The sequence below is a fragment of the Balaenoptera ricei genome, chromosome 7 (assembly GCF_028023285.1).
Source record: "Balaenoptera ricei isolate mBalRic1 chromosome 7, mBalRic1.hap2, whole genome shotgun sequence".
Classification (NCBI taxonomy): Eukaryota; Metazoa; Chordata; class Mammalia; order Artiodactyla; family Balaenopteridae; genus Balaenoptera; species Balaenoptera ricei.
This window is the reverse complement of record NC_082645.1, coordinates 20,173,731-20,243,013: the sequence shown is the minus strand read 5'-3', so window position 1 is coordinate 20,243,013 and position 69,283 is coordinate 20,173,731.

Sequence of the window (69,283 nt, the reverse complement as noted above, 5' to 3'; positions counted from 1 at the left end):
GTTCCCAGGGTTTCGCCTTGCTCTCCCTCGGCAGCTCCACTACTGCAGGAACTCATGTGTGCTGTGACTAGGATAGGTGGCCCTGTTTCCAAAAGCAGTCTTTTCCCCTTTGGAATTCAGGATTGTTGTAGCCTCGGAGCTGTTTGTGAAACCCTAAGAAGGCCCAGCTTATACTAACTGCAGGCACGCTCGGGGAGGAAACGAGTATGTTCCCCCAGAGAAACAGGCTGCTTGCAAGTGTCGAGGGGAGCTTCTCAGGTGCCCAGTGTGTCCTGTTTGTATCCCTTCGCAGCTCCCATCCTGCAGGTACTTATGTTGGGTGCGAAGAAGTGTAGGTGGCTCTGCGGACAAAAGCAGCCTTTTCCCTTTGGAAGCTTGGATTCTAGTGTCTCAGGGGCTGCTTGCCAAACCTTGATGTTGCCCAGCTTCTAGCCTCCGCAGGTACACTTGCGTAGTAAAGGAGCACTTTCTCCCGAGAAACCGTGTTCCTGCCACGCTGGAAGAGAGTTAAGCCCGCAGTACTCTTTCATCCTGGGAAAGCGCAAGGCCACCCTGAGCCTCAGGGTAGTGCCTAAGTTTCCACCGGGCAAGCTCTGCGTGCCTCGGTTTCCATGAGGTCTCCACCGTTGTTGTGCTTCAATGGAACGCGAGGATAGCTTTCAGGATTCCAGGCACACTGGCCTCCGCACCGTTTCCCATGCTACCACACGGATCCCACCCACGTCTCCTCTCTGCCTGCTGAGCAACAAGCAGCAGTGTAGGCCCTTCGAAACACTTCTTCATGCACAGCCCAAGGGGGCACACTGCTCTCTCTCTTCCTTTGGAAACCTAGGTTGCCGCAGCTTGTCCCAACTCACGAAGACAGTCAGAGCCGGTCTCATGTGCTGGGTAACGTGGACTCAGTGAGGACAAGGGCCCTACCTGCACTCAGAAAAACTCTCTGCTCAGCCTTCCATCCAGGAGCTCACACCGAGTGGCTCTTTGCTTAAGCAGGACGTCAATGTGAGGTTCAAGCTGAGCAAAGAGCACAATTCCTCCTTTACCCTGCTAGGCCCCGGAAGAGGTAGAGCCAACTAGGCCTCGCTCAGGCCAGCCCTCCTTCAGGGATCTTGCCACACTTCGAAGCCTACACAGTAAAAGGTACTTAGCGAAGTTCTCAGGGTTTCGCCATGCTCTCCCTCGGCAGCTCCACTACTGCAGGGACTCATGTTTGCTATGAACTAGGATAGGTGGCCCTGCTTCGAAAAGCAGTCTTTTCCCCTTTGGAAACCTGGATTCTTGTAGCCTCGGAGCTGTTTGCGAAACCCTAGGAAGGCCCAGCTTTTACTCACTGCAGGCACGCCCGGGGAGGAAACGAGTATGTTCCCCCAGAGAAACAGGCTGCTTGCAAGTGTCGAGGGGAGCTTCTCAGGTGCCCAGTGTGTCCCGTTTGTTTCCCTTCGCAGCTCCCATCCTACAGGTACTTATTCTGGGTGCTAACAAGGGTAGGTGGCTCTGCGGACAAAAGCAGCCTTTTCCCTTTGGAAGTTTGGATTCTAGTGTCTCAGGGGCTGCTTGCCAAACCTTGATGTTGCCCAGCTTCTAGCCTCCGCAGGTACACTTGCGTAGTAAAGGAGCACTTTCTCCCGAGAAACCGTGTTCCTGCCACTCTGGAAGAGAGTTAAGCCCGCAGTACTCTTTCATCCTGGGAAAGCGCAAGGCCACCCTGAGCCTCAGGGTAGTGCCTAAGTTTCCACCGGGCAAGCTCTGCGTGCCTCGGTTTCCATGAGGTCTCCACCGTTGTTGTGCTTCAATGGAACGCGAGGATAGCTTTCAGGACTCCAAGCACTCTGGCCTCCGCACCGTTTCCCATGCTACCACACGGATTCCCCCCACGTCTCCTCTCTGCCTGCTGAGCAAAAAGCAGCCGTGTAGGTTCTTCGGAACACTTCTTCATGCACAGCCCAAGGGGGCACACTGCTCTCTCTCTTCCTTTGGAAACCTAGGTTGCCGCAGCTTGTCCCAACTCACGAAGACAGTCAGAGCCGGTCTCATGTGCTGGGTAACGTGGACTCAGTGAGGACAAGGGCCCTACCTGCACTCAGAAAAACTCTCTGCTCAGCCTTCCATCCAGGAGCTCACACCGAGTGGCTCTTTGCTTAAGCAGGACGTCGATGTGAGGTCCAAGCTGAGCAAAGAGCACAATTCCTCCTTTACCCTGCTAGACCACGGAAGAGGTAGAGCGAACTAGGCCTCGCTCAGGCCAGCCCTCCTTCAGGGATCTTGCCACACTTCGAAGCCTGCACAGTTTAAGAACTTAGAGAAGTTCCCAGGGTTTCGTCTTGCTCTCCCTCGGCAGCTCCACTACTGCAGGGACTCATGTGTGCTGTGACTAGGATAGGTGGCCCTGTTTCCAAAAGCAGTCTTTTCCCCTTTGGAAACCTGGATTCTTGTAGCCTCGGAGCTGTTTGCGAAACCCTAGGAAGGCCCAGCTTTTACTCACTGCAGGCACGCCCGGGGAGGAAACGAGTATGTTCCCCCAGAGAAACAGGCTGCTTGCAAGTGTCGAGGGGAGCTTCTCAGGTGCCCAGTGTGTCCCGTTTGTTTCCCTTCGCAGCTCCCATCCTACAGGTACTTATTCTGGGTGCTAACAAGGGTAGGTGGCTCTGCGGACAAAAGCAGCCTTTTCCCTTTGGAAGTTTGGATTCTAGTGTCTCAGGGGCTGCTTGCCAAACCTTGATGTTGCCCAGCTTCTAGCCTCCGCAGGTACACTTGCGTAGTAAAGGAGCACTTTCTCCCGAGAAACCGTGTTCCTGCCACGCTGGAAGAGAGTTAAGCCCGCAGTCCTCTTTCATCCTGGGAAAGCGCAAGGCCACCCTGAGCCTCAGGGTAGTGCCTAAGTTTCCACCGGGCAAGCTCTGCGTGCCTCGGTTTCCATGAGGTCTCCACCGTTGTTGTGCTTCAATGGAACGCGAGGATAGCTTTCAGGACTCCAAGCACTCTGGCCTCCGCACCGTTTCCCATGCTACCACACGGATTCCCCCCACGTCTCCTCTCTGCCTGCTGAGCAAAAAGCAGCCGTGTAGGTTCTTCGGAACACTTCTTCATGCACAGCCCAAGGGGGCACACTGCTCTCTCTCTTCCTTTGGAAACCTAGGTTGCCGCAGCTTGTCCCAACTCACGAAGACAGTCAGAGCCGGTCTCATGTGCTGGGTAACGTGGACTCAGTGAGGACAAGGGCCCTACCTGCACTCAGAAAAACTCTCTGCTCAGCCTTCCATCCAGGAGCTCACACCGAGTGGCTCTTTGCTTAAGCAGGACGTCGATGTGAGGTCCAAGCTGAGCAAAGAGCACAATTCCTCCTTTACCCTGCTAGACCACGGAAGAGGTAGAGCGAACTAGGCCTCGCTCAGGCCAGCCCTCCTTCAGGGATCTTGCCACACTTCGAAGCCTGCACAGTTTAAGAACTTAGAGAAGTTCCCAGGGTTTCGCCTTGCTCTCCCTCGGCAGCTCCACTACTGCAGGGACTCATGTGTGCTGTGACTAGGATAGGTGGCCCTGTTTCCAAAAGCAGTCTTTTCCCCTTTGGAAACCTGGATTCTTGTAGCCTCGGAGCTGTTTGCGAAACCCTAGGAAGGCCCAGCTTTTACTCACTGCAGGCACGCCCGGGGAGGAAACGAGTATGTTCCCCCAGAGAAACAGGCTGCTTGCAAGTGTCGAGGGGAGCTTCTCAGGTGCCCAGTGTGTCCCGTTTGTTTCCCTTCGCAGCTCCCATCCTACAGGTACTTATTCTGGGTGCTAACAAGGGTAGGTGGCTCTGCGGACAAAAGCAGCCTTTTCCCTTTGGAAGTTTGGATTCTAGTGTCTCAGGGGCTGCTTGCCAAACCTTGATGTTGCCCAGCTTCTAGCCTCCGCAGGTACACTTGCGTAGTAAAGGAGCACTTTCTCCCGAGAAACCGTGTTCCTGCCACGCTGGAAGAGAGTTAAGCCCGCAGTACTCTTTCATCCTGGGAAAGCGCAAGGCCACCCTGAGCCTCAGGGTAGTGCCTAAGTTTCCACCGGGCAAGCTCTGCGTGCCTCGGTTTCCATGAGGTCTCCACCGTTGTTGTGCTTCAATGGAACGCGAGGATAGCTTTCAGGACTCCAAGCACTCTGGCCTCCGCACCGTTTCCCATGCTACCACACGGATTCCCCCCACGTCTCCTCTCTGCCTGCTGAGCAAAAAGCAGCCGTGTAGGTTCTTCGGAACACTTCTTCATGCACAGCCCAAGGGGGCACACTGCTCTCTCTCTTCCTTTGGAAACCTAGGTTGCCGCAGCTTGTCCCAACTCACGAAGACAGTCAGAGCCGGTCTCATGTGCTGGGTAACGTGGACTCAGTGAGGACAAGGGCCCTACCTGCACTCAGAAAAACTCTCTGCTCAGCCTTCCATCCAGGAGCTCACACCGAGTGGCTCTTTGCTTAAGCAGGACGTCAATGTGAGGTTCAAGCTGAGCAAAGAGCACAATTCCTCCTTTACCCTGCTAGGCCCCGGAAGAGGTAGAGCCAACTAGGCCTCGCTCAGGCCAGCCCTCCTTCAGGGATCTTGCCACACTTCGAAGCCTACACAGTAAAAGGTACTTAGCGAAGTTCTCAGGGTTTCGCCATGCTCTCCCTCGGCAGCTCCACTACTGCAGGGACTCATGTTTGCTATGAACTAGGATAGGTGGCCCTGCTTCGAAAAGCAGTCTTTTCCCCTTTGGAAACCTGGATTCTTGTAGCCTCGGAGCTGTTTGCGAAACCCTAGGAAGGCCCAGCTTTTACTCACTGCAGGCACGCCCGGGGAGGAAACGAGTATGTTCCCCCAGAGAAACAGGCTGCTTGCAAGTGTCGAGGGGAGCTTCTCAGGTGCCCAGTGTGTCCCGTTTGTTTCCCTTCGCAGCTCCCATCCTACAGGTACTTATTCTGGGTGCTAACAAGGGTAGGTGGCTCTGCGGACAAAAGCAGCCTTTTCCCTTTGGAAGTTTGGATTCTAGTGTCTCAGGGGCTGCTTGCCAAACCTTGATGTTGCCCAGCTTCTAGCCTCCGCAGGTACACTTGCGTAGTAAAGGAGCACTTTCTCCCGAGAAACCGTGTTCCTGCCACGCTGGAAGAGAGTTAAGCCCGCAGTACTCTTTCATCCTGGGAAAGCGCAAGGCCACCCTGAGCCTCAGGGTAGTGCCTAAGTTTCCACCGGGCAAGCTCTGCGTGCCTCGGTTTCCATGAGGTCTCCACCGTTGTTGTGCTTCAATGGAACGCGAGGATAGCTTTCAGGACTCCAAGCACTCTGGCCTCCGCACCGTTTCCCATGCTACCACACGGATTCCCCCCACGTCTCCTCTCTGCCTGCTGAGCAAAAAGCAGCCGTGTAGGTTCTTCGGAACACTTCTTCATGCACAGCCCAAGGGGGCACACTGCTCTCTCTCTTCCTTTGGAAACCTAGGTTGCCGCAGCTTGTCCCAACTCACGAAGACAGTCAGAGCCGGTCTCATGTGCTGGGTAACGTGGACTCAGTGAGGACAAGGGCCCTACCTGCACTCAGAAAAACTCTCTGCTCAGCCTTCCATCCAGGAGCTCACACCGAGTGGCTCTTTGCTTAAGCAGGACGTCAATGTGAGGTTCAAGCTGAGCAAAGAGCACAATTCCTCCTTTACCCTGCTAGGCCCCGGAAGAGGTAGAGCCAACTAGGCCTCGCTCAGGCCAGCCCTCCTTCAGGGATCTTGCCACACTTCGAAGCCTACACAGTAAAAGGTACTTAGCGAAGTTCTCAGGGTTTCGCCATGCTCTCCCTCGGCAGCTCCACTACTGCAGGGACTCATGTTTGCTATGAACTAGGATAGGTGGCCCTGCTTCGAAAAGCAGTCTTTTCCCCTTTGGAAACCTGGATTCTTGTAGCCTCGGAGCTGTTTGCGAAACCCTAGGAAGGCCCAGCTTTTACTCACTGCAGGCACGCCCGGGGAGGAAACGAGTATGTTCCCCCAGAGAAACAGGCTGCTTGCAAGTGTCGAGGGGAGCTTCTCAGGTGCCCAGTGTGTCCCGTTTGTTTCCCTTCGCAGCTCCCATCCTACAGGTACTTATTCTGGGTGCTAACAAGGGTAGGTGGCTCTGCGGACAAAAGCAGCCTTTTCCCTTTGGAAGTTTGGATTCTAGTGTCTCAGGGGCTGCTTGCCAAACCTTGATGTTGCCCAGCTTCTAGCCTCCGCAGGTACACTTGCGTAGTAAAGGAGCACTTTCTCCCGAGAAACCGTGTTCCTGCCACGCTGGAAGAGAGTTAAGCCCGCAGTCCTCTTTCATCCTGGGAAAGCGCAAGGCCACCCTGAGCCTCAGGGTAGTGCCTAAGTTTCCACCGGGCAAGCTCTGCGTGCCTCGGTTTCCATGAGGTCTCCACCGTTGTTGTGCTTCAATGGAACGCGAGGATAGCTTTCAGGACTCCAAGCACTCTGGCCTCCGCACCGTTTCCCATGCTACCACACGGATTCCCCCCACGTCTCCTCTCTGCCTGCTGAGCAAAAAGCAGCCGTGTAGGTTCTTCGGAACACTTCTTCATGCACAGCCCAAGGGGGCACACTGCTCTCTCTCTTCCTTTGGAAACCTAGGTTGCCGCAGCTTGTCCCAACTCACGAAGACAGTCAGAGCCGGTCTCATGTGCTGGGTAACGTGGACTCAGTGAGGACAAGGGCCCTACCTGCACTCAGAAAAACTCTCTGCTCAGCCTTCCATCCAGGAGCTCACACCGAGTGGCTCTTTGCTTAAGCAGGACGTCGATGTGAGGTCCAAGCTGAGCAAAGAGCACAATTCCTCCTTTACCCTGCTAGACCACGGAAGAGGTAGAGCGAACTAGGCCTCGCTCAGGCCAGCCCTCCTTCAGGGATCTTGCCACACTTCGAAGCCTGCACAGTTTAAGAACTTAGAGAAGTTCCCAGGGTTTCGTCTTGCTCTCCCTCGGCAGCTCCACTACTGCAGGGACTCATGTGTGCTGTGACTAGGATAGGTGGCCCTGTTTCCAAAAGCAGTCTTTTCCCCTTTGGAAACCTGGATTCTTGTAGCCTCGGAGCTGTTTGCGAAACCCTAGGAAGGCCCAGCTTTTACTCACTGCAGGCACGCCCGGGGAGGAAACGAGTATGTTCCCCCAGAGAAACAGGCTGCTTGCAAGTGTCGAGGGGAGCTTCTCAGGTGCCCAGTGTGTCCCGTTTGTTTCCCTTCGCAGCTCCCATCCTACAGGTACTTATTCTGGGTGCTAACAAGGGTAGGTGGCTCTGCGGACAAAAGCAGCCTTTTCCCTTTGGAAGTTTGGATTCTAGTGTCTCAGGGGCTGCTTGCCAAACCTTGATGTTGCCCAGCTTCTAGCCTCCGCAGGTACACTTGCGTAGTAAAGGAGCACTTTCTCCCGAGAAACCGTGTTCCTGCCACGCTGGAAGAGAGTTAAGCCCGCAGTACTCTTTCATCCTGGGAAAGCGCAAGGCCACCCTGAGCCTCAGGGTAGTGCCTAAGTTTCCACCGGGCAAGCTCTGCGTGCCTCGGTTTCCATGAGGTCTCCACCGTTGTTGTGCTTCAATGGAACGCGAGGATAGCTTTCAGGACTCCAAGCACTCTGGCCTCCGCACCGTTTCCCATGCTACCACACGGATTCCCCCCACGTCTCCTCTCTGCCTGCTGAGCAAAAAGCAGCCGTGTAGGTTCTTCGGAACACTTCTTCATGCACAGCCCAAGGGGGCACACTGCTCTCTCTCTTCCTTTGGAAACCTAGGTTGCCGCAGCTTGTCCCAACTCACGAAGACAGTCAGAGCCGGTCTCATGTGCTGGGTAACGTGGACTCAGTGAGGACAAGGGCCCTACCTGCACTCAGAAAAACTCTCTGCTCAGCCTTCCATCCAGGAGCTCACACCGAGTGGCTCTTTGCTTAAGCAGGACGTCGATGTGAGGTCCAAGCTGAGCAAAGAGCACAATTCCTCCTTTACCCTGCTAGACCACGGAAGAGGTAGAGCCAACTAGGCCTCGCTCAGGCCAGCCCTCCTTCAGGGATCTTGCCACACTTCGAAGCCTGCACAGTTTAAGAACTTAGAGAAGTTCCCAGGATTTCGCCTTGCTCTCCCTCGGCAGCTCCACTACTGCAGGGACTCATGTGTGCTGTGACTAGGATAGGTGGCCCTGTTTCCAAAAGCAGTCTTTTCCCCTTTGGAATTCAGGATTGTTGTAGCCTCGGAGCTGTTTGTGAAACCCTAAGAAGGCCCAGCTTATCCTAACTGCAGGCACGCTCGGGGAGGAAACGAGTATGTTCCCCCAGAGAAACAGGCTGCTTGCAAGTGTCGAGGGGAGCTTCTCAGGTGCCCAGTGTGTCCTGTTTGTATCCCTTAGCAGCTCCCATCCTGCAGGTACTTATGTTGGGTGCGAAGAAGTGTAGGTGGCTCTGCGGACAAAAGCAGCCTTTTCCCTTTGGAAGCTTGGATTCTAGTGTCTCAGGGGCTGCTTGCCAAACCTTGATGTTGCCCAGCTTCTAGCCTCCGCAGGTACACTTGCGTAGTAAAGGAGCACTTTCTCCCGAGAAACCGTGTTCCTGCCACGCTGGAAGAGAGTTAAGCCCGCAGTACTCTTTCATCCTGGGAAAGCGCAAGGCCACCCTGAGCCTCAGGGTAGTGCCTAAGTTTCCACCGGGCAAGCTCTGCGTGCCTCGGTTTCCATGAGGTCTCCACCGTTGTTGTGCTTCAATGGAACGCGAGGATAGCTTTCAGGACTCCAAGCACTCTGGCCTCCGCACCGTTTCCCATGCTACCACACGGATTCCCCCCACGTCTCCTCTCTGCCTGCTGAGCAAAAAGCAGCCGTGTAGGTTCTTCGGAACACTTCTTCATGCACAGCCCAAGGGGGCACACTGCTCTCTCTCTTCCTTTGGAAACCTAGGTTGCCGCAGCTTGTCCCAACTCACGAAGACAGTCAGAGCCGGTCTCATGTGCTGGGTAACGTGGACTCAGTGAGGACAAGGGCCCTACCTGCACTCAGAAAAACTCTCTGCTCAGCCTTCCATCCAGGAGCTCACACCGAGTGGCTCTTTGCTTAAGCAGGACGTCAATGTGAGGTTCAAGCTGAGCAAAGAGCACAATTCCTCCTTTACCCTGCTAGGCCCCGGAAGAGGTAGAGCCAACTAGGCCTCGCTCAGGCCAGCCCTCCTTCAGGGATCTTGCCACACTTCGAAGCCTACACAGTAAAAGGTACTTAGCGAAGTTCTCAGGGTTTCGCCATGCTCTCCCTCGGCAGCTCCACTACTGCAGGGACTCATGTTTGCTATGAACTAGGATAGGTGGCCCTGCTTCGAAAAGCAGTCTTTTCCCCTTTGGAAACCTGGATTCTTGTAGCCTCGGAGCTGTTTGCGAAACCCTAGGAAGGCCCAGCTTTTACTCACTGCAGGCACGCCCGGGGAGGAAACGAGTATGTTCCCCCAGAGAAACAGGCTGCTTGCAAGTGTCGAGGGGAGCTTCTCAGGTGCCCAGTGTGTCCCGTTTGTTTCCCTTCGCAGCTCCCATCCTACAGGTACTTATTCTGGGTGCTAACAAGGGTAGGTGGCTCTGCGGACAAAAGCAGCCTTTTCCCTTTGGAAGTTTGGATTCTAGTGTCTCAGGGGCTGCTTGCCAAACCTTGATGTTGCCCAGCTTCTAGCCTCCGCAGGTACACTTGCGTAGTAAAGGAGCACTTTCTCCCGAGAAACCGTGTTCCTGCCACGCTGGAAGAGAGTTAAGCCCGCAGTCCTCTTTCATCCTGGGAAAGCGCAAGGCCACCCTGAGCCTCAGGGTAGTGCCTAAGTTTCCACCGGGCAAGCTCTGCGTGCCTCGGTTTCCATGAGGTCTCCACCGTTGTTGTGCTTCAATGGAACGCGAGGATAGCTTTCAGGACTCCAAGCACTCTGGCCTCCGCACCGTTTCCCATGCTACCACACGGATTCCCCCCACGTCTCCTCTCTGCCTGCTGAGCAAAAAGCAGCCGTGTAGGTTCTTCGGAACACTTCTTCATGCACAGCCCAAGGGGGCACACTGCTCTCTCTCTTCCTTTGGAAACCTAGGTTGCCGCAGCTTGTCCCAACTCACGAAGACAGTCAGAGCCGGTCTCATGTGCTGGGTAACGTGGACTCAGTGAGGACAAGGGCCCTACCTGCACTCAGAAAAACTCTCTGCTCAGCCTTCCATCCAGGAGCTCACACCGAGTGGCTCTTTGCTTAAGCAGGACGTCAATGTGAGGTTCAAGCTGAGCAAAGAGCACAATTCCTCCTTTACCCTGCTAGGCCCCAGAAGAGGTAGAGCCAACTAGGCCTCGCTCAGGCCAGCCCTCCTTCAGGGATCTTGCCACACTTCGAAGCCTACACAGTAAAAGGTACTTAGCGAAGTTCTCAGGGTTTCGCCATGCTCTCCCTCGGCAGCTCCACTACTGCAGGGACTCATGTTTGCTATGAACTAGGATAGGTGGCCCTGCTTCGAAAAGCAGTCTTTTCCCCTTTGGAAACCTGGATTCTTGTAGCCTCGGAGCTGTTTGCGAAACCCTAGGAAGGCCCAGCTTTTACTCACTGCAGGCACGCCCGGGGAGGAAACGAGTATGTTCCCCCAGAGAAACAGGCTGCTTGCAAGTGTCGAGGGGAGCTTCTCAGGTGCCCAGTGTGTCCCGTTTGTTTCCCTTCGCAGCTCCCATCCTACAGGTACTTATTCTGGGTGCTAACAAGGGTAGGTGGCTCTGCGGACAAAAGCAGCCTTTTCCCTTTGGAAGTTTGGATTCTAGTGTCTCAGGGGCTGCTTGCCAAACCTTGATGTTGCCCAGCTTCTAGCCTCCGCAGGTACACTTGCGTAGTAAAGGAGCACTTTCTCCCGAGAAACCGTGTTCCTGCCACGCTGGAAGAGAGTTAAGCCCGCAGTACTCTTTCATCCTGGGAAAGCGCAAGGCCACCCTGAGCCTCAGGGTAGTGCCTAAGTTTCCACCGGGCAAGCTCTGCGTGCCTCGGTTTCCATGAGGTCTCCACCGTTGTTGTGCTTCAATGGAACGCGAGGATAGCTTTCAGGACTCCAAGCACTCTGGCCTCCGCACCGTTTCCCATGCTACCACACGGATTCCCCCCACGTCTCCTCTCTGCCTGCTGAGCAAAAAGCAGCCGTGTAGGTTCTTCGGAACACTTCTTCATGCACAGCCCAAGGGGGCACACTGCTCTCTCTCTTCCTTTGGAAACCTAGGTTGCCGCAGCTTGTCCCAACTCACGAAGACAGTCAGAGCCGGTCTCATGTGCTGGGTAACGTGGACTCAGTGAGGACAAGGGCCCTACCTGCACTCAGAAAAACTCTCTGCTCAGCCTTCCATCCAGGAGCTCACACCGAGTGGCTCTTTGCTTAAGCAGGACGTCGATGTGAGGTCCACGCTGAGCAAAGAGCACAATTCCTCCTTTACCCTGCTAGACCACGGAAGAGGTAGAGCGAACTAGGCCTCGCTCAGGCCAGCCCTCCTTCAGGGATCTTGCCACACTTCGAAGCCTGCACAGTTTAAGAACTTAGAGAAGTTCCCAGGGTTTCGCCTTGCTCTCCCTCGGCAGCTCCACTACTGCAGGGACTCATGTGTGCTGTGACTAGGATAGGTGGCCCTGTTTCCAAAAGCAGTCTTTTCCCCTTTGGAAACCTGGATTCTTGTAGCCTCGGAGCTGTTTGCGAAACCCTAGGTAGGCCCAGCTTTTACTCACTGCAGGCACGCCCGGGGAGGAAACGAGTATGTTCCCCCAGAGAAACAGGCTGCTTGCAAGTGTCGAGGGGAGCTTCTCAGGTGCCCAGTGTGTCCCGTTTGTTTCCCTTCGCAGCTCCCATCCTACAGGTACTTATTCTGGGTGCTAACAAGGGTAGGTGGCTCTGCGGACAAAAGCAGCCTTTTCCCTTTGGAAGTTTGGATTCTAGTGTCTCAGGGGCTGCTTGCCAAACCTTGATGTTGCCCAGCTTCTAGCCTCCGCAGGTACACTTGCGTAGTAAAGGAGCACTTTCTCCCGAGAAACCGTGTTCCTGCCACGCTGGAAGAGAGTTAAGCCCGCAGTCCTCTTTCATCCTGGGAAAGCGCAAGGCCACCCTGAGCCTCAGGGTAGTGCCTAAGTTTCCACCGGGCAAGCTCTGCGTGCCTCGGTTTCCATGAGGTCTCCACCGTTGTTGTGCTTCAATGGAACGCGAGGATAGCTTTCAGGACTCCAAGCACTCTGGCCTCCGCACCGTTTCCCATGCTACCACACGGATTCCCCCCACGTCTCCTCTCTGCCTGCTGAGCAAAAAGCAGCCGTGTAGGTTCTTCGGAACACTTCTTCATGCACAGCCCAAGGGGGCACACTGCTCTCTCTCTTCCTTTGGAAACCTAGGTTGCCGCAGCTTGTCCCAACTCACGAAGACAGTCAGAGCCGGTCTCATGTGCTGGGTAACGTGGACTCAGTGAGGACAAGGGCCCTACCTGCACTCAGAAAAACTCTCTGCTCAGCCTTCCATCCAGGAGCTCACACCGAGTGGCTCTTTGCTTAAGCAGGACGTCGATGTGAGGTCCAAGCTGAGCAAAGAGCACAATTCCTCCTTTACCCTGCTAGACCACGGAAGAGGTAGAGCGAACTAGGCCTCGCTCAGGCCAGCCCTCCTTCAGGGATCTTGCCACACTTCGAAGCCTGCACAGTTTAAGAACTTAGAGAAGTTCCCAGGGTTTCGCCTTGCTCTCCCTCGGCAGCTCCACTACTGCAGGGACTCATGTGTGCTGTGACTAGGATAGGTGGCCCTGTTTCCAAAAGCAGTCTTTTCCCCTTTGGAATTCAGGATTGTTGTAGCCTCGGAGCTGTTTGTGAAACCCTAAGAAGGCCCAGCTTATACTAACTGCAGGCACGCTCGGGGAGGAAACGAGTATGTTCCCCCAGAGAAACAGGCTGCTTGCAAGTGTCGAGGGGAGCTTCTCAGGTGCCCAGTGTGTCCTGTTTGTATCCCTTCGCAGCTCCCATCCTGCAGGTACTTATGTTGGGTGCGAAGAAGTGTAGGTGGCTCTGCGGACAAAAGCAGCCTTTTCCCTTTGGAAGCTTGGATTCTAGTGTCTCAGGGGCTGCTTGCCAAACCTTGATGTTGCCCAGCTTCTAGCCTCCGCAGGTACACTTGCGTAGTAAAGGAGCACTTTCTCCCGAGAAACCGTGTTCCTGCCACGCTGGAAGAGAGTTAAGCCCGCAGTACTCTTTCATCCTGGGAAAGCGCAAGGCCACCCTGAGCCTCAGGGTAGTGCCTAAGTTTCCACCGGGCAAGCTCTGCGTGCCTCGGTTTCCATGAGGTCTCCACCGTTGTTGTGCTTCAATGGAACGCGAGGATAGCTTTCAGGACTCCAAGCACTCTGGCCTCCGCACCGTTTCCCATGCTACCACACGGATTCCCCCCACGTCTCCTCTCTGCCTGCTGAGCAAAAAGCAGCCGTGTAGGTTCTTCGGAACACTTCTTCATGCACAGCCCAAGGGGGCACACTGCTCTCTCTCTTCCTTTGGAAACCTAGGTTGCCGCAGCTTGTCCCAACTCACGAAGACAGTCAGAGCCGGTCTCATGTGCTGGGTAACGTGGACTCAGTGAGGACAAGGGCCCTACCTGCACTCAGAAAAACTCTCTGCTCAGCCTTCCATCCAGGAGCTCACACCGAGTGGCTCTTTGCTTAAGCAGGACGTCAATGTGAGGTTCAAGCTGAGCAAAGAGCACAATTCCTCCTTTACCCTGCTAGGCCCCGGAAGAGGTAGAGCCAACTAGGCCTCGCTCAGGCCAGCCCTCCTTCAGGGATCTTGCCACACTTCGAAGCCTACACAGTAAAAGGTACTTAGCGAAGTTCTCAGGGTTTCGCCATGCTCTCCCTCGGCAGCTCCACTACTGCAGGGACTCATGTTTGCTATGAACTAGGATAGGTGGCCCTGCTTCGAAAAGCAGTCTTTTCCCCTTTGGAAACCTGGATTCTTGTAGCCTCGGAGCTGTTTGCGAAACCCTAGGAAGGCCCAGCTTTTACTCACTGCAGGCACGCCCGGGGAGGAAACGAGTATGTTCCCCCAGAGAAACAGGCTGCTTGCAAGTGTCGAGGGGAGCTTCTCAGGTGCCCAGTGTGTCCCGTTTGTTTCCCTTCGCAGCTCCCATCCTACAGGTACTTATTCTGGGTGCTAACAAGGGTAGGTGGCTCTGCGGACAAAAGCAGCCTTTTCCCTTTGGAAGTTTGGATTCTAGTGTCTCAGGGGCTGCTTGCCAAACCTTGATGTTGCCCAGCTTCTAGCCTCCGCAGGTACACTTGCGTAGTAAAGGAGCACTTTCTCCCGAGAAACCGTGTTCCTGCCACGCTGGAAGAGAGTTAAGCCCGCAGTCCTCTTTCATCCTGGGAAAGCGCAAGGCCACCCTGAGCCTCAGGGTAGTGCCTAAGTTTCCACCGGGCAAGCTCTGCGTGCCTCGGTTTCCATGAGGTCTCCACCGTTGTTGTGCTTCAATGGAACGCGAGGATAGCTTTCAGGACTCCAAGCACTCTGGCCTCCGCACCGTTTCCCATGCTACCACACGGATTCCCCCCACGTCTCCTCTCTGCCTGCTGAGCAAAAAGCAGCCGTGTAGGTTCTTCGGAACACTTCTTCATGCACAGCCCAAGGGGGCACACTGCTCTCTCTCTTCCTTTGGAAACCTAGGTTGCCGCAGCTTGTCCCAACTCACGAAGACAGTCAGAGCCGGTCTCATGTGCTGGGTAACGTGGACTCAGTGAGGACAAGGGCCCTACCTGCACTCAGAAAAACTCTCTGCTCAGCCTTCCATCCAGGAGCTCACACCGAGTGGCTCTTTGCTTAAGCAGGACGTCGATGTGAGGTCCAAGCTGAGCAAAGAGCACAATTCCTCCTTTACCCTGCTAGACCACGGAAGAGGTAGAGCCAACTAGGCCTCGCTCAGGCCAGCCCTCCTTCAGGGATCTTGCCACACTTCGAAGCCTGCACAGTTTAAGAACTTAGAGAAGTTCCCAGGATTTCGCCTTGCTCTCCCTCGGCAGCTCCACTACTGCAGGGACTCATGTGTGCTGTGACTAGGATAGGTGGCCCTGTTTCCAAAAGCAGTCTTTTCCCCTTTGGAATTCAGGATTGTTGTAGCCTCGGAGCTGTTTGTGAAACCCTAAGAAGGCCCAGCTTATCCTAACTGCAGGCACGCTCGGGGAGGAAACGAGTATGTTCCCCCAGAGAAACAGGCTGCTTGCAAGTGTCGAGGGGAGCTTCTCAGGTGCCCAGTGTGTCCTGTTTGTATCCCTTCGCAGCTCCCATCCTGCAGGTACTTATGTTGGGTGCGAAGAAGTGTAGGTGGCTCTGCGGACAAAAGCAGCCTTTTCCCTTTGGAAGCTTGGATTCTAGTGTCTCAGGGGCTGCTTGCCAAACCTTGATGTTGCCCAGCTTCTAGCCTCCGCAGGTACACTTGCGTAGTAAAGGAGCACTTTCTCCCGAGAAACCGTGTTCCTGCCACGCTGGAAGAGAGTTAAGCCCGCAGTACTCTTTCATCCTGGGAAAGCGCAAGGCCACCCTGAGCCTCAGGGTAGTGCCTAAGTTTCCACCGGGCAAGCTCTGCGTGCCTCGGTTTCCATGAGGTCTCCACCGTTGTTGTGCTTCAATGGAACGCGAGGATAGCTTTCAGGACTCCAAGCACTCTGGCCTCCGCACCGTTTCCCATGCTACCACACGGATTCCCCCCACGTCTCCTCTCTGCCTGCTGAGCAAAAAGCAGCCGTGTAGGTTCTTCGGAACACTTCTTCATGCACAGCCCAAGGGGGCACACTGCTCTCTCTCTTCCTTTGGAAACCTAGGTTGCCGCAGCTTGTCCCAACTCACGAAGACAGTCAGAGCCGGTCTCATGTGCTGGGTAACGTGGACTCAGTGAGGACAAGGGCCCTACCTGCACTCAGAAAAACTCTCTGCTCAGCCTTCCATCCAGGAGCTCACACCGAGTGGCTCTTTGCTTAAGCAGGACGTCAATGTGAGGTTCAAGCTGAGCAAAGAGCACAATTCCTCCTTTACCCTGCTAGACCACGGAAGAGGTAGAGCCAACTAGGCCTCGCTCAGGCCAGCCCTCCTTCAGGGATCTTGCCACACTTCGAAGCCTGCACAGTTTAAGAACTTAGAGAAGTTCCCAGGGTTTCGCCTTGCTCTCCCTCGGCAGCTCCACTACTGCAGGAACTCATGTGTGCTGTGACTAGGATAGGTGGCCCTGTTTCCAAAAGCAGTCTTTTCCCCTTTGGAATTCAGGATTGTTGTAGCCTCGGAGCTGTTTGTGAAACCCTAAGAAGGCCCAGCTTATACTAACTGCAGGCACGCTCGGGGAGGAAACGAGTATGTTCCCCCAGAGAAACAGGCTGCTTGCAAGTGTCGAGGGGAGCTTCTCAGGTGCCCAGTGTGTCCTGTTTGTATCCCTTCGCAGCTCCCATCCTGCAGGTACTTATGTTGGGTGCGAAGAAGTGTAGGTGGCTCTGCGGACAAAAGCAGCCTTTTCCCTTTGGAAGCTTGGATTCTAGTGTCTCAGGGGCTGCTTGCCAAACCTTGATGTTGCCCAGCTTCTAGCCTCCGCAGGTACACTTGCGTAGTAAAGGAGCACTTTCTCCCGAGAAACCGTGTTCCTGCCACGCTGGAAGAGAGTTAAGCCCGCAGTACTCTTTCATCCTGGGAAAGCGCAAGGCCACCCTGAGCCTCAGGGTAGTGCCTAAGTTTCCACCGGGCAAGCTCTGCGTGCCTCGGTTTCCATGAGGTCTCCACCGTTGTTGTGCTTCAATGGAACGCGAGGATAGCTTTCAGGATTCCAGGCACACTGGCCTCCGCACCGTTTCCCATGCTACCACACGGATCCCACCCACGTCTCCTCTCTGCCTGCTGAGCAAAAAGCAGCCGTGTAGGTTCTTCGGAACACTTCTTCATGCACAGCCCAAGGGGGCACACTGCTCTCTCTCTTCCTTTGGAAACCTAGGTTGCCGCAGCTTGTCCCAACTCACGAAGACAGTCAGAGCCGGTCTCATGTGCTGGGTAACGTGGACTCAGTGAGGACAAGGGCCCTACCTGCACTCAGAAAAACTCTCTGCTCAGCCTTCCATCCAGGAGCTCACACCGAGTGGCTCTTTGCTTAAGCAGGACGTCAATGTGAGGTTCAAGCTGAGCAAAGAGCACAATTCCTCCTTTACCCTGCTAGGCCCCGGAAGAGGTAGAGCCAACTAGGCCTCGCTCAGGCCAGCCCTCCTTCAGGGATCTTGCCACACTTCGAAGCCTACACAGTAAAAGGTACTTAGCGAAGTTCTCAGGGTTTCGCCATGCTCTCCCTCGGCAGCTCCACTACTGCAGGGACTCATGTTTGCTATGAACTAGGATAGGTGGCCCTGCTTCGAAAAGCAGTCTTTTCCCCTTTGGAAACCTGGATTCTTGTAGCCTCGGAGCTGTTTGCGAAACCCTAGGAAGGCCCAGCTTTTACTCACTGCAGGCACGCCCGGGGAGGAAACGAGTATGTTCCCCCAGAGAAACAGGCTGCTTGCAAGTGTCGAGGGGAGCTTCTCAGGTGCCCAGTGTGTCCCGTTTGTTTCCCTTCGCAGCTCCCATCCTACAGGTACTTATTCTGGGTGCTAACAAGGGTAGGTGGCTCTGCGGACAAAAGCAGCCTTTTCCCTTTGGAAGTTTGGATTCTAGTGTCTCAGGGGCTGCTTGCCAAACCTTGATGTTGCCCAGCTTCTAGCCTCCGCAGGTACACTTGCGTAGTAAAGGAGCACTTTCTCCCGAGAAACCGTGTTCCTGCCACGCTGGAAGAGAGTTAAGCCCGCAGTCCTCTTTCATCCTGGGAAAGCGCAAGGCCACCCTGAGCCTCAGGGTAGTGCCTAAGTTTCCACCGGGCAAGCTCTGCGTGCCTCGGTTTCCATGAGGTCTCCACCGTTGTTGTGCTTCAATGGAACGCGAGGATAGCTTTCAGGACTCCAAGCACTCTGGCCTCCGCACCGTTTCCCATGCTACCACACGGATTCCCCCCACGTCTCCTCTCTGCCTGCTGAGCAAAAAGCAGCCGTGTAGGTTCTTCGGAACACTTCTTCATGCACAGCCCAAGGGGGCACACTGCTCTCTCTCTTCCTTTGGAAACCTAGGTTGCCGCAGCTTGTCCCAACTCACGAAGACAGTCAGAGCCGGTCTCATGTGCTGGGTAACGTGGACTCAGTGAGGACAAGGGCCCTACCTGCACTCAGAAAATCGCTCTGCTCAACCTTCCATCCAGGAGCTCACACCGAGTGGCTCTTTGCTTAAGCAGGACGTCGATGTGAGGTCCAAGCTGAGCAAAGAGCACAATTCCTCCTTTACCCTGCTAGACCACGGAAGAGGTAGAGCCAACTAGGCCTCGCTCAGGCCAGCCCTCCTTCAGGAATCTTGCCACACTTCGAAGCCTGCACAGTTTAAGAACTTAGAGAAGTTCCCAGGGTTTTGCCTTGCTCTCCCTCGGCAGCTCCACTACTGCAGGGACTCATGTTTGCTGTGACTAGGATAGGTGGCCCTGTTTCCAAAAGCAGTCTTTTCCCCTTTGGAATTCAGGATTGTTGTAGCCTCGGAGCTGTTTGTGAAACCCTAGGAAGGCCCAGCTTATACTAACTGCAGGCACGCTCGGGGAGGAAACGAGTATGTTTCCCCAGAGAAACAGGCTGCTTGCAAGTGTCGAGGGGAGCTTCTCAGGTGCCCAGTGTGTCCCGTTTGTTTCCCTTCGCAGCTCCCATCCTACAGGTACTTATTCTGGGTGCTAACAAGGGTAGGTGGCTCTGTGGACAAAAGCAGCCTTTTCCCTTTGGAAGTTTGGATTCTAGTGTCTCAGGGGCTGCTTGCCAAACCTTGATGTTGCCCAGCTTCTAGCCTCCGCAGGTACACTTGCGTAGTAAAGGAGCACTTTCTCCCGAGAAACCGTGTTCCTGCCACGCTGGAAGAGAGTTAAGCCCGCAGTACTCTTTCATCCTGGGAAAGCGCAAGGCCACCCTGAGCCTCAGGGTAGTGCCTAAGTTTCCACCGGGCAAGCTCTGCGTGCCTCGGTTTCCATGAGTTCTCCACCGTTGTTGTGCTTCAATGGAACGCGAGGATAGCTTTCAGGACTCCAAGCACTCTGGCCTCCGCACCGTTTCCCATGCTACCACACGGATTCCCCCCACGTCTCCTCTCTGCCTGCTGAGCAAAAAGCAGCCGTGTAGGTTCTTCGGAACACTTCTTCATGCACAGCCCAAGGGGGCACACTGCTCTCTCTCTTCCTTTGGAAACCTAGGTTGCCGCAGCTTGTCCCAACTCACGAAGACAGTCAGAGCCGGTCTCATGTGCTGGGTAACGTGGACTCAGTGAGGACAAGGGCCCTACCTGCACTCAGAAAAACTCTCTGCTCAGCCTTCCATCCAGGAGCTCACACCGAGTGGCTCTTTGCTTAAGCAGGACGTCGATGTGAGGTCCAAGCTGAGCAAAGAGCACAATTCCTCCTTTACCCTGCTAGACCACGGAAGAGGTAGAGCCAACTAGGCCTCGCTCAGGCCAGCCCTCCTTCAGGGATCTTGCCACACTTCGAAGCCTGCACAGTTTAAGAACTTAGAGAAGTTCCCAGGGTTTCGCCTTGCTCTCCCTCGGCAGCTCCACTACTGCAGGGACTCATGTGTGCTGTGACTAGGATAGGTGGCCCTGTTTCCAAAAGCAGTCTTTTCCCCTTTGGAATTCAGGATTGTTGTAGCCTCGGAGCTGTTTGTGAAACCCTAAGAAGGCCCAGCTTATACTAACTGCAGGCACGCTCGGGGAGGAAGCGAGTATGTTCCCCCAGAGAAACAGGCTGCTTGCAAGTGTCGAGGGGAGCTTCTCAGGTGCCCAGTGTGCCCTGTTTGTATCCCTTCGCAGCTCCCATCCTGCAGGTACTTATGTTGGGTGCGAAGAAGTGTAGGTGGCTCTGCGGACAAAAGCAGCCTTTTCCCTTTGGAAGCTTGGATTCTAGTGTCTCAGGGGCTGCTTGCCAAACCTTGATGTTGCCCAGCTTCTAGCCTCCGCAGGTACACTTGCGTAGTAAAGGAGCACTTTCTCCCGAGAAACCGTGTTCCTGCCACGCTGGAAGAGAGTTAAGCCCGCAGTCCTCTTTCATCCTGGGAAAGCGCAAGGCCACCCTGAGCCTCAGGGTAGTGCCTAAGTTTCCACCGGGCAAGCTCTGCGTGCCTCGGTTTCCATGAGGTCTCCACCGTTGTTGTGCTTCAATGGAACGCGAGGATAGCTTTCAGGACTCCAAGCACTCTGGCCTCCGCACCGTTTCTCATGCTACCACACGGATTCCCCCCACGTCTCCTCTCTGCCTGCTGAGCAAAAAGCAGCCGTGTAGGTTCTTCGGAACACTTCTTCATGCACAGCCCAAGGGGGCACACTGCTCTCTCTCTTCCTTTGGAAACCTAGGTTGCCGCAGCTTGTCCCAACTCACGAAGACAGTCAGAGCCGGTCTCATGTGCTGGGTAACGTGGACTCAGTGAGGACAAGGGCCCTACCTGCACTCAGAAAAACTCTCTGCTCAGCCTTCCATCCAGGAGCTCACACCGAGTGGCTCTTTGCTTAAGCAGGACGTCAATGTGAGGTTCAAGCTGAGCAAAGAGCACAATTCCTCCTTTACCCTGCTAGGCCCCGGAAGAGGTAGAGCCAACTAGGCCTCGCTCAGGCCAGCCCTCCTTCAGGGATCTTGCCACACTTCGAAGCCTACACAGTAAAAGGTACTTAGCGAAGTTCTCAGGGTTTCGCCATGCTCTCCCTCGGCAGCTCCACTACTGCAGGGACTCATGTTTGCTATGAACTAGGATAGGTGGCCCTGCTTCGAAAAGCAGTCTTTTCCCCTTTGGAAACCTGGATTCTTGTAGCCTCGGAGCTGTTTGCGAAACCCTAGGAAGGCCCAGCTTTTACTCACTGCAGGCACGCCCGGGGAGGAAACGAGTATGTTCCCCCAGAGAAACAGGCTGCTTGCAAGTGTCGAGGGGAGCTTCTCAGGTGCCCAGTGTGTCCCGTTTGTTTCCCTTCGCAGCTCCCATCCTACAGGTACTTATTCTGGGTGCTAACAAGGGTAGGTGGCTCTGTGGACAAAAGCAGCCTTTTCCCTTTGGAAGTTTGGATTCTAGTGTCTCAGGGGCTGCTTGCCAAACCTTGATGTTGCCCAGCTTCTAGCCTCCGCAGGTACACTTGCGTAGTAAAGGAGCACTTTCTCCCGAGAAACCGTGTTCCTGCCACGCTGGAAGAGAGTTAAGCCCGCAGTCCTCTTTCATCCTGGGAAAGCGCAAGGCCACCCTGAGCCTCAGGGTAGTGCCTAAGTTTCCACCGGGCAAGCTCTGCGTGCCTCGGTTTCCATGAGGTCTCCACCGTTGTTGTGCTTCAATGGAACGCGAGGATAGCTTTCAGGACTCCAAGCACTCTGGCCTCCGCACCGTTTCCCATGCTACCACACGGATTCCCCCCACGTCTCCTCTCTGCCTGCTGAGCAAAAAGCAGCCGTGTAGGTTCTTCGGAACACTTCTTCATGCACAGCCCAAGGGGGCACACTGCTCTCTCTCTTCCTTTGGAAACCTAGGTTGCCGCAGCTTGTCCCAACTCACGAAGACAGTCAGAGCCGGTCTCATGTGCTGGGTAACGTGGACTCAGTGAGGACAAGGGCCCTACCTGCACTCAGAAAAACTCTCTGCTCAGCCTTCCATCCAGGAGCTCACACCGAGTGGCTCTTTGCTTAAGCAGGACGTCGATGTGAGGTCCAAGCTGAGCAAAGAGCACAATTCCTCCTTTACCCTGCTAGACCACGGAAGAGGTAGAGCCAACTAGGCCTCGCTCAGGCCAGCCCTCCTTCAGGGATCTTGCCACACTTCGAAGCCTGCACAGTTTAAGAACTTAGAGAAGTTCCCAGGGTTTCGCCTTGCTCTCCCTCGGCAGCTCCACTACTGCAGGGACTCATGTGTGCTGTGACTAGGATAGGTGGCCCTGTTTCCAAAAGCAGTCTTTTCCCCTTTGGAATTCAGGATTGTTGTAGCCTCGGAGCTGTTTGTGAAACCCTAAGAAGGCCCAGCTTATACTAACTGCAGGCACGCTTGGGGAGGAAACGAGTATGTTCCCCCAGAGAAACAGGCTGCTTGCAAGTGTCGAGGGGAGCTTCTCAGGTGCCCAGTGTGCCCTGTTTGTATCCCTTCGCAGCTCCCATCCTGCAGGTACTTATGTTGGGTGCGAAGAAGTGTAGGTGGCTCTGCGGACAAAAGCAGCCTTTTCCCTTTGGAAGCTTGGATTCTAGTGTCTCAGGGGCTGCTTGCCAAACCTTGATGTTGCCCAGCTTCTAGCCTCCGCAGGTACACTTGCGTAGTAAAGGAGCACTTTCTCCCGAGAAACCGTGTTCCTGCCACGCTGGAAGAGAGTTAAGCCCGCAGTACTCTTTCATCCTGGGAAAGCGCAAGGCCACCCTGAGCCTCAGGGTAGTGCCTAAGTTTCCACCGGGCAAGCTCTGCGTGCCTCGGTTTCCATGAGGTCTCCACCGTTGTTGTGCTTCAATGGAACGCGAGGATAGCTTTCAGGACTCCAAGCACTCTGGCCTCCGCACCGTTTCCCATGCTACCACACGGATTCCCCCCACGTCTCCTCTCTGCCTGCTGAGCAAAAAGCAGCCGTGTAGGTTCTTCGGAACACTTCTTCATGCACAGCCCAAGGGGGCACACTGCTCTCTCTCTTCCTTTGGAAACCTAGGTTGCCGCAGCTTGTCCCAACTCACGAAGACAGTCAGAGCCGGTCTCATGTGCTGGGTAACGTGGACTCAGTGAGGACAAGGGCCCTACCTGCACTCAGAAAAACTCTCTGCTCAGCCTTCCATCCAGGAGCTCACACCGAGTGGCTCTTTGCTTAAGCAGGACGTCAATGTGAGGTTCAAGCTGAGCAAAGAGCACAATTCCTCCTTTACCCTGCTAGGCCCCGGAAGAGGTAGAGCCAACTAGGCCTCGCTCAGGCCAGCCCTCCTTCAGGGATCTTGCAACACTTCGAAGCCTACACAGTAAAAGGTACTTAGCGAAGTTCTCAGGGTTTCGCCATGCTCTCCCTCGGCAGCTCCACTACTGCAGGGACTCATGTTTGCTATGAACTAGGATAGGTGGCCCTGCTTCGAAAAGCAGTCTTTTCCCCTTTGGAAACCTGGATTCTTGTAGCCTCGGAGCTGTTTGCGAAACCCTAGGAAGGCCCAGCTTTTACTCACTGCAGGCACGCCCGGGGAGGAAACGAGTATGTTCCCCCAGAGAAACAGGCTGCTTGCAAGTGTCGAGGGGAGCTTCTCAGGTGCCCAGTGTGTCCCGTTTGTTTCCCTTCGCAGCTCCCATCCTACAGGTACTTATTCTGGGTGCTAACAAGGGTAGGTGGCTCTGTGGACAAAAGCAGCCTTTTCCCTTTGGAAGTTTGGATTCTAGTGTCTCAGGGGCTGCTTGCCAAACCTTGATGTTGCCCAGCTTCTAGCCTCCGCAGGTACACTTGCGTAGTAAAGGAGCACTTTCTCCCGAGAAACCGTGTTCCTGCCACGCTGGAAGAGAGTTAAGCCCGCAGTCCTCTTTCATCCTGGGAAAGCGCAAGGCCACCCTGAGCCTCAGGGTAGTGCCTAAGTTTCCACCGGGCAAGCTCTGCGTGCCTCGGTTTCCATGAGGTCTCCACCGTTGTTGTGCTTCAATGGAACGCGAGGATAGCTTTCAGGACTCCAAGCACTCTGGCCTCCGCACCGTTTCCCATGCTACCACACGGATTCCCCCCACGTCTCCTCTCTGCCTGCTGAGCAAAAAGCAGCCGTGTAGGTTCTTCGGAACACTTCTTCATGCACAGCCCAAGGGGGCACACTGCTCTCTCTCTTCCTTTGGAAACCTAGGTTGCCGCAGCTTGTCCCAACTCACGAAGACAGTCAGAGCCGGTCTCATGTGCTGGGTAACGTGGACTCAGTGAGGACAAGGGCCCTACCTGCACTCAGAAAAACTCTCTGCTCAGCCTTCCATCCAGGAGCTCACACCGAGTGGCTCTTTGCTTAAGCAGGACGTCAATGTGAGGTTCAAGCTGAGCAAAGAGCACAATTCCTCCTTTACCCTGCTAGGCCCCGGAAGAGGTAGAGCCAACTAGGCCTCGCTCAGGCCAGCCCTCCTTCAGGGATCTTGCCACACTTCGAAGCCTACACAGTAAAAGGTACTTAGCGAAGTTCTCAGGGTTTCGCCATGCTCTCCCTCGGCAGCTCCACTACTGCAGGGACTCATGTTTGCTATGAACTAGGATAGGTGGCCCTGCTTCGAAAAGCAGTCTTTTCCCCTTTGGAAACCTGGATTCTTGTAGCCTCGGAGCTGTTTGCGAAACCCTAGGAAGGCCCAGCTTTTACTCACTGCAGGCACGCCCGGGGAGGAAACGAGTATGTTCCCCCAGAGAAACAGGCTGCTTGCAAGTGTCGAGGGGAGCTTCTCAGGTGCCCAGTGTGTCCCGTTTGTTTCCCTTCGCAGCTCCCATCCTACAGGTACTTATTCTGGGTGCTAACAAGGGTAGGTGGCTCTGCGGACAAAAGCAGCCTTTTCCCTTTGGAAGTTTGGATTCTAGTGTCTCAGGGGCTGCTTGCCAAACCTTGATGTTGCCCAGCTTCTAGCCTCCGCAGGTACACTTGCGTAGTAAAGGAGCACTTTCTCCCGAGAAACCGTGTTCCTGCCACGCTGGAAGAGAGTTAAGCCCGCAGTCCTCTTTCATCCTGGGAAAGCGCAAGGCCACCCTGAGCCTCAGGGTAGTGCCTAAGTTTCCACCGGGCAAGCTCTGCGTGCCTCGGTTTCCATGAGGTCTCCACCGTTGTTGTGCTTCAATGGAACGCGAGGATAGCTTTCAGGACTCCAAGCACTCTGGCCTCCGCACCGTTTCCCATGCTACCACACGGATTCCCCCCACGTCTCCTCTCTGCCTGCTGAGCAAAAAGCAGCCGTGTAGGTTCTTCGGAACACTTCTTCATGCACAGCCCAAGGGGGCACACTGCTCTCTCTCTTCCTTTGGAAACCTAGGTTGCCGCAGCTTGTCCCAACTCACGAAGACAGTCAGAGCCGGTCTCATGTGCTGGGTAACGTGGACTCAGTGAGGACAAGGGCCCTACCTGCACTCAGAAAAACTCTCTGCTCAGCCTTCCATCCAGGAGCTCACACCGAGTGGCTCTTTGCTTAAGCAGGACGTCAATGTGAGGTTCAAGCTGAGCAAAGAGCACAATTCCTCCTTTACCCTGCTAGGCCCCGGAAGAGGTAGAGCCAACTAGGCCTCGCTCAGGCTAGCCCTCCTTCAGGGATCTTGCAACACTTTGAAGCCTACACAGTAAAAGGTACTTAGCGAAGTTCTCAGGGTTTCGCCATGCTCTCCCTCGGCAGCTCCACTACTGCAGGGACTCATGTTTGCTATGAACTAGGATAGGTGGCCCTGCTTCGAAAAGCAGTCTTTTCCCCTTTGGAAACCTGGATTCTTGTAGCCTCGGAGCTGTTTGCGAAACCCTAGGAAGGCCCAGCTTTTACTCACTGCAGGCACGCCCGGGGAGGAAACGAGTATGTTCCCCCAGAGAAACAGGCTGCTTGCAAGTGTCGAGGGGAGCTTCTCAGGTGCCCAGTGTGTCCCGTTTGTTTCCCTTCGCAGCTCCCATCCTACAGGTACTTATTCTGGGTGCTAACAAGGGTAGGTGGCTCTGTGGACAAAAGCAGCCTTTTCCCTTTGGAAGTTTGGATTCTAGTGTCTCAGGGGCTGCTTGCCAAACCTTGATGTTGCCCAGCTTCTAGCCTCCGCAGGTACACTTGCGTAGTAAAGGAGCACTTTCTCCCGAGAAACCGTGTTCCTGCCACGCTGGAAGAGAGTTAAGCCCGCAGTCCTCTTTCATCCTGGGAAAGCGCAAGGCCACCCTGAGCCTCAGGGTAGTGCCTAAGTTTCCACCGGGCAAGCTCTGCGTGCCTCGGTTTCCATGAGGTCTCCACCGTTGTTGTGCTTCAATGGAACGCGAGGATAGCTTTCAGGACTCCAAGCACTCTGGCCTCCGCACCGTTTCCCATGCTACCACACGGATTCCCCCCACGTCTCCTCTCTGCCTGCTGAGCAAAAAGCAGCCGTGTAGGTTCTTCGGAACACTTCTTCATGCACAGCCCAAGGGGGCACACTGCTCTCTCTCTTCCTTTGGAAACCTAGGTTGCCGCAGCTTGTCCCAACTCACGAAGACAGTCAGAGCCGGTCTCATGTGCTGGGTAACGTGGACTCAGTGAGGACAAGGGCCCTACCTGCACTCAGAAAAACTCTCTGCTCAGCCTTCCATCCAGGAGCTCACACCGAGTGGCTCTTTGCTTAAGCAGGACGTCAATGTGAGGTTCAAGCTGAGCAAAGAGCACAATTCCTCCTTTACCCTGCTAGGCCCCGGAAGAGGTAGAGCCAACTAGGCCTCGCTCAGGCCAGCCCTCCTTCAGGGATCTTGCCACACTTCGAAGCCTACACAGTAAAAGGTACTTAGCGAAGTTCTCAGGGTTTCGCCATGCTCTCCCTCGGCAGCTCCACTACTGCAGGGACTCATGTTTGCTATGAACTAGGATAGGTGGCCCTGCTTCGAAAAGCAGTCTTTTCCCCTTTGGAAACCTGGATTCTTGTAGCCTCGGAGCTGTTTGCGAAACCCTAGGAAGGCCCAGCTTTTACTCACTGCAGGCACGCCCGGGGAGGAAACGAGTATGTTCCCCCAGAGAAACAGGCTGCTTGCAAGTGTCGAGGGGAGCTTCTCAGGTGCCCAGTGTGTCCCGTTTGTTTCCCTTCGCAGCTCCCATCCTACAGGTACTTATTCTGGGTGCTAACAAGGGTAGGTGGCTCTGCGGACAAAAGCAGCCTTTTCCCTTTGGAAGTTTGGATTCTAGTGTCTCAGGGGCTGCTTGCCAAACCTTGATGTTGCCCAGCTTCTAGCCTCCGCAGGTACACTTGCGTAGTAAAGGAGCACTTTCTCCCGAGAAACCGTGTTCCTGCCACGCTGGAAGAGAGTTAAGCCCGCAGTCCTCTTTCATCCTGGGAAAGCGCAAGGCCACCCTGAGCCTCAGGGTAGTGCCTAAGTTTCCACCGGGCAAGCTCTGCGTGCCTCGGTTTCCATGAGGTCTCCACCGTTGTTGTGCTTCAATGGAACGCGAGGATAGCTTTCAGGACTCCAAGCACTCTGGCCTCCGCACCGTTTCCCATGCTACCACACGGATTCCCCCCACGTCTCCTCTCTGCCTGCTGAGCAAAAAGCAGCCGTGTAGGTTCTTCGGAACACTTCTTCATGCACAGCCCAAGGGGGCACACTGCTCTCTCTCTTCCTTTGGAAACCTAGGTTGCCGCAGCTTGTCCCAACTCACGAAGACAGTCAGAGCCGGTCTCATGTGCTGGGTAACGTGGACTCAGTGAGGACAAGGGCCCTACCTGCACTCAGAAAATCTCTCTGCTCAGCCTTCCATCCAGGAGCTCACACCGAGTGGCTCTTTGCTTAAGCAGGACGTCGATGTGAGGTCCAAGCTGAGCAAAGAGCACAATTCCTCCTTTACCCTGCTAGACCACGGAAGAGGTAGAGCCAACTAGGCCTCGCTCAGGCCAGCCCTCCTTCAGGGATCTTGCCACACTTCGAAGCCTGCACAGTTTAAGAACTTAGAGAAGTTCCCAGGGTTTCGCCTTGCTCTCCCTCGGCAGCTCCACTACTGCAGGGACTCATGTGTGCTGTGACTAGGATAGGTGGCCCTGTTTCCAAAAGCAGTCTTTTCCCCTTTGGAATTCAGGATTGTTGTAACCTCGGAGCTGTTTGTGAAACCCTAAGAAGGCCCAGCTTATACTAACTGCAGGCACGCTCGGGGAGGAAACGAGTATGTTCCCCCAGAGAAACAGGCTGCTTGCAAGTGTCGAGGGGAGCTTCTCAGGTGCCCAGTGTGCCCTGTTTGTATCCCTTCGCAGCTCCCATCCTGCAGGTACTTATGTTGGGTGCGAAGAAGTGTAGGTGGCTCTGCGGACAAAAGCAGCCTTTTCCCTTTGGAAGCTTGGATTCTAGTGTCTCAGGGGCTGCTTGCCAAACCTTGATGTTGCCCAGCTTCTAGCCTCCGCAGGTACACTTGCGTAGTAAAGGAGCACTTTCTCCCGAGAAACCGTGTTCCTGCCACGCTGGAAGAGAGTTAAGCCCGCAGTCCTCTTTCATCCTGGGAAAGCGCAAGGCCACCCTGAGCCTCAGGGTAGTGCCTAAGTTTCCACCGGGCAAGCTCTGCGTGCCTCGGTTTCCATGAGGTCTCCACCGTTGTTGTGCTTCAATGGAACGCGAGGATAGCTTTCAGGACTCCAAGCACTCTGGCCTCCGCACCGTTTCCCATGCTACCACACGGATTCCCCCCACGTCTCCTCTCTGCCTGCTGAGCAAAAAGCAGCCGTGTAGGTTCTTCGGAACACTTCTTCATGCACAGCCCAAGGGGGCACACTGCTCTCTCTCTTCCTTTGGAAACCTAGGTTGCCGCAGCTTGTCCCAACTCACGAAGACAGTCAGAGCCGGTCTCATGTGCTGGGTAACGTGGACTCAGTGAGGACAAGGGCCCTACCTGCACTCAGAAAAACTCTCTGCTCAGCCTTCCATCCAGGAGCTCACACCGAGTGGCTCTTTGCTTAAGCAGGACGTCAATGTGAGGTTCAAGCTGAGCAAAGAGCACAATTCCTCCTTTACCCTGCTAGGCCCCGGAAGAGGTAGAGCCAACTAGGCCTCGCTCAGGCCAGCCCTCCTTCAGGGATCTTGCCACACTTCGAAGCCTACACAGTAAAAGGTACTTAGCGAAGTTCTCAGGGTTTCGCCATGCTCTCCCTCGGCAGCTCCACTACTGCAGGGACTCATGTTTGCTATGAACTAGGATAGGTGGCCCTGCTTCGAAAAGCAGTCTTTTCCCCTTTGGAAACCTGGATTCTTGTAGCCTCGGAGCTGTTTGCGAAACCCTAGGAAGGCCCAGCTTTTACTCACTGCAGGCACGCCCGGGGAGGAAACGAGTATGTTCCCCCAGAGAAACAGGCTGCTTGCAAGTGTCGAGGGGAGCTTCTCAGGTGCCCAGTGTGTCCCGTTTGTTTCCCTTCGCAGCTCCCATCCTACAGGTACTTATTCTGGGTGCTAACAAGGGTAGGTGGCTCTGCGGACAAAAGCAGCCTTTTCCCTTTGGAAGTTTGGATTCTAGTGTCTCAGGGGCTGCTTGCCAAACCTTGATGTTGCCCAGCTTCTAGCCTCCGCAGGTACACTTGCGTAGTAAAGGAGCACTTTCTCCCGAGAAACCGTGTTCCTGCCACGCTGGAAGAGAGTTAAGCCCGCAGTCCTCTTTCATCCTGGGAAAGCGCAAGGCCACCCTGAGCCTCAGGGTAGTGCCTAAGTTTCCACCGGGCAAGCTCTGCGTGCCTCGGTTTCCATGAGGTCTCCACCGTTGTTGTGCTTCAATGGAACGCGAGGATAGCTTTCAGGACTCCAAGCACTCTGGCCTCCGCACCGTTTCCCATGCTACCACACGGATTCCCCCCACGTCTCCTCTCTGCCTGCTGAGCAAAAAGCAGCCGTGTAGGTTCTTCGGAACACTTCTTCATGCACAGCCCAAGGGGGCACACTGCTCTCTCTCTTCCTTTGGAAACCTAGGTTGCCGCAGCTTGTCCCAACTCACGAAGACAGTCAGAGCCGGTCTCATGTGCTGGGTAACGTGGACTCAGTGAGGACAAGGGCCCTACCTGCACTCAGAAAATCTCTCTGCTCAGCCTTCCATCCAGGAGCTCACACCGAGTGGCTCTTTGCTTAAGCAGGACGTCGATGTGAGGTCCAAGCTGAGCAAAGAGCACAATTCCTCCTTTACCCTGCTAGACCACGGAAGAGGTAGAGCCAACTAGGCCTCGCTCAGGCCAGCCCTCCTTCAGGGATCTTGCCACACTTCGAAGCCTGCACAGTTTAAGAACTTAGAGAAGTTCCCAGGGTTTCGCCTTGCTCTCCCTCGGCAGCTCCACTACTGCAGGGACTCATGTGTGCTGTGACTAGGATAGGTGGCCCTGTTTCCAAAAGCAGTCTTTTCCCCTTTGGAATTCAGGATTGTTGTAACCTCGGAGCTGTTTGTGAAACCCTAAGAAGGCCCAGCTTATACTAACTGCAGGCACGCTCGGGGAGGAAACGAGTATGTTCCCCCAGAGAAACAGGCTGCTTGCAAGTGTCGAGGGGAGCTTCTCAGGTGCCCAGTGTGCCCTGTTTGTATCCCTTCGCAGCTCCCATCCTGCAGGTACTTATGTTGGGTGCGAAGAAGTGTAGGTGGCTCTGCGGACAAAAGCAGCCTTTTCCCTTTGGAAGCTTGGATTCTAGTGTCTCAGGGGCTGCTTGCCAAACCTTGATGTTGCCCAGCTTCTAGCCTCCGCAGGTACACTTGCGTAGTAAAGGAGCACTTTCTCCCGAGAAACCGTGTTCCTGCCACGCTGGAAGAGAGTTAAGCCCGCAGTCCTCTTTCATCCTGGGAAAGCGCAAGGCCACCCTGAGCCTCAGGGTAGTGCCTAAGTTTCCACCGGGCAAGCTCTGCGTGCCTCGGTTTCCATGAGGTCTCCACCGTTGTTGTGCTTCAATGGAACGCGAGGATAGCTTTCAGGACTCCAAGCACTCTGGCCTCCGCACCGTTTCCCATGCTACCACACGGATTCCCCCCACGTCTCCTCTCTGCCTGCTGAGCAAAAAGCAGCCGTGTAGGTTCTTCGGAACACTTCTTCATGCACAGCCCAAGGGGGCACACTGCTCTCTCTCTTCCTTTGGAAACCTAGGTTGCCGCAGCTTGTCCCAACTCACGAAGACAGTCAGAGCCGGTCTCATGTGCTGGGTAACGTGGACTCAGTGAGGACAAGGGCCCTACCTGCACTCAGAAAAACTCTCTGCTCAGCCTTCCATCCAGGAGCTCACACCGAGTGGCTCTTTGCTTAAGCAGGACGTCAATGTGAGGTTCAAGCTGAGCAAAGAGCACAATTCCTCCTTTACCCTGCTAGGCCCCGGAAGAGGTAGAGCCAACTAGGCCTCGCTCAGGCCAGCCCTCCTTCAGGGATCTTGCCACACTTCGAAGCCTACACAGTAAAAGGTACTTAGCGAAGTTCTCAGGGTTTCGCCATGCTCTCCCTCGGCAGCTCCACTACTGCAGGGACTCATGTTTGCTATGAACTAGGATAGGTGGCCCTGCTTCGAAAAGCAGTCTTTTCCCCTTTGGAAACCTGGATTCTTGTAGCCTCGGAGCTGTTTGCGAAACCCTAGGAAGGCCCAGCTTTTACTCACTGCAGGCACGCCCGGGGAGGAAACGAGTATGTTCCCCCAGAGAAACAGGCTGCTTGCAAGTGTCGAGGGGAGCTTCTCAGGTGCCCAGTGTGTCCCGTTTGTTTCCCTTCGCAGCTCCCATCCTACAGGTACTTATTCTGGGTGCTAACAAGGGTAGGTGGCTCTGTGGACAAAAGCAGCCTTTTCCCTTTGGAAGTTTGGATTCTAGTGTCTCAGGGGCTGCTTGCCAAACCTTGATGTTGCCCAGCTTCTAGCCTCCGCAGGTACACTTGCGTAGTAAAGGAGCACTTTCTCCCGAGAAACCGTGTTCCTGCCACGCTGGAAGAGAGTTAAGCCCGCAGTACTCTTTCATCCTGGGAAAGCGCAAGGCCACCCTGAGCCTCAGGGTAGTGCCTAAGTTTCCACCGGGCAAGTTCTGCGTGCCTCGGTTTCCATGAGGTCTCCACCGTTGTTGTGCTTCAATGGAACGCGAGGATAGCTTTCAGGACTCCAAGCACTCTGGCCTCCGCACCGTTTCCCATGCTACCACACGGATTCCCCCCACGTCTCCTCTCTGCCTGCTGAGCAAAAAGCAGCCGTGTAGGTTCTTCGGAACACTTCTTCATGCACAGCCCAAGGGGGCACACTGCTCTCTCTCTTCCTTTGGAAACCTAGGTTGCCGCAGCTTGTCCCAACTCACGAAGACAGTCAGAGCCGGTCTCATGTGCTGGGTAACGTGGACTCAGTGAGGACAAGGGCCCTACCTGCACTCAGAAAAACTCTCTGCTCAGCCTTCCATCCAGGAGCTCACACCGAGTGGCTCTTTGCTTAAGCAGGACGTCAATGTGAGGTTCAAGCTGAGCAAAGAGCACAATTCCTCCTTTACCCTGCTAGGCCCCGGAAGAGGTAGAGCCAACTAGGCCTCGCTCAGGCCAGCCCTCCTTCAGGGATCTTGCCACACTTCGAAGCCTACACAGTAAAAGGTACTTAGCGAAGTTCTCAGGGTTTCGCCATGCTCTCCCTCGGCAGCTCCACTACTGCAGGGACTCATGTTTGCTATGAACTAGGATAGGTGGCCCTGCTTCGAAAAGCAGTCTTTTCCCCTTTGGAAACCTGGATTCTTGTAGCCTCGGAGCTGTTTGCGAAACCCTAGGAAGGCCCAGCTTTTACTCACTGCAGGCACGCCCGGGGAGGAAACGAGTATGTTCCCCCAGAGAAACAGGCTGCTTGCAAGTGTCGAGGGGAGCTTCTCAGGTGCCCAGTGTGTCCCGTTTGTTTCCCTTCGCAGCTCCCATCCTACAGGTACTTATTCTGGGTGCTAACAAGGGTAGGTGGCTCTGCGGACAAAAGCAGCCTTTTCCCTTTGGAAGTTTGGATTCTAGTGTCTCAGGGGCTGCTTGCCAAACCTTGATGTTGCCCAGCTTCTAGCCTCCGCAGGTACACTTGCGTAGTAAAGGAGCACTTTCTCCCGAGAAACCGTGTTCCTGCCACGCTGGAAGAGAGTTAAGCCCGCAGTCCTCTTTCATCCTGGGAAAGCGCAAGGCCACCCTGAGCCTCAGGGTAGTGCCTAAGTTTCCACCGGGCAAGCTCTGCGTGCCTCGGTTTCCATGAGGTCTCCACCGTTGTTGTGCTTCAATGGAACGCGAGGATAGCTTTCAGGACTCCAAGCACTCTGGCCTCCGCACCGTTTCCCATGCTACCACACGGATTCCCCCCACGTCTCCTCTCTGCCTGCTGAGCAAAAAGCAGCCGTGTAGGTTCTTCGGAACACTTCTTCATGCACAGCCCAAGGGGGCACACTGCTCTCTCTCTTCCTTTGGAAACCTAGGTTGCCGCAGCTTGTCCCAACTCACGAAGACAGTCAGAGCCGGTCTCATGTGCTGGGTAACGTGGACTCAGTGAGGACAAGGGCCCTACCTGCACTCAGAAAAACTCTCTGCTCAGCCTTCCATCCAGGAGCTCACACCGAGTGGCTCTTTGCTTAAGCAGGACGTCAATGTGAGGTTCAAGCTGAGCAAAGAGCACAATTCCTCCTTTACCCTGCTAGGCCCCGGAAGAGGTAGAGCCAACTAGGCCTCGCTCAGGCCAGCCCTCCTTCAGGGATCTTGCCACACTTCGAAGCCTACACAGTAAAAGGTACTTAGCGAAGTTCTCAGGGTTTCGCCATGCTCTCCCTCGGCAGCTCCACTACTGCAGGGACTCATGTTTGCTATGAACTAGGATAGGTGGCCCTGCTTCGAAAAGCAGTCTTTTCCCCTTTGAAAACCTGGATTCTTGTAGCCTCGGAGCTGTTTGCGAAACCCTAGGAAGGCCCAGCTTTTACTCACTGCAGGCACGCCCGGGGAGGAAACGAGTATGTTCCCCCAGAGAAACAGGCTGCTTGCAAGTGTCGAGGGGAGCTTCTCAGGTGCCCAGTGTGTCCCGTTTGTTTCCCTTCGCAGCTCCCATCCTACAGGTACTTATTCTGGGTGCTAACAAGGGTAGGTGGCTCTGTGGACAAAAGCAGCCTTTTCCCTTTGGAAGTTTGGATTCTAGTGTCTCAGGGGCTGCTTGCCAAACCTTGATGTTGCCCAGCTTCTAGCCTCCGCAGGTACACTTGCGTAGTAAAGGAGCACTTTCTCCCGAGAAACCGTGTTCCTGCCACGCTGGAAGAGAGTTAAGCCCGCAGTCCTCTTTCATCCTGGGAAAGCGCAAGGCCACCCTGAGCCTCAGGGTAGTGCCTAAGTTTCCACCGGGCAAGCTCTGCGTGCCTCGGTTTCCATGAGGTCTCCACCGTTGTTGTGCTTCAATGGAACGCGAGGATAGCTTTCAGGACTCCAAGCACTCTGGCCTCCGCACCGTTTCCCATGCTACCACACGGATTCCCCCCACGTCTCCTCTCTGCCTGCTGAGCAAAAAGCAGCCGTGTAGGTTCTTCGGAACACTTCTTCATGCACAGCCCAAGGGGGCACACTGCTCTCTCTCTTCCTTTGGAAACCTAGGTTGCCGCAGCTTGTCCCAACTCACGAAGACAGTCAGAGCCGGTCTCATGTGCTGGGTAACGTGGACTCAGTGAGGACAAGGGCCCTACCTGCACTCAGAAAAACTCTCTGCTCAGCCTTCCATCCAGGAGCTCACACCGAGTGGCTCTTTGCTTAAGCAGGACGTCAATGTGAGGTTCAAGCTGAGCAAAGAGCACAATTCCTCCTTTACCCTGCTAGGCCCCGGAAGAGGTAGAGCCAACTAGGCCTCGCTCAGGCCAGCCCTCCTTCAGGGATCTTGCCACACTTCGAAGCCTACACAGTAAAAGGTACTTAGCGAAGTTCTCAGGGTTTCGCCATGCTCTCCCTCGGCAGCTCCACTACTGCAGGGACTCATGTTTGCTATGAACTAGGATAGGTGGCCCTGCTTCGAAAAGCAGTCTTTTCCCCTTTGGAAACCTGGATTCTTGTAGCCTCGGAGCTGTTTGCGAAACCCTAGGAAGGCCCAGCTTTTACTCACTGCAGGCACGCCCGGGGAGGAAACGAGTATGTTCCCCCAGAGAAACAGGCTGCTTGCAAGTGTCGAGGGGAGCTTCTCAGGTGCCCAGTGTGTCCCGTTTGTTTCCCTTCGCAGCTCCCATCCTACAGGTACTTATTCTGGGTGCTAACAAGGGTAGGTGGCTCTGTGGACAAAAGCAGCCTTTTCCCTTTGGAAGTTTGGATTCTAGTGTCTCAGGGGCTGCTTGCCAAACCTTGATGTTGCCCAGCTTCTAGCCTCCGCAGGTACACTTGCGTAGTAAAGGAGCACTTTCTCCCGAGAAACCGTGTTCCTGCCACGCTGGAAGAGAGTTAAGCCCGCAGTCCTCTTTCATCCTGGGAAAGCGCAAGGCCACCCTGAGCCTCAGGGTAGTGCCTAAGTTTCCACCGGGCAAGCTCTGCGTGCCTCGGTTTCCATGAGGTCTCCACCGTTGTTGTGCTTCAATGGAACGCGAGGATAGCTTTCAGGACTCCAAGCACTCTGGCCTCCGCACCGTTTCCCATGCTACCACACGGATTCCCCCCACGTCTCCTCTCTGCCTGCTGAGCAAAAAGCAGCCGTGTAGGTTCTTCGGAACACTTCTTCATGCACAGCCCAAGGGGGCACACTGCTCTCTCTCTTCCTTTGGAAACCTAGGTTGCCGCAGCTTGTCCCAACTCACGAAGACAGTCAGAGCCGGTCTCATGTGCTGGGTAACGTGGACTCAGTGAGGACAAGGGCCCTACCTGCACTCAGAAAAACTCTCTGCTCAGCCTTCCATCCAGGAGCTCACACCGAGTGGCTCTTTGCTTAAGCAGGACGTCGATGTGAGGTCCAAGCTGAGCAAAGAGCACAATTCCTCCTTTACCCTGCTAGACCACGGAAGAGGTAGAGCCAACTAGGCCTCGCTCAGGCCAGCCCTCCTTCAGGGATCTTGCCACACTTCGAAGCCTGCACAGTTTAAGAACTTAGAGAAGTTCCCAGGGTTTCGCCTTGCTCTCCCTCGGCAGCTCCACTACTGCAGGGACTCATGTGTGCTGTGACTAGGATAGGTGGCCCTGTTTCCAAAAGCAGTCTTTTCCCCTTTGGAATTCAGGATTGTTGTAGCCTCGGAGCTGTTTGTGAAACCCTAAGAAGGCCCAGCTTATACTAACTGCAGGCACGCTTGGGGAGGAAACGAGTATGTTCCCCCAGAGAAACAGGCTGCTTGCAAGTGTCGAGGGGAGCTTCTCAGGTGCCCAGTGTGCCCTGTTTGTATCCCTTCGCAGCTCCCATCCTGCAGGTACTTATGTTGGGTGCGAAGAAGTGTAGGTGGCTCTGCGGACAAAAGCAGCCTTTTCCCTTTGGAAGCTTGGATTCTAGTGTCTCAGGGGCTGCTTGCCAAACCTTGATGTTGCCCAGCTTCTAGCCTCCGCAGGTACACTTGCGTAGTAAAGGAGCACTTTCTCCCGAGAAACCGTGTTCCTGCCACGCTGGAAGAGAGTTAAGCCCGCAGTCCTCTTTCATCCTGGGAAAGCGCAAGGCCACCCTGAGCCTCAGGGTAGTGCCTAAGTTTCCACCGGGCAAGCTCTGCGTGCCTCGGTTTCCATGAGGTCTCCACCGTTGTTGTGCTTCAATGGAACGCGAGGATAGCTTTCAGGACTCCAAGCACTCTGGCCTCCGCACCGTTTCCCATGCTACCACACGGATTCCCCCCACGTCTCCTCTCTGCCTGCTGAGCAAAAAGCAGCCGTGTAGGTTCTTCGGAACACTTCTTCATGCACAGCCCAAGGGGGCACACTGCTCTCTCTCTTCCTTTGGAAACCTAGGTTGCCGCAGCTTGTCCCAACTCACGAAGACAGTCAGAGCCGGTCTCATGTGCTGGGTAACGTGGACTCAGTGAGGACAAGGGCCCTACCTGCACTCAGAAAAACTCTCTGCTCAGCCTTCCATCCAGGAGCTCACACCGAGTGGCTCTTTGCTTAAGCAGGACGTCAATGTGAGGTTCAAGCTGAGCAAAGAGCACAATTCCTCCTTTACCCTGCTAGGCCCCGGAAGAGGTAGAGCCAACTAGGCCTCGCTCAGGCCAGCCCTCCTTCAGGGATCTTGCAACACTTCGAAGCCTACACAGTAAAAGGTACTTAGCGAAGTTCTCAGGGTTTCGCCATGCTCTCCCTCGGCAGCTCCACTACTGCAGGGACTCATGTTTGCTATGAACTAGGATAGGTGGCCCTGCTTCGAAAAGCAGTCTTTTCCCCTTTGGAAACCTGGATTCTTGTAGCCTCGGAGCTGTTTGCGAAACCCTAGGAAGGCCCAGCTTTTACTCACTGCAGGCACGCCCGGGGAGGAAACGAGTATGTTCCCCCAGAGAAACAGGCTGCTTGCAAGTGTCGAGGGGAGCTTCTCAGGTGCCCAGTGTGTCCCGTTTGTTTCCCTTCGCAGCTCCCATCCTACAGGTACTTATTCTGGGTGCTAACAAGGGTAGGTGGCTCTGTGGACAAAAGCAGCCTTTTCCCTTTGGAAGTTTGGATTCTAGTGTCTCAGGGGCTGCTTGCCAAACCTTGATGTTGCCCAGCTTCTAGCCTCCGCAGGTACACTTGCGTAGTAAAGGAGCACTTTCTCCCGAGAAACCGTGTTCCTGCCACGCTGGAAGAGAGTTAAGCCCGCAGTCCTCTTTCATCCTGGGAAAGCGCAAGGCCACCCTGAGCCTCAGGGTAGTGCCTAAGTTTCCACCGGGCAAGCTCTGCGTGCCTCGGTTTCCATGAGGTCTCCACCGTTGTTGTGCTTCAATGGAACGCGAGGATAGCTTTCAGGACTCCAAGCACTCTGGCCTCCGCACCGTTTCCCATGCTACCACACGGATTCCCCCCACGTCTCCTCTCTGCCTGCTGAGCAAAAAGCAGCCGTGTAGGTTCTTCGGAACACTTCTTCATGCACAGCCCAAGGGGGCACACTGCTCTCTCTCTTCCTTTGGAAACCTAGGTTGCCGCAGCTTGTCCCAACTCACGAAGACAGTCAGAGCCGGTCTCATGTGCTGGGTAACGTGGACTCAGTGAGGACAAGGGCCCTACCTGCACTCAGAAAAACTCTCTGCTCAGCCTTCCATCCAGGAGCTCACACCGAGTGGCTCTTTGCTTAAGCAGGACGTCAATGTGAGGTTCAAGCTGAGCAAAGAGCACAATTCCTCCTTTACCCTGCTAGGCCCCGGAAGAGGTAGAGCCAACTAGGCCTCGCTCAGGCCAGCCCTCCTTCAGGGATCTTGCCACACTTCGAAGCCTACACAGTAAAAGGTACTTAGCGAAGTTCTCAGGGTTTCGCCATGCTCTCCCTCGGCAGCTCCACTACTGCAGGGACTCATGTTTGCTATGAACTAGGATAGGTGGCCCTGCTTCGAAAAGCAGTCTTTTCCCCTTTGGAAACCTGGATTCTTGTAGCCTCGGAGCTGTTTGCGAAACCCTAGGAAGGCCCAGCTTTTACTCACTGCAGGCACGCCCGGGGAGGAAACGAGTATGTTCCCCCAGAGAAACAGGCTGCTTGCAAGTGTCGAGGGGAGCTTCTCAGGTGCCCAGTGTGTCCCGTTTGTTTCCCTTCGCAGCTCCCATCCTACAGGTACTTATTCTGGGTGCTAACAAGGGTAGGTGGCTCTGCGGACAAAAGCAGCCTTTTCCCTTTGGAAGTTTGGATTCTAGTGTCTCAGGGGCTGCTTGCCAAACCTTGATGTTGCCCAGCTTCTAGCCTCCGCAGGTACACTTGCGTAGTAAAGGAGCACTTTCTCCCGAGAAACCGTGTTCCTGCCACGCTGGAAGAGAGTTAAGCCCGCAGTCCTCTTTCATCCTGGGAAAGCGCAAGGCCACCCTGAGCCTCAGGGTAGTGCCTAAGTTTCCACCGGGCAAGCTCTGCGTGCCTCGGTTTCCATGAGGTCTCCACCGTTGTTGTGCTTCAATGGAACGCGAGGATAGCTTTCAGGACTCCAAGCACTCTGGCCTCCGCACCGTTTCCCATGCTACCACACGGATTCCCCCCACGTCTCCTCTCTGCCTGCTGAGCAAAAAGCAGCCGTGTAGGTTCTTCGGAACACTTCTTCATGCACAGCCCAAGGGGGCACACTGCTCTCTCTCTTCCTTTGGAAACCTAGGTTGCCGCAGCTTGTCCCAACTCACGAAGACAGTCAGAGCCGGTCTCATGTGCTGGGTAACGTGGACTCAGTGAGGACAAGGGCCCTACCTGCACTCAGAAAAACTCTCTGCTCAGCCTTCCATCCAGGAGCTCACACCGAGTGGCTCTTTGCTTAAGCAGGACGTCAATGTGAGGTTCAAGCTGAGCAAAGAGCACAATTCCTCCTTTACCCTGCTAGGCCCCGGAAGAGGTAGAGCCAACTAGGCCTCGCTCAGGCTAGCCCTCCTTCAGGGATCTTGCAACACTTTGAAGCCTACACAGTAAAAGGTACTTAGCGAAGTTCTCAGGGTTTCGCCATGCTCTCCCTCGGCAGCTCCACTACTGCAGGGACTCATGTTTGCTATGAACTAGGATAGGTGGCCCTGCTTCGAAAAGCAGTCTTTTCCCCTTTGGAAACCTGGATTCTTGTAGCCTCGGAGCTGTTTGCGAAACCCTAGGAAGGCCCAGCTTTTACTCACTGCAGGCACGCCCGGGGAGGAAACGAGTATGTTCCCCCAGAGAAACAGGCTGCTTGCAAGTGTCGAGGGGAGCTTCTCAGGTGCCCAGTGTGTCCCGTTTGTTTCCCTTCGCAGCTCCCATCCTACAGGTACTTATTCTGGGTGCTAACAAGGGTAGGTGGCTCTGTGGACAAAAGCAGCCTTTTCCCTTTGGAAGTTTGGATTCTAGTGTCTCAGGGGCTGCTTGCCAAACCTTGATGTTGCCCAGCTTCTAGCCTCCGCAGGTACACTTGCGTAGTAAAGGAGCACTTTCTCCCGAGAAACCGTGTTCCTGCCACGCTGGAAGAGAGTTAAGCCCGCAGTCCTCTTTCATCCTGGGAAAGCGCAAGGCCACCCTGAGCCTCAGGGTAGTGCCTAAGTTTCCACCGGGCAAGCTCTGCGTGCCTCGGTTTCCATGAGGTCTCCACCGTTGTTGTGCTTCAATGGAACGCGAGGATAGCTTTCAGGACTCCAAGCACTCTGGCCTCCGCACCGTTTCCCATGCTACCACACGGATTCCCCCCACGTCTCCTCTCTGCCTGCTGAGCAAAAAGCAGCCGTGTAGGTTCTTCGGAACACTTCTTCATGCACAGCCCAAGGGGGCACACTGCTCTCTCTCTTCCTTTGGAAACCTAGGTTGCCGCAGCTTGTCCCAACTCACGAAGACAGTCAGAGCCGGTCTCATGTGCTGGGTAACGTGGACTCAGTGAGGACAAGGGCCCTACCTGCACTCAGAAAAACTCTCTGCTCAGCCTTCCATCCAGGAGCTCACACCGAGTGGCTCTTTGCTTAAGCAGGACGTCAATGTGAGGTTCAAGCTGAGCAAAGAGCACAATTCCTCCTTTACCCTGCTAGGCCCCGGAAGAGGTAGAGCCAACTAGGCCTCGCTCAGGCCAGCCCTCCTTCAGGGATCTTGCCACACTTCGAAGCCTACACAGTAAAAGGTACTTAGCGAAGTTCTCAGGGTTTCGCCATGCTCTCCCTCGGCAGCTCCACTACTGCAGGGACTCATGTTTGCTATGAACTAGGATAGGTGGCCCTGCTTCGAAAAGCAGTCTTTTCCCCTTTGGAAACCTGGATTCTTGTAGCCTCGGAGCTGTTTGCGAAACCCTAGGAAGGCCCAGCTTTTACTCACTGCAGGCACGCCCGGGGAGGAAACGAGTATGTTCCCCCAGAGAAACAGGCTGCTTGCAAGTGTCGAGGGGAGCTTCTCAGGTGCCCAGTGTGTCCCGTTTGTTTCCCTTCGCAGCTCCCATCCTACAGGTACTTATTCTGGGTGCTAACAAGGGTAGGTGGCTCTGCGGACAAAAGCAGCCTTTTCCCTTTGGAAGTTTGGATTCTAGTGTCTCAGGGGCTGCTTGCCAAACCTTGATGTTGCCCAGCTTCTAGCCTCCGCAGGTACACTTGCGTAGTAAAGGAGCACTTTCTCCCGAGAAACCGTGTTCCTGCCACGCTGGAAGAGAGTTAAGCCCGCAGTCCTCTTTCATCCTGGGAAAGCGCAAGGCCACCCTGAGCCTCAGGGTAGTGCCTAAGTTTCCACCGGGCAAGCTCTGCGTGCCTCGGTTTCCATGAGGTCTCCACCGTTGTTGTGCTTCAATGGAACGCGAGGATAGCTTTCAGGACTCCAAGCACTCTGGCCTCCGCACCGTTTCCCATGCTACCACACGGATTCCCCCCACGTCTCCTCTCTGCCTGCTGAGCAAAAAGCAGCCGTGTAGGTTCTTCGGAACACTTCTTCATGCACAGCCCAAGGGGGCACACTGCTCTCTCTCTTCCTTTGGAAACCTAGGTTGCCGCAGCTTGTCCCAACTCACGAAGACAGTCAGAGCCGGTCTCATGTGCTGGGTAACGTGGACTCAGTGAGGACAAGGGCCCTACCTGCACTCAGATAATCTCTCTGCTCAGCCTTCCATCCAGGAGCTCACACCGAGTGGCTCTTTGCTTAAGCAGGACGTCGATGTGAGGTCCAAGCTGAGCAAAGAGCACAATTCCTCCTTTACCCTGCTAGACCACGGAAGAGGTAGAGCCAACTAGGCCTCGCTCAGGCCAGCCCTCCTTCAGGGATCTTGCCACACTTCGAAGCCTGCACAGTTTAAGAACTTAGAGAAGTTCCCAGGGTTTCGCCTTGCTCTCCCTCGGCAGCTCCACTACTGCAGGGACTCATGTGTGCTGTGACTAGGATAGGTGGCCCTGTTTCCAAAAGCAGTCTTTTCCCCTTTGGAATTCAGGATTGTTGTAACCTCGGAGCTGTTTGTGAAACCCTAAGAAGGCCCAGCTTATACTAACTGCAGGCACGCTCGGGGAGGAAACGAGTATGTTCCCCCAGAGAAACAGGCTGCTTGCAAGTGTCGAGGGGAGCTTCTCAGGTGCCCAGTGTGCCCTGTTTGTATCCCTTCGCAGCTCCCATCCTGCAGGTACTTATGTTGGGTGCGAAGAAGTGTAGGTGGCTCTGCGGACAAAAGCAGCCTTTTCCCTTTGGAAGCTTGGATTCTAGTGTCTCAGGGGCTGCTTGCCAAACCTTGATGTTGCCCAGCTTCTAGCCTCCGCAGGTACACTTGCGTAGTAAAGGAGCACTTTCTCCCGAGAAACCGTGTTCCTGCCACGCTGGAAGAGAGTTAAGCCCGCAGTCCTCTTTCATCCTGGGAAAGCGCAAGGCCACCCTGAGCCTCAGGGTAGTGCCTAAGTTTCCACCGGGCAAGCTCTGCGTGCCTCGGTTTCCATGAGGTCTCCACCGTTGTTGTGCTTCAATGGAACGCGAGGATAGCTTTCAGGACTCCAAGCACTCTGGCCTCCGCACCGTTTCCCATGCTACCACACGGATTCCCCCCACGTCTCCTCTCTGCCTGCTGAGCAAAAAGCAGCCGTGTAGGTTCTTCGGAACACTTCTTCATGCACAGCCCAAGGGGGCACACTGCTCTCTCTCTTCCTTTGGAAACCTAGGTTGCCGCAGCTTGTCCCAACTCACGAAGACAGTCAGAGCCGGTCTCATGTGCTGGGTAACGTGGACTCAGTGAGGACAAGGGCCCTACCTGCACTCAGAAAAACTCTCTGCTCAGCCTTCCATCCAGGAGCTCACACCGAGTGGCTCTTTGCTTAAGCAGGACGTCAATGTGAGGTTCAAGCTGAGCAAAGAGCACAATTCCTCCTTTACCCTGCTAGGCCCCGGAAGAGGTAGAGCCAACTAGGCCTCGCTCAGGCCAGCCCTCCTTCAGGGATCTTGCCACACTTCGAAGCCTACACAGTAAAAGGTACTTAGCGAAGTTCTCAGGGTTTCGCCATGCTCTCCCTCGGCAGCTCCACTACTGCAGGGACTCATGTTTGCTATGAACTAGGATAGGTGGCCCTGCTTCGAAAAGCAGTCTTTTCCCCTTTGGAAACCTGGATTCTTGTAGCCTCGGAGCTGTTTGCGAAACCCTAGGAAGGCCCAGCTTTTACTCACTGCAGGCACGCCCGGGGAGGAAACGAGTATGTTCCCCCAGAGAAACAGGCTGCTTGCAAGTGTCGAGGGGAGCTTCTCAGGTGCCCAGTGTGTCCCGTTTGTTTCCCTTCGCAGCTCCCATCCTACAGGTACTTATTCTGGGTGCTAACAAGGGTAGGTGGCTCTGTGGACAAAAGCAGCCTTTTCCCTTTGGAAGTTTGGATTCTAGTGTCTCAGGGGCTGCTTGCCAAACCTTGATGTTGCCCAGCTTCTAGCCTCCGCAGGTACACTTGCGTAGTAAAGGAGCACTTTCTCCCGAGAAACCGTGTTCCTGACACGCTGGAAGAGAGTTAAGCCCGCAGTACTCTTTCATCCTGGGAAAGCGCAAGGCCACCCTGAGCCTCAGGGTAGTGCCTAAGTTTCCACCGGGCAAGTTCTGCGTGCCTCGGTTTCCATGAGGTCTCCACCGTTGTTGTGCTTCAATGGAACGCGAGGATAGCTTTCAGGACTCCAAGCACTCTGGCCTCCGCACCGTTTCCCATGCTACCACACGGATTCCCCCCACGTCTCCTCTCTGCCTGCTGAGCAAAAAGCAGCCGTGTAGGTTCTTCGGAACACTTCTTCATGCACAGCCCAAGGGGGCACACTGCTCTCTCTCTTCCTTTGGAAACCTAGGTTGCCGCAGCTTGTCCCAACTCACGAAGACAGTCAGAGCCGGTCTCATGTGCTGGGTAACGTGGACTCAGTGAGGACAAGGGCCCTACCTGCACTCAGAAAAACTCTCTGCTCAGCCTTCCATCCAGGAGCTCACACCGAGTGGCTCTTTGCTTAAGCAGGACGTCAATGTGAGGTTCAAGCTGAGCAAAGAGCACAATTCCTCCTTTACCCTGCTAGGCCCCGGAAGAGGTAGAGCCAACTAGGCCTCGCTCAGGCCAGCCCTCCTTCAGGGATCTTGCCACACTTCGAAGCCTACACAGTAAAAGGTACTTAGCGAAGTTCTCAGGGTTTCGCCATGCTCTCCCTCGGCAGCTCCACTACTGCAGGGACTCATGTTTGCTATGAACTAGGATAGGTGGCCCTGCTTCGAAAAGCAGTCTTTTCCCCTTTGGAAACCTGGATTCTTGTAGCCTCGGAGCTGTTTGCGAAACCCTAGGAAGGCCCAGCTTTTACTCACTGCAGGCACGCCCGGGGAGGAAACGAGTATGTTCCCCCAGAGAAACAGGCTGCTTGCAAGTGTTGAGGGGAGCTTCTCAGGTGCCCAGTGTGTCCCGTTTGTTTCCCTTCGCAGCTCCCATCCTACAGGTACTTATTCTGGGTGCTAACAAGGGTAGGTGGCTCTGCGGACAAAAGCAGCCTTTTCCCTTTGGAAGTTTGGATTCTAGTGTCTCAGGGGCTGCTTGCCAAACCTTGATGTTGCCCAGCTTCTAGCCTCCGCAGGTACACTTGCGTAGTAAAGGAGCACTTTCTCCCGAGAAACCGTGTTCCTGCCACGCTGGAAGAGAGTTAAGCCCGCAGTCCTCTTTCATCCTGGGAAAGCGCAAGGCCACCCTGAGCCTCAGGGTAGTGCCTAAGTTTCCACCGGGCAAGCTCTGCGTGCCTCGGTTTCCATGAGGTCTCCACCGTTGTTGTGCTTCAATGGAACGCGAGGATAGCTTTCAGGACTCCAAGCACTCTGGCCTCCGCACCGTTTCCCATGCTACCACACGGATTCCCCCCACGTCTCCTCTCTGCCTGCTGAGCAAAAAGCAGCCGTGTAGGTTCTTCGGAACACTTCTTCATGCACAGCCCAAGGGGGCACACTGCTCTCTCTCTTCCTTTGGAAACCTAGGTTGCCGCAGCTTGTCCCAACTCACGAAGACAGTCAGAGCCGGTCTCATGTGCTGGGTAACGTGGACTCAGTGAGGACAAGGGCCCTACCTGCACTCAGAAAAACTCTCTGCTCAGCCTTCCATCCAGGAGCTCACACCGAGTGGCTCTTTGCTTAAGCAGGACGTCAATGTGAGGTTCAAGCTGAGCAAAGAGCACAATTCCTCCTTTACCCTGCTAGGCCCCGGAAGAGGTAGAGCCAACTAGGCCTCGCTCAGGCCAGCCCTCCTTCAGGGATCTTGCCACACTTCGAAGCCTACACAGTAAAAGGTACTTAGCGAAGTTCTCAGGGTTTCGCCATGCTCTCCCTCGGCAGCTCCACTACTGCAGGGACTCATGTTTGCTATGAACTAGGATAGGTGGCCCTGCTTCGAAAAGCAGTCTTTTCCCCTTTGGAAACCTGGATTCTTGTAGCCTCGGAGCTGTTTGCGAAACCCTAGGAAGGCCCAGCTTTTACTCACTGCAGGCACGCCCGGGGAGGAAACGAGTATGTTCCCCCAGAGAAACAGGCTGCTTGCAAGTGTCGAGGGGAGCTTCTCAGGTGCCCAGTGTGTCCCGTTTGTTTCCCTTCGCAGCTCCCATCCTACAGGTACTTATTCTGGGTGCTAACAAGGGTAGGTGGCTCTGCGGACAAAAGCAGCCTTTTCCCTTTGGAAGTTTGGATTCTAGTGTCTCAGGGGCTGCTTGCCAAACCTTGATGTTGCCCAGCTTCTAGCCTCCGCAGGTACACTTGCGTAGTAAAGGAGCACTTTCTCCCGAGAAACCGTGTTCCTGCCACGCTGGAAGAGAGTTAAGCCCGCAGTCCTCTTTCATCCTGGGAAAGCGCAAGGCCACCCTGAGCCTCAGGGTAGTGCCTAAGTTTCCACCGGGCAAGCTCTGTGTGCCTCGGTTTCCATGAGGTCTCCACCGTTGTTGTGCTTCAATGGAACGCGAGGATAGCTTTCAGGACTCCAAGCACTCTGGCCTCCGCACCGTTTCCCATGCTACCACACGGATTCCCCCCACGTCTCCTCTCTGCCTGCTGAGCAAAAAGCAGCCGTGTAGGTTCTTCGGAACACTTCTTCATGCACAGCCCAAGGGGGCACACTGCTCTCTCTCTTCCTTTGGAAACCTAGGTTGCCGCAGCTTGTCCCAACTCACGAAGACAGTCAGAGCCGGTCTCATGTGCTGGGTAACGTGGACTCAGTGAGGACAAGGGCCCTACCTGCACTCAGAAAAACTCTCTGCTCAGCCTTCCATCCAGGAGCTCACACCGAGTGGCTCTTTGCTTAAGCAGGACGTCAATGTGAGTTTCAAGCTGAGCAAAGAGCACAATTCCTCCTTTACCCTGCTAGGCCCCGGAAGAGGTAGAGCCAACTAGGCCTCGCTCAGGCCAGCCCTCCTTCAGGGATCTTGCCACACTTCGAAGCCTACACAGTAAAAGGTACTTAGCGAAGTTCTCAGGGTTTCGCCATGCTCTCCCTCGGCAGCTCCACTACTGCAGGGACTCATGTTTGCTATGAACTAGGATAGGTGGCCCTGCTTCGAAAAGCAGTCTTTTCCCCTTTGGAAACCTGGATTCTTGTAGCCTCGGAGCTGTTTGCGAAACCCTAGGAAGGCCCAGCTTTTACTCACTGCAGGCACGCCCGGGGAGGAAACGAGTATGTTCCCCCAGAGAAACAGGCTGCTTGCAAGTGTCGAGGGGAGCTTCTCAGGTGCCCAGTGTGTCCCGTTTGTTTCCCTTCGCAGCTCCCATCCTACAGGTACTTATTCTGGGTGCTAACAAGGGTAGGTGGCTCTGTGGACAAAAGCAGCCTTTTCCCTTTGGAAGTTTGGATTCTAGTGTCTCAGGGGCTGCTTGCCAAACCTTGATGTTGCCCAGCTTCTAGCCTCCGCAGGTACACTTGCGTAGTAAAGGAGCACTTTCTCCCGAGAAACCGTGTTCCTGCCACGCTGGAAGAGAGTTAAGCCCGCAGTCCTCTTTCATCCTGGGAAAGCGCAAGGCCACCCTGAGCCTCAGGGTAGTGCCTAAGTTTCCACCGGGCAAGCTCTGCGTGCCTCGGTTTCCATGAGGTCTCCACCGTTGTTGTGCTTCAATGGAACGCGAGGATAGCTTTCAGGACTCCAAGCACTCTGGCCTCCGCACCGTTTCCCATGCTACCACACGGATTCCCCCCACGTCTCCTCTCTGCCTACTGAGCAAAAAGCAGCCGTGTAGGTTCTTCGGAACACTTCTTCATGCACAGCCCAAGGGGGCACACTGCTCTCTCTCTTCCTTTGGAAACCTAGGTTGCCGCAGCTTGTCCCAACTCACGAAGACAGTCAGAGCCGGTCTCATGTGCTGGGTAACGTGGACTCAGTGAGGACAAGGGCCCTACCTGCACTCAGAAAAACTCTCTGCTCAGCCTTCCATCCAGGAGCTCACACCGAGTGGCTCTTTGCTTAAGCAGGACGTCAATGTGAGGTTCAAGCTGAGCAAAGAGCACAATTCCTCCTTTACCCTGCTAGGCCCCGGAAGAGGTAGAGCCAACTAGGCCTCGCTCAGGCCAGCCCTCCTTCAGGGATCTTGCCACACTTCGAAGCCTACACAGTAAAAGGTACTTAGCGAAGTTCTCAGGGTTTCGCCATGCTCTCCCTCGGCAGCTCCACTACTGCAGGGACTCATGTTTGCTATGAACTAGGATAGGTGGCCCTGCTTCGAAAAGCAGTCTTTTCCCCTTTGGAAACCTGGATTCTTGTAGCCTCGGAGCTGTTTGCGAAACCCTAGGAAGGCCCAGCTTTTACTCACTGCAGGCACGCCCGGGGAGGAAACGAGTATGTTCCCCCAGAGAAACAGGCTGCTTGCAAGTGTCGAGGGGAGCTTCTCAGGTGCCCAGTGTGTCCCGTTTGTTTCCCTTCGCAGCTCCCATCCTACAGGTACTTATTCTGGGTGCTAACAAGGGTAGGTGGCTCTGTGGACAAAAGCAGCCTTTTCCCTTTGGAAGTTTGGATTCTAGTGTCTCAGGGGCTGCTTGCCAAACCTTGATGTTGCCCAGCTTCTAGCCTCCGCAGGTACACTTGCGTAGTAAAGGAGCACTTTCTCCCGAGAAACCGTGTTCCTGCCACGCTGGAAGAGAGTTAAGCCCGCAGTCCTCTTTCATCCTGGGAAAGCGCAAGGCCACCCTGAGCCTCAGGGTAGTGCCTAAGTTTCCACCGGGCAAGCTCTGCGTGCCTCGGTTTCCATGAGGTCTCCACCGTTGTTGTGCTTCAATGGAACGCGAGGATAGCTTTCAGGACTCCAAGCACTCTGGCCTCCGCACCGTTTCCCATGCTACCACACGGATTCCCCCCACGTCTCCTCTCTGCCTACTGAGCAAAAAGCAGCCGTGTAGGTTCTTCGGAACACTTCTTCATGCACAGCCCAAGGGGGCACACTGCTCTCTCTCTTCCTTTGGAAACCTAGGTTGCCGCAGCTTGTCCCAACTCACGAAGACAGTCAGAGCCGGTCTCATGTGCTGGGTAACGTGGACTCAGTGAGGACAAGGGCCCTACCTGCACTCAGAAAAACTCTCTGCTCAGCCTTCCATCCAGGAGCTCACACCGAGTGGCTCTTTGCTTAAGCAGGACGTCAATGTGAGGTTCAAGCTGAGCAAAGAGCACAATTCCTCCTTTACCCTGCTAGGCCCCGGAAGAGGTAGAGCCAACTAGGCCTCGCTCAGGCCAGCCCTCCTTCAGGGATCTTGCCACACTTCGAAGCCTACACAGTAAAAGGTACTTAGCGAAGTTCTCAGGGTTTCGCCATGCTCTCCCTCGGCAGCTCCACTACTGCAGGGACTCATGTTTGCTATGAACTAGGATAGGTGGCCCTGCTTCGAAAAGCAGTCTTTTCCCCTTTGGAAACCTGGATTCTTGTAGCCTCGGAGCTGTTTGCGAAACCCTAGGAAGGCCCAGCTTTTACTCACTGCAGGCACGCCCGGGGAGGAAACGAGTATGTTCCCCCAGAGAAACAGGCTGCTTGCAAGTGTCGAGGGGAGCTTCTCAGGTGCCCAGTGTGTCCCGTTTGTTTCCCTTCGCAGCTCCCATCCTACAGGTACTTATTCTGGGTGCTAACAAGGGTAGGTGGCTCTGTGGACAAAAGCAGCCTTTTCCCTTTGGAAGTTTGGATTCTAGTGTCTCAGGGGCTGCTTGCCAAACCTTGATGTTGCCCAGCTTCTAGCCTCCGCAGGTACACTTGCGTAGTAAAGGAGCACTTTCTCCCGAGAAACCGTGTTCCTGACACGCTGGAAGAGAGTTAAGCCCGCAGTACTCTTTCATCCTGGGAAAGCGCAAGGCCACCCTGAGCCTCAGGGTAGTGCCTAAGTTTCCACCGGGCAAGTTCTGCGTGCCTCGGTTTCCATGAGGTCTCCACCGTTGTTGTGCTTCAATGGAACGCGAGGATAGCTTTCAGGACTCCAAGCACTCTGGCCTCCGCACCGTTTCCCATGCTACCACACGGATTCCCCCCACGTCTCCTCTCTGCCTGCTGAGCAAAAAGCAGCCGTGTAGGTTCTTCGGAACACTTCTTCATGCACAGCCCAAGGGGGCACACTGCTCTCTCTCTTCCTTTGGAAACCTAGGTTGCCGCAGCTTGTCCCAACTCACGAAGACAGTCAGAGCCGGTCTCATGTGCTGGGTAACGTGGACTCAGTGAGGACAAGGGCCCTACCTGCACTCAGAAAAACTCTCTGCTCAGCCTTCCATCCAGGAGCTCACACCGAGTGGCTCTTTGCTTAAGCAGGACGTCAATGTGAGGTTCAAGCTGAGCAAAGAGCACAATTCCTCCTTTACCCTGCTAGGCCCCGGAAGAGGTAGAGCCAACTAGGCCTCGCTCAGGCCAGCCCTCCTTCAGGGATCTTGCCACACTTCGAAGCCTACACAGTAAAAGGTACTTAGCGAAGTTCTCAGGGTTTCGCCATGCTCTCCCTCGGCAGCTCCACTACTGCAGGGACTCATGTTTGCTATGAACTAGGATAGGTGGCCCTGCTTCGAAAAGCAGTCTTTTCCCCTTTGGAAACCTGGATTCTTGTAGCCTCGGAGCTGTTTGCGAAACCCTAGGAAGGCCCAGCTTTTACTCACTGCAGGCACGCCCGGGGAGGAAACGAGTATGTTCCCCCAGAGAAACAGGCTGCTTGCAAGTGTTGAGGGGAGCTTCTCAGGTGCCCAGTGTGTCCCGTTTGTTTCCCTTCGCAGCTCCCATCCTACAGGTACTTATTCTGGGTGCTAACAAGGGTAGGTGGCTCTGCGGACAAAAGCAGCCTTTTCCCTTTGGAAGTTTGGATTCTAGTGTCTCAGGGGCTGCTTGCCAAACCTTGATGTTGCCCAGCTTCTAGCCTCCGCAGGTACACTTGCGTAGTAAAGGAGCACTTTCTCCCGAGAAACCGTGTTCCTGCCACGCTGGAAGAGAGTTAAGCCCGCAGTCCTCTTTCATCCTGGGAAAGCGCAAGGCCACCCTGAGCCTCAGGGTAGTGCCTAAGTTTCCACCGGGCAAGCTCTGCGTGCCTCGGTTTCCATGAGGTCTCCACCGTTGTTGTGCTTCAATGGAACGCGAGGATAGCTTTCAGGACTCCAAGCACTCTGGCCTCCGCACCGTTTCCCATGCTACCACACGGATTCCCCCCACGTCTCCTCTCTGCCTGCTGAGCAAAAAGCAGCCGTGTAGGTTCTTCGGAACACTTCTTCATGCACAGCCCAAGGGGGCACACTGCTCTCTCTCTTCCTTTGGAAACCTAGGTTGCCGCAGCTTGTCCCAACTCACGAAGACAGTCAGAGCCGGTCTCATGTGCTGGGTAACGTGGACTCAGTGAGGACAAGGGCCCTACCTGCACTCAGAAAAACTCTCTGCTCAGCCTTCCATCCAGGAGCTCACACCGAGTGGCTCTTTGCTTAAGCAGGACGTCAATGTGAGGTTCAAGCTGAGCAAAGAGCACAATTCCTCCTTTACCCTGCTAGGCCCCGGAAGAGGTAGAGCCAACTAGGCCTCGCTCAGGCCAGCCCTCCTTCAGGGATCTTGCCACACTTCGAAGCCTACACAGTAAAAGGTACTTAGCGAAGTTCTCAGGGTTTCGCCATGCTCTCCCTCGGCAGCTCCACTACTGCAGGGACTCATGTTTGCTATGAACTAGGATAGGTGGCCCTGCTTCGAAAAGCAGTCTTTTCCCCTTTGGAAACCTGGATTCTTGTAGCCTCGGAGCTGTTTGCGAAACCCTAGGAAGGCCCAGCTTTTACTCACTGCAGGCACGCCCGGGGAGGAAACGAGTATGTTCCCCCAGAGAAACAGGCTGCTTGCAAGTGTCGAGGGGAGCTTCTCAGGTGCCCAGTGTGTCCCGTTTGTTTCCCTTCGCAGCTCCCATCCTACAGGTACTTATTCTGGGTGCTAACAAGGGTAGGTGGCTCTGCGGACAAAAGCAGCCTTTTCCCTTTGGAAGTTTGGATTCTAGTGTCTCAGGGGCTGCTTGCCAAACCTTGATGTTGCCCAGCTTCTAGCCTCCGCAGGTACACTTGCGTAGTAAAGGAGCACTTTCTCCCGAGAAACCGTGTTCCTGCCACGCTGGAAGAGAGTTAAGCCCGCAGTCCTCTTTCATCCTGGGAAAGCGCAAGGCCACCCTGAGCCTCAGGGTAGTGCCTAAGTTTCCACCGGGCAAGCTCTGTGTGCCTCGGTTTCCATGAGGTCTCCACCGTTGTTGTGCTTCAATGGAACGCGAGGATAGCTTTCAGGACTCCAAGCACTCTGGCCTCCGCACCGTTTCCCATGCTACCACACGGATTCCCCCCACGTCTCCTCTCTGCCTGCTGAGCAAAAAGCAGCCGTGTAGGTTCTTCGGAACACTTCTTCATGCACAGCCCAAGGGGGCACACTGCTCTCTCTCTTCCTTTGGAAACCTAGGTTGCCGCAGCTTGTCCCAACTCACGAAGACAGTCAGAGCCGGTCTCATGTGCTGGGTAACGTGGACTCAGTGAGGACAAGGGCCCTACCTGCACTCAGAAAAACTCTCTGCTCAGCCTTCCATCCAGGAGCTCACACCGAGTGGCTCTTTGCTTAAGCAGGACGTCAATGTGAGGTTCAAGCTGAGCAAAGAGCACAATTCCTCCTTTACCCTGCTAGGCCCCGGAAGAGGTAGAGCCAACTAGGCCTCGCTCAGGCCAGCCCTCCTTCAGGGATCTTGCCACACTTCGAAGCCTACACAGTAAAAGGTACTTAGCGAAGTTCTCAGGGTTTCGCCATGCTCTCCCTCGGCAGCTCCACTACTGCAGGGACTCATGTTTGCTATGAACTAGGATAGGTGGCCCTGCTTCGAAAAGCAGTCTTTTCCCCTTTGGAAACCTGGATTCTTGTAGCCTCGGAGCTGTTTGCGAAACCCTAGGAAGGCCCAGCTTTTACTCACTGCAGGCACGCCCGGGGAGGAAACGAGTATGTTCCCCCAGAGAAACAGGCTGCTTGCAAGTGTCGAGGGGAGCTTCTCAGGTGCCCAGTGTGTCCCGTTTGTTTCCCTTCGCAGCTCCCATCCTACAGGTACTTATTCTGGGTGCTAACAAGGGTAGGTGGCTCTGTGGACAAAAGCAGCCTTTTCCCTTTGGAAGTTTGGATTCTAGTGTCTCAGGGGCTGCTTGCCAAACGTTGATGTTGCCCAGCTTCTAGCCTCCGCAGGTACACTTGCGTAGTAAAGGAGCACTTTCTCCCGAGAAACCGTGTTCCTGCCACGCTGGAAGAGAGTTAAGCCCGCAGTCCTCTTTCATCCTGGGAAAGCGCAAGGCCACCCTGAGCCTCAGGGTAGTGCCTAAGTTTCCACCGGGCAAGCTCTGCGTGCCTCGGTTTCCATGAGGTCTCCACCGTTGTTGTGCTTCAATGGAACGCGAGGATAGCTTTCAGGACTCCAAGCACTCTGGCCTCCGCACCGTTTCCCATGCTACCACACGGATTCCCCCCACGTCTCCTCTCTGCCTACTGAGCAAAAAGCAGCCGTGTAGGTTCTTCGGAACACTTCTTCATGCACAGCCCAAGGGGGCACACTGCTCTCTCTCTTCCTTTGGAAACCTAGGTTGCCGCAGCTTGTCCCAACTCACGAAGACAGTCAGAGCCGGTCTCATGTGCTGGGTAACGTGGACTCAGTGAGGACAAGGGCCCTACCTGCACTCAGAAAAACTCTCTGCTCAGCCTTCCATCCAGGAGCTCACACCGAGTGGCTCTTTGCTTAAGCAGGACGTCAATGTGAGGTTCAAGCTGAGCAAAGAGCACAATTCCTCCTTTACCCTGCTAGGCCCCGGAAGAGGTAGAGCCAACTAGGCCTCGCTCAGGCCAGCCCTCCTTCAGGGATCTTGCCACACTTCGAAGCCTACACAGTAAAAGGTACTTAGCGAAGTTCTCAGGGTTTCGCCATGCTCTCCCTCGGCAGCTCCACTACTGCAGGGACTCATGTTTGCTATGAACTAGGATAGGTGGCCCTGCTTCGAAAAGCAGTCTTTTCCCCTTTGGAAACCTGGATTCTTGTAGCCTCGGAGCTGTTTGCGAAACCCTAGGAAGGCCCAGCTTTTACTCACTGCAGGCACGCCCGGGGAGGAAACGAGTATGTTCCCCCAGAGAAACAGGCTGCTTGCAAGTGTCGAGGGGAGCTTCTCAGGTGCCCAGTGTGTCCCGTTTGTTTCCCTTCGCAGCTCCCATCCTACAGGTACTTATTCTGGGTGCTAACAAGGGTAGGTGGCTCTGTGGACAAAAGCAGCCTTTTCCCTTTGGAAGTTTGGATTCTAGTGTCTCAGGGGCTGCTTGCCAAACCTTGATGTTGCCCAGCTTCTAGCCTCCGCAGGTACACTTGCGTAGTAAAGGAGCACTTTCTCCCGAGAAACCGTGTTCCTGCCACGCTGGAAGAGAGTTAAGCCCGCAGTCCTCTTTCATCCTGGGAAAGCGCAAGGCCACCCTGAGCCTCAGGGTAGTGCCTAAGTTTCCACCGGGCAAGCTCTGCGTGCCTCGGTTTCCATGAGGTCTCCACCGTTGTTGTGCTTCAATGGAACGCGAGGATAGCTTTCAGGACTCCAAGCACTCTGGCCTCCGCACCGTTTCCCATGCTACCACACGGATTCCCCCCACGTCTCCTCTCTGCCTACTGAGCAAAAAGCAGCCGTGTAGGTTCTTCGGAACACTTCTTCATGCACAGCCCAAGGGGGCACACTGCTCTCTCTCTTCCTTTGGAAACCTAGGTTGCCGCAGCTTGTCCCAACTCACGAAGACAGTCAGAGCCGGTCTCATGTGCTGGGTAACGTGGACTCAGTGAGGACAAGGGCCCTACCTGCACTCAGAAAAACTCTCTGCTCAGCCTTCCATCCAGGAGCTCACACCGAGTGGCTCTTTGCTTAAGCAGGACGTCAATGTGAGGTTCAAGCTGAGCAAAGAGCACAATTCCTCCTTTACCCTGCTAGGCCCCGGAAGAGGTAGAGCCAACTAGGCCTCGCTCAGGCCAGCCCTCCTTCAGGGATCTTGCCACACTTCGAAGCCTACACAGTAAAAGGTACTTAGCGAAGTTCTCAGGGTTTCGCCATGCTCTCCCTCGGCAGCTCCACTACTGCAGGGACTCATGTTTGCTATGAACTAGGATAGGTGGCCCTGCTTCGAAAAGCAGTCTTTTCCCCTTTGGAAACCTGGATTCTTGTAGCCTCGGAGCTGTTTGCGAAACCCTAGGAAGGCCCAGCTTTTACTCACTGCAGGCACGCCCGGGGAGGAAACGAGTATGTTCCCCCAGAGAAACAGGCTGCTTGCAAGTGTCGAGGGGAGCTTCTCAGGTGCCCAGTGTGTCCCGTTTGTTTCCCTTCGCAGCTCCCATCCTACAGGTACTTATTCTGGGTGCTAACAAGGGTAGGTGGCTCTGTGGACAAAAGCAGCCTTTTCCCTTTGGAAGTTTGGATTCTAGTGTCTCAGGGGCTGCTTGCCAAACCTTGATGTTGCCCAGCTTCTAGCCTCCGCAGGTACACTTGCGTAGTAAAGGAGCACTTTCTCCCGAGAAACCGTGTTCCTGCCACGCTGGAAGAGAGTTAAGCCCGCAGTACTCTTTCATCCTGGGAAAGCGCAAGGCCACCCTGAGCCTCAGGGTAGTGCCTAAGTTTCCACCGGGCAAGCTCTGCGTGCCTCGGTTTCCATGAGGTCTCCACCGTTGTTGTGCTTCAATGGAACGCGAGGATAGCTTTCAGGACTCCAAGCACTCTGGCCTCCGCACCGTTTCCCATGCTACCACACGGATTCCCCCCACGTCTCCTCTCTGCCTGCTGAGCAAAAAGCAGCCGTGTAGGTTCTTCGGAACACTTCTTCATGCACAGCCCAAGGGGGCACACTGCTCTCTCTCTTCCTTTGGAAACCTAGGTTGCCGCAGCTTGTCCCAACTCACGAAGACAGTCAGAGCCGGTCTCATGTGCTGGGTAACGTGGACTCAGTGAGGACAAGGGCCCTACCTGCACTCAGAAAAACTCTCTGCTCAGCCTTCCATCCAGGAGCTCACACCGAGTGGCTCTTTGCTTAAGCAGGACGTCAATGTGAGGTTCAAGCTGAGCAAAGAGCACAATTCCTCCTTTACCCTGCTAGGCCCCGGAAGAGGTAGAGCCAACTAGGCCTCGCTCAGGCCAGCCCTCCTTCAGGGATCTTGCCACACTTCGAAGCCTACACAGTAAAAGGTACTTAGCGAAGTTCTCAGGGTTTCGCCATGCTCTCCCTCGGCAGCTCCACTACTGCAGGGACTCATGTTTGCTATGAACTAGGATAGGTGGCCCTGCTTCGAAAAGCAGTCTTTTCCCCTTTGGAAACCTGGATTCTTGTAGCCTCGGAGCTGTTTGCGAAACCCTAGGAAGGCCCAGCTTTTACTCACTGCAGGCACGCCCGGGGAGGAAACGAGTATGTTCCCCCAGAGAAACAGGCTGCTTGCAAGTGTCGAGGGGAGCTTCTCAGGTGCCCAGTGTGTCCCGTTTGTTTCCCTTCGCAGCTCCCATCCTACAGGTACTTATTCTGGGTGCTAAAAAGGGTAGGTGGCTCTGCGGACAAAAGCAGCCTTTTCCCTTTGGAAGTTTGGATTCTAGTGTCTCAGGGGCTGCTTGCCAAACCTTGATGTTGCCCAGCTTCTAGCCTCCGCAGGTACACTTGCGTAGTAAAGGAGCACTTTCTCCCGAGAAACCGTGTTCCTGCCACGCTGGAAGAGAGTTAAGCCCGCAGTCCTCTTTCATCCTGGGAAAGCGCAAGGCCACCCTGAGCCTCAGGGTAGTGCCTAAGTTTCCACCGGGCAAGCTCTGCGTGCCTCGGTTTCCATGAGGTCTCCACCGTTGTTGTGCTTCAATGGAACGCGAGGATAGCTTTCAGGACTCCAAGCACTCTGTCCTCCGCACCGTTTCCCATGCTACCACACGGATTCCCCCCACGTCTCCTCTCTGCCTGCTGAGCAAAAAGCAGCCGTGTAGGTTCTTCGGAACACTTCTTCATGCACAGCCCAAGGGGGCACACTGCTCTCTCTCTTCCTTTGGAAACCTAGGTTGCCGCAGCTTGTCCCAACTCACGAAGACAGTCAGAGCCGGTCTCATGTGCTGGGTAACGTGGACTCAGTGAGGACAAGGGCCCTACCTGCACTCAGAAAAACTCTCTGCTCAGCCTTCCATCCAGGAGCTCACACCGAGTGGCTCTTTGCTTAAGCAGGACGTCGATGTGAGGTCCAAGCTGAGCAAAGAGCACAATTCCTCCTTTACCCTGCTAGACCACGGAAGAGGTAGAGCCAACTAGGCCTCGCTCAGGCCAGCCCTCCTTCAGGGATCTTGCCACACTTCGAAGCCTGCACAGTTTAAGAACTTAGAGAAGTTCCCAGGGTTTCGCCTTGCTCTCCCTCGGCAGCTCCACTACTGCAGGGACTCATGTGTGCTGTGACTAGGATAGGTGGCCCTGTTTCCAAAAGCAGTCTTTTCCCCTTTGGAATTCAGGATTGTTGTAACCTCGGAGCTGTTTGTGAAGCCCTAAGAAGGCCCAGCTTATACTAACTGCAGGCACGCTCGGGGAGGAAACGAGTATGTTCCCCCAGAGAAACAGGCTGCTTGCAAGTGTCGAGGGGAGCTTCTCAGGTGCCCAGTGTGCCCTGTTTGTATCCCTTCGCAGCTCCCATCCTGCAGGTACTTATGTTGGGTGCGAAGAAGTGTAGGTGGCTCTGCGGACAAAAGCAGCCTTTTCCCTTTGGAAGCTTGGATTCTAGTGTCTCAGGGGCTGCTTGCCAAACCTTGATGTTGCCCAGCTTCTAGCCTCCGCAGGTACACTTGCGTAGTAAAGGAGCACTTTTTCCCGAGAAACCGTGTTCCTGCCACGCTGGAAGAGAGTTAAGCCCGCAGTCCTCTTTCATCCTGGGAAAGCGCAAGGCCACCCTGAGCCTCAGGGTAGTGCCTAAGTTTCCACCGGGCAAGCTCTGCGTGCCTCGGTTTCCATGAGGTCTCCACCGTTGTTGTGCTTCAATGGAACGCGAGGATAGCTTTCAGGACTCCAAGCACTCTGGCCTCCGCACCGTTTCCCATGCTACCACACGGATTCCCCCCACGTCTCCTCTCTGCCTGCTGAGCAAAAAGCAGCCGTGTAGGTTCTTCGGAACACTTCTTCATGCACAGCCCAAGGGGGCACACTGCTCTCTCTCTTCCTTTGGAAACCTAGGTTGCCGCAGCTTGTCCCAACTCACGAAGACAGTCAGAGCCGGTCTCATGTGCTGGGTAACGTGGACTCAGTGAGGACAAGGGCCCTACCTGCACTCAGAAAAACTCTCTGCTCAGCCTTCCATCCAGGAGCTCACACCGAGTGGCTCTTTGCTTAAGCAGGACGTCAATGTGAGGTTCAAGCTGAGCAAAGAGCACAATTCCTCCTTTACCCTGCTAGGCCCCGGAAGAGGTAGAGCCAACTAGGCCTCGCTCAGGCCAGCCCTCCTTCAGGGATCTTGCCACACTTCGAAGCCTACACAGTAAAAGGTACTTAGCGAAGTTCTCAGGGTTTCGCCATGCTCTCCCTCGGCAGCTCCACTACTGCAGGGACTCATGTTTGCTATGAACTAGGATAGGTGACCCTGCTTCGAAAAGCAGTCTTTTCCCCTTTGGAAACCTGGATTCTTGTAGCCTCGGAGCTGTTTGCGAAACCCTAGGAAGGCCCAGCTTTTACTCACTGCAGGCACGCCCGGGGAGGAAACGAGTATGTTCCCCCAGAGAAACAGGCTGCTTGCAAGTGTCGAGGGGAGCTTCTCAGGTGCCCAGTGTGTCCCGTTTGTTTCCCTTCGCAGCTCCCATCCTACAGGTACTTATTCTGGGTGCTAACAAGGGTAGGTGGCTCTGTGGACAAAAGCAGCCTTTTCCCTTTGGAAGTTTGGATTCTAGTGTCTCAGGGGCTGCTTGCCAAACCTTGATGTTGCCCAGCTTCTAGCCTCCGCAGGTACACTTGCGTAGTAAAGGAGCACTTTCTCCCGAGAAACCGTGTTCCTGACACGCTGGAAGAGAGTTAAGCCCGCAGTCCTCTTTCATCCTGGGAAAGCGCAAGGCCACCCTGAGCCTCAGGGTAGTGCCTAAGTTTCCACCGGGCAAGCTCTGCGTGCCTCGGTTTCCATGAGGTCTCCACCGTTGTTGTGCTTCAATGGAACGCGAGGATAGCTTTCAGGACTCCAAGCACTCTGGCCTCCGCACCGTTTCCCATGCTACCACACGGATTCCCCCCACGTCTCCTCTCTGCCTGCTGAGCAAAAAGCAGCCGTGTAGGTTCTTCGGAACACTTCTTCATGCACAGCCCAAGGGGGCACACTGCTCTCTCTCTTCCTTTGGAAACCTAGGTTGCCGCAGCTTGTCCCAACTCACGAAGACAGTCAGAGCCGGTCTCATGTGCTGGGTAACGTGGACTCAGTGAGGACAAGGGCCCTACCTGCACTCAGAAAAACTCTCTGCTCAGCCTTCCATCCAGGAGCTCACACCGAGTGGCTCTTTGCTTAAGCAGGACGTCAATGTGAGGTTCAAGCTGAGCAAAGAGCACAATTCCTCCTTTACCCTGCTAGGCCCCGGAAGAGGTAGAGCCAACTAGGCCTCGCTCAGGCCAGCCCTCCTTCAGGGATCTTGCCACACTTCGAAGCCTACACAGTAAAAGGTACTTAGCGAAGTTCTCAGGGTTTCGCCATGCTCTCCCTCGGCAGCTCCACTACTGCAGGGACTCATGTTTGCTATGAACTAGGATAGGTGGCCCTGCTTCGAAAAGCAGTCTTTTCCCCTTTGGAAACCTGGATTCTTGTAGCCTCGGAGCTGTTTGCGAAACCCTAGGAAGGCCCAGCTTTTACTCACTGCAGGCACGCCCGGGGAGGAAACGAGTATGTTCCCCCAGAGAAACAGGCTGCTTGCAAGTGTCGAGGGGAGCTTCTCAGGTGCCCAGTGTGTCCCGTTTGTTTCCCTTCGCAGCTCCCATCCTACAGGTACTTATTCTGGGTGCTAACAAGGGTAGGTGGCTCTGCGGACAAAAGCAGCCTTTTCCCTTTGGAAGTTTGGATTCTAGTGTCTCAGGGGCTGCTTGCCAAACCTTGATGTTGCCCAGCTTCTAGCCTCCGCAGGTACACTTGCGTAGTAAAGGAGCACTTTCTCCCGAGAAACCGTGTTCCTGCCACGCTGGAAGAGAGTTAAGCCCGCAGTCCTCTTTCATCCTGGGAAAGCGCAAGGCCACCCTGAGCCTCAGGGTAGTGCCTAAGTTTCCACCGGGCAAGCTCTGCGTGCCTCGGTTTCCATGAGGTCTCCACCGTTGTTGTGCTTCAATGGAACGCGAGGATAGCTTTCAGGACTCCAAGCACTCTGGCCTCCGCACCGTTTCCCATGCTACCACACGGATTCCCCCCACGTCTCCTCTCTGCCTGCTGAGCAAAAAGCAGCCGTGTAGGTTCTTCGGAACACTTCTTCATGCACAGCCCAAGGGGGCACACTGCTCTCTCTCTTCCTTTGGAAACCTAGGTTGCCGCAGCTTGTCCCAACTCACGAAGACAGTCAGAGCCGGTCTCATGTGCTGGGTAACGTGGACTCAGTGAGGACAAGGGCCCTACCTGCACTCAGAAAAACTCTCTGCTCAGCCTTCCATCCAGGAGCTCACACCGAGTGGCTCTTTGCTTAAGCAGGACGTCAATGTGAGGTTCAAGCTGAGCAAAGAGCACAATTCCTCCTTTACCCTGCTAGGCCCCGGAAGAGGTAGAGCCAACTAGGCCTCGCTCAGGCCAGCCCTCCTTCAGGGATCTTGCCACACTTCGAAGCCTACACAGTAAAAGGTACTTAGCGAAGTTCTCAGGGTTTCGCCATGCTCTCCCTCGGCAGCTCCACTACTGCAGGGACTCATGTTTGCTATGAACTAGGATAGGTGGCCCTGCTTCGAAAAGCAGTCTTTTCCCCTTTGGAAACCTGGATTCTTGTAGCCTCGGAGCTGTTTGCGAAACCCTAGGAAGGCCCAGCTTTTACTCACTGCAGGCACGCCCGGGGAGGAAACGAGTATGTTCCCCCAGAGAAACAGGCTGCTTGCAAGTGTCGAGGGGAGCTTCTCAGGTGCCCAGTGTGTCCCGTTTGTTTCCCTTCGCAGCTCCCATCCTACAGGTACTTATTCTGGGTGCTAACAAGGGTAGGTGGCTCTGTGGACAAAAGCAGCCTTTTCCCTTTGGAAGTTTGGATTCTAGTGTCTCAGGGGCTGCTTGCCAAACCTTGATGTTGCCCAGCTTCTAGCCTCCGCAGGTACACTTGCGTAGTAAAGGAGCACTTTCTCCCGAGAAACCGTGTTCCTGCCACGCTGGAAGAGAGTTAAGCCCGCAGTCCTCTTTCATCCTGGGAAAGCGCAAGGCCACCCTGAGCCTCAGGGTAGTGCCTAAGTTTCCACCGGGCAAGCTCTGCGTGCCTCGGTTTCCATGAGGTCTCCACCGTTGTTGTGCTTCAATGGAACGCGAGGATAGCTTTCAGGACTCCAAGCACTCTGGCCTCCGCACCGTTTCCCATGCTACCACACGGATTCCCCCCACGTCTCCTCTCTGCCTGCTGAGCAAAAAGCAGCCGTGTAGGTTCTTCGGAACACTTCTTCATGCACAGCCCAAGGGGGCACACTGCTCTCTCTCTTCCTTTGGAAACCTAGGTTGCCGCAGCTTGTCCCAACTCACGAAGACAGTCAGAGCCGGTCTCATGTGCTGGGTAACGTGGACTCAGTGAGGACAAGGGCCCTACCTGCACTCAGAAAAACTCTCTGCTCAGCCTTCCATCCAGGAGCTCACACCGAGTGGCTCTTTGCTTAAGCAGGACGTCAATGTGAGGTTCAAGCTGAGCAAAGAGCACAATTCCTCCTTTACCCTGCTAGGCCCCGGAAGAGGTAGAGCCAACTAGGCCTCGCTCAGGCCAGCCCTCCTTCAGGGATCTTGCCACACTTCGAAGCCTACACAGTAAAAGGTACTTAGCGAAGTTCTCAGGGTTTCGCCATGCTCTCCCTCGGCAGCTCCACTACTGCAGGGACTCATGTTTGCTATGAACTAGGATAGGTGGCCCTGCTTCGAAAAGCAGTCTTTTCCCCTTTGGAAACCTGGATTCTTGTAGCCTCGGAGCTGTTTGCGAAACCCTAGGAAGGCCCAGCTTTTACTCACTGCAGGCACGCCCGGGGAGGAAACGAGTATGTTCCCCCAGAGAAACAGGCTGCTTGCAAGTGTCGAGGGGAGCTTCTCAGGTGCCCAGTGTGTCCCGTTTGTTTCCCTTCGCAGCTCCCATCCTACAGGTACTTATTCTGGGTGCTAACAAGGGTAGGTGGCTCTGCGGACAAAAGCAGCCTTTTCCCTTTGGAAGTTTGGATTCTAGTGTCTCAGGGGCTGCTTGCCAAACCTTGATGTTGCCCAGCTTCTAGCCTCCGCAGGTACACTTGCGTAGTAAAGGAGCACTTTCTCCCGAGAAACCGTGTTCCTGCCACGCTGGAAGAGAGTTAAGCCCGCAGTCCTCTTTCATCCTGGGAAAGCGCAAGGCCACCCTGAGCCTCAGGGTAGTGCCTAAGTTTCCACCGGGCAAGCTCTGCGTGCCTCGGTTTCCATGAGGTCTCCACCGTTGTTGTGCTTCAATGGAACGCGAGGATAGCTTTCAGGACTCCAAGCACTCTGGCCTCCGCACCGTTTCCCATGCTACCACACGGATTCCCCCCACGTCTCCTCTCTGCCTGCTGAGCAAAAAGCAGCCGTGTAGGTTCTTCGGAACACTTCTTCATGCACAGCCCAAGGGGGCACACTGCTCTCTCTCTTCCTTTGGAAACCTAGGTTGCCGCAGCTTGTCCCAACTCACGAAGACAGTCAGAGCCGGTCTCATGTGCTGGGTAACGTGGACTCAGTGAGGACAAGGGCCCTACCTGCACTCAGAAAAACTCTCTGCTCAGCCTTCCATCCAGGAGCTCACACCGAGTGGCTCTTTGCTTAAGCAGGACGTCGATGTGAGGTCCAAGCTGAGCAAAGAGCACAATTCCTCCTTTACCCTGCTAGACCACGGAAGAGGTAGAGCCAACTAGGCCTCGCTCAGGCCAGCCCTCCTTCAGGGATCTTGCCACACTTCGAAGCCTGCACAGTTTAAGAACTTAGAGAAGTTCCCAGGGTTTCGCCTTGCTCTCCCTCGGCAGCTCCACTACTGCAGGGACTCATGTGTGCTGTGACTAGGATAGGTGGCCCTGTTTCCAAAAGCAGTCTTTTCCCCTTTGGAATTCAGGATTGTTGTAACCTCGGAGCTGTTTGTGAAGCCCTAAGAAGGCCCAGCTTATACTAACTGCAGGCACGCTCGGGGAGGAAACGAGTATGTTCCCCCAGAGAAACAGGCTGCTTGCAAGTGTCGAGGGGAGCTTCTCAGGTGCCCAGTGTGCCCTGTTTGTATCCCTTCGCAGCTCCCATCCTGCAGGTACTTATGTTGGGTGCGAAGAAGTGTAGGTGGCTCTGCGGACAAAAGCAGCCTTTTCCCTTTGGAAGCTTGGATTCTAGTGTCTCAGGGGCTGCTTGCCAAACCTTGATGTTGCCCAGCTTCTAGCCTCCGCAGGTACACTTGCGTAGTAAAGGAGCACTTTTTCCCGAGAAACCGTGTTCCTGCCACGCTGGAAGAGAGTTAAGCCCGCAGTCCTCTTTCATCCTGGGAAAGCGCAAGGCCACCCTGAGCCTCAGGGTAGTGCCTAAGTTTCCACCGGGCAAGCTCTGCGTGCCTCGGTTTCCATGAGGTCTCCACCGTTGTTGTGCTTCAATGGAACGCGAGGATAGCTTTCAGGACTCCAAGCACTCTGGCCTCCGCACCGTTTCCCATGCTACCACACGGATTCCCCCCACGTCTCCTCTCTGCCTGCTGAGCAAAAAGCAGCCGTGTAGGTTCTTCGGAACACTTCTTCATGCACAGCCCAAGGGGGCACACTGCTCTCTCTCTTCCTTTGGAAACCTAGGTTGCCGCAGCTTGTCCCAACTCACGAAGACAGTCAGAGCCGGTCTCATGTGCTGGGTAACGTGGACTCAGTGAGGACAAGGGCCCTACCTGCACTCAGAAAAACTCTCTGCTCAGCCTTCCATCCAGGAGCTCACACCGAGTGGCTCTTTGCTTAAGCAGGACGTCAATGTGAGGTTCAAGCTGAGCAAAGAGCACAATTCCTCCTTTACCCTGCTAGGCCCCGGAAGAGGTAGAGCCAACTAGGCCTCGCTCAGGCCAGCCCTCCTTCAGGGATCTTGCCACACTTCGAAGCCTACACAGTAAAAGGTACTTAGCGAAGTTCTCAGGGTTTCGCCATGCTCTCCCTCGGCAGCTCCACTACTGCAGGGACTCATGTTTGCTATGAACTAGGATAGGTGGCCCTGCTTCGAAAAGCAGTCTTTTCCCCTTTGGAAACCTGGATTCTTGTAGCCTCGGAGCTGTTTGCGAAACCCTAGGAAGGCCCAGCTTTTACTCACTGCAGGCACGCCCGGGGAGGAAACGAGTATGTTCCCCCAGAGAAACAGGCTGCTTGCAAGTGTCGAGGGGAGCTTCTCAGGTGCCCAGTGTGTCCCGTTTGTTTCCCTTCGCAGCTCCCATCCTACAGGTACTTATTCTGGGTGCTAACAAGGGTAGGTGGCTCTGTGGACAAAAGCAGCCTTTTCCCTTTGGAAGTTTGGATTCTAGTGTCTCAGGGGCTGCTTGCCAAACCTTGATGTTGCCCAGCTTCTAGCCTCCGCAGGTACACTTGCGTAGTAAAGGAGCACTTTCTCCCGAGAAACCGTGTTCCTGCCACGCTGGAAGAGAGTTAAGCCCGCAGTCCTCTTTCATCCTGGGAAAGCGCAAGGCCACCCTGAGCCTCAGGGTAGTGCCTAAGTTTCCACCGGGCAAGCTCTGCGTGCCTCGGTTTCCATGAGGTCTCCACCGTTGTTGTGCTTCAATGGAACGCGAGGATAGCTTTCAGGACTCCAAGCACTCTGGCCTCCGCACCGTTTCCCATGCTACCACACGGATTCCCCCCACGTCTCCTCTCTGCCTGCTGAGCAAAAAGCAGCCGTGTAGGTTCTTCGGAACACTTCTTCATGCACAGCCCAAGGGGGCACACTGCTCTCTCTCTTCCTTTGGAAACCTAGGTTGCCGCAGCTTGTCCCAACTCACGAAGACAGTCAGAGCCGGTCTCATGTGCTGGGTAACGTGGACTCAGTGAGGACAAGGGCCCTACCTGCACTCAGAAAAACTCTCTGCTCAGCCTTCCATCCAGGAGCTCACACCGAGTGGCTCTTTGCTTAAGCAGGACGTCAATGTGAGGTTCAAGCTGAGCAAAGAGCACAATTCCTCCTTTACCCTGCTAGGCCCCGGAAGAGGTAGAGCCAACTAGGCCTCGCTCAGGCCAGCCCTCCTTCAGGGATCTTGCCACACTTCGAAGCCTACACAGTAAAAGGTACTTAGCGAAGTTCTCAGGGTTTCGCCATGCTCTCCCTCGGCAGCTCCACTACTGCAGGGACTCATGTTTGCTATGAACTAGGATAGGTGGCCCTGCTTCGAAAAGCAGTCTTTTCCCCTTTGGAAACCTGGATTCTTGTAGCCTCGGAGCTGTTTGCGAAACCCTAGGAAGGCCCAGCTTTTACTCACTGCAGGCACGCCCGGGGAGGAAACGAGTATGTTCCCCCAGAGAAACAGGCTGCTTGCAAGTGTCGAGGGGAGCTTCTCAGGTGCCCAGTGTGTCCCGTTTGTTTCCCTTCGCAGCTCCCATCCTACAGGTACTTATTCTGGGTGCTAACAAGGGTAGGTGGCTCTGTGGACAAAAGCAGCCTTTTCCCTTTGGAAGTTTGGATTCTAGTGTCTCAGGGGCTGCTTGCCAAACCTTGATGTTGCCCAGCTTCTAGCCTCCGCAGGTACACTTGCGTAGTAAAGGAGCACTTTCTCCCGAGAAACCGTGTTCCTGCCACGCTGGAAGAGAGTTAAGCCCGCAGTCCTCTTTCATCCTGGGAAAGCGCAAGGCCACCCTGAGCCTCAGGGTAGTGCCTAAGTTTCCACCGGGCAAGCTCTGCGTGCCTCGGTTTCCATGAGGTCTCCACCGTTGTTGTGCTTCAATGGAACGCGAGGATAGCTTTCAGGACTCCAAGCACTCTGGCCTCCGCACCGTTTCCCATGCTACCACACGGATTCCCCCCACGTCTCCTCTCTGCCTGCTGAGCAAAAAGCAGCCGTGTAGGTTCTTCGGAACACTTCTTCATGCACAGCCCAAGGGGGCACACTGCTCTCTCTCTTCCTTTGGAAACCTAGGTTGCCGCAGCTTGTCCCAACTCACGAAGACAGTCAGAGCCGGTCTCATGTGCTGGGTAACGTGGACTCAGTGAGGACAAGGGCCCTACCTGCACTCAGAAAAACTCTCTGCTCAGCCTTCCATCCAGGAGCTCACACCGAGTGGCTCTTTGCTTAAGCAGGACGTCAATGTGAGGTTCAAGCTGAGCAAAGAGCACAATTCCTCCTTTACCCTGCTAGGCCCCGGAAGAGGTAGAGCCAACTAGGCCTCGCTCAGGCCAGCCCTCCTTCAGGGATCTTGCCACACTTCGAAGCCTACACAGTAAAAGGTACTTAGCGAAGTTCTCAGGGTTTCGCCATGCTCTCCCTCGGCAGCTCCACTACTGCAGGGACTCATGTTTGCTATGAACTAGGATAGGTGGCCCTGCTTCGAAAAGCAGTCTTTTCCCCTTTGGAAACCTGGATTCTTGTAGCCTCGGAGCTGTTTGCGAAACCCTAGGAAGGCCCAGCTTTTACTCACTGCAGGCACGCCCGGGGAGGAAACGAGTATGTTCCCCCAGAGAAACAGGCTGCTTGCAAGTGTCGAGGGGAGCTTCTCAGGTGCCCAGTGTGTCCCGTTTGTTTCCCTTCGCAGCTCCCATCCTACAGGTACTTATTCTGGGTGCTAACAAGGGTAGGTGGCTCTGTGGACAAAAGCAGCCTTTTCCCTTTGGAAGTTTGGATTCTAGTGTCTCATGGGCTGCTTGCCAAACCTTGATGTTGCCCAGCTTCTAGCCTCCGCAGGTACACTTGCGTAGTAAAGGAGCACTTTCTCCCGAGAAACCGTGTTCCTGCCACGCTGGAAGAGAGTTAAGCCCGCAGTCCTCTTTCATCCTGGGAAAGCGCAAGGCCACCCTGAGCCTCAGGGTAGTGCCTAAGTTTCCACCGGGCAAGCTCTGCGTGCCTCGGTTTCCATGAGGTCTCCACCGTTGTTGTGCTTCAATGGAACGCGAGGATAGCTTTCAGGACTCCAAGCACTCTGGCCTCCGCACCGTTTCCCATGCTACCACACGGATTCCCCCCACGTCTCCTCTCTGCCTGCTGAGCAAAAAGCAGCCGTGTAGGTTCTTCGGAACACTTCTTCATGCACAGCCCAAGGGGGCACACTGCTCTCTCTCTTCCTTTGGAAACCTAGGTTGCCGCAGCTTGTCCCAACTCACGAAGACAGTCAGAGCCGGTCTCATGTGCTGGGTAACGTGGACTCAGTGAGGACAAGGGCCCTACCTGCACTCAGAAAAACTCTCTGCTCAGCCTTCCATCCAGGAGCTCACACCGAGTGGCTCTTTGCTTAAGCAGGACGTCAATGTGAGGTTCAAGCTGAGCAAAGAGCACAATTCCTCCTTTACCCTGCTAGGCCCCGGAAGAGGTAGAGCCAACTAGGCCTCGCTCAGGCCAGCCCTCCTTCAGGGATCTTGCCACACTTCGAAGCCTACACAGTAAAAGGTACTTAGCGAAGTTCTCAGGGTTTCGCCATGCTCTCCCTCGGCAGCTCCACTACTGCAGGGACTCATGTTTGCTATGAACTAGGATAGGTGGCCCTGCTTCGAAAAGCAGTCTTTTCCCCTTTGGAAACCTGGATTCTTGTAGCCTCGGAGCTGTTTGCGAAACCCTAGGAAGGCCCAGCTTTTACTCACTGCAGGCACGCCCGGGGAGGAAACGAGTATGTTCCCCCAGAGAAACAGGCTGCTTGCAAGTGTCGAGGGGAGCTTCTCAGGTGCCCAGTGTGTCCCGTTTGTTTCCCTTCGCAGCTCCCATCCTACAGGTACTTATTCTGGGTGCTAACAAGGGTAGGTGGCTCTGTGGACAAAAGCAGCCTTTTCCCTTTGGAAGTTTGGATTCTAGTGTCTCAGGGGCTGCTTGCCAAACCTTGATGTTGCCCAGCTTCTAGCCTCCGCAGGTACACTTGCGTAGTAAAGGAGCACTTTCTCCCGAGAAACCGTGTTCCTGCCACGCTGGAAGAGAGTTAAGCCCGCAGTCCTCTTTCATCCTGGGAAAGCGCAAGGCCACCCTGAGCCTCAGGGTAGTGCCTAAGTTTCCACCGGGCAAGCTCTGCGTGCCTCGGTTTCCATGAGGTCTCCACCGTTGTTGTGCTTCAATGGAACGCGAGGATAGCTTTCAGGACTCCAAGCACTCTGGCCTCCGCACCGTTTCCCATGCTACCACACGGATTCCCCCCACGTCTCCTCTCTGCCTGCTGAGCAAAAAGCAGCCGTGTAGGTTCTTCGGAACACTTCTTCATGCACAGCCCAAGGGGGCACACTGCTCTCTCTCTTCCTTTGGAAACCTAGGTTGCCGCAGCTTGTCCCAACTCACGAAGACAGTCAGAGCCGGTCTCATGTGCTGGGTAACGTGGACTCAGTGAGGACAAGGGCCCTACCTGCACTCAGAAAAACTCTCTGCTCAGCCTTCCATCCAGGAGCTCACACCGAGTGGCTCTTTGCTTAAGCAGGACGTCAATGTGAGGTTCAAGCTGAGCAAAGAGCACAATTCCTCCTTTACCCTGCTAGGCCCCGGAAGAGGTAGAGCCAACTAGGCCTCGCTCAGGCCAGCCCTCCTTCAGGGATCTTGCCACACTTCGAAGCCTACACAGTAAAAGGTACTTAGCGAAGTTCTCAGGGTTTCGCCATGCTCTCCCTCGGCAGCTCCACTACTGCAGGGACTCATGTTTGCTATGAACTAGGATAGGTGGCCCTGCTTCGAAAAGCAGTCTTTTCCCCTTTGGAAACCTGGATTCTTGTAGCCTCGGAGCTGTTTGCGAAACCCTAGGAAGGCCCAGCTTTTACTCACTGCAGGCACGCCCGGGGAGGAAACGAGTATGTTCCCCCAGAGAAACAGGCTGCTTGCAAGTGTCGAGGGGAGCTTCTCAGGTGCCCAGTGTGTCCCGTTTGTTTCCCTTCGCAGCTCCCATCCTACAGGTACTTATTCTGGGTGCTAACAAGGGTAGGTGGCTCTGCGGACAAAAGCAGCCTTTTCCCTTTGGAAGTTTGGATTCTAGTGTCTCAGGGGCTGCTTGCCAAACCTTGATGTTGCCCAGCTTCTAGCCTCCGCAGGTACACTTGCGTAGTAAAGGAGCACTTTCTCCCGAGAAACCGTGTTCCTGCCACGCTGGAAGAGAGTTAAGCCCGCAGTACTCTTTCATCCTGGGAAAGCGCAAGGCCACCCTGAGCCTCAGGGTAGTGCCTAAGTTTCCACCGGGCAAGCTCTGCGTGCCTCGGTTTCCATGAGGTCTCCACCGTTGTTGTGCTTCAATGGAACGCGAGGATAGCTTTCAGGACTCCAAGCACTCTGGCCTCCGCACCGTTTCCCATGCTACCACACGGATTCCCCCCACGTCTCCTCTCTGCCTGCTGAGCAAAAAGCAGCCGTGTAGGTTCTTCGGAACACTTCTTCATGCACAGCCCAAGGGGGCACACTGCTCTCTCTCTTCCTTTGGAAACCTAGGTTGCCGCAGCTTGTCCCAACTCACGAAGACAGTCAGAGCCGGTCTCATGTGCTGGGTAACGTGGACTCAGTGAGGACAAGGGCCCTACCTGCACTCAGAAAAACTCTCTGCTCAGCCTTCCATCCAGGAGCTCACACCGAGTGGCTCTTTGCTTAAGCAGGACGTCAATGTGAGGTTCAAGCTGAGCAAAGAGCACAATTCCTCCTTTACCCTGCTAGGCCCCGGAAGAGGTAGAGCCAACTAGGCCTCGCTCAGGCCAGCCCTCCTTCAGGGATCTTGCCACACTTCGAAGCCTACACAGTAAAAGGTACTTAGCGAAGTTCTCAGGGTTTCGCCATGCTCTCCCTCGGCAGCTCCACTACTGCAGGGACTCATGTTTGCTATGAACTAGGATAGGTGGCCCTGCTTCGAAAAGCAGTCTTTTCCCCTTTGGAAACCTGGATTCTTGTAGCCTCGG